This window comes from Ambystoma mexicanum, chromosome 9 (assembly GCF_040938575.1).
Source record: "Ambystoma mexicanum isolate Mex_15411 chromosome 9, UKY_AmexF1_1, whole genome shotgun sequence".
In the NCBI taxonomy this organism is placed as follows: Eukaryota; Metazoa; Chordata; class Amphibia; order Caudata; family Ambystomatidae; genus Ambystoma; species Ambystoma mexicanum.
In genome coordinates, this window is record NC_090931.1 from 1,480,979,617 (window position 1) to 1,481,051,705 (window position 72,089).

Consider the following 72,089-nt stretch of genomic DNA (forward strand, 5'->3'; position numbering starts at 1 on the left):
GCTTTGCACAGCGGGATTCGGTAATTCAGCCGGGCTCTCCGCTCCGGCGTGGATGTGGCAGTGCACGCGGTGCCTCCGCGTACTTTATGGGAGGGTCTGGGTGTCTGTCGGTGCCGCTCAGGCCCGGGCGCCTGATGTCTGGACAGCCGCTGCAGGGAACAGGGCGGTTGCTGCACGGGACACTGTTGTTCAGTCCGAGGCGTTACAAGCTGGGCCAAGGGGGCTCCGAATTTAAATAATGGCACTGAGACTAACGAGAATCTAACCTATCCTGTCTGTTCTCCCGGTGTGCCCGCTCCTCCCTTTTCTGTACCCACTCCCTGTGCCCATCTGTTCCTCCTTTTTCCAAAAGGGGTCTGTCTTTAAGCGGCAGTGTTCTGTGTGGTGACACAACACAAGGAAGGAGGCTTTAATAGCCGACACTGACCCAGGGACCACCAAGTTGCACTCGTCTTACCCTAGTGTCTGCCCGGAAAGCTCACTGTTATAGCGATTAGTTCCCTGGGATCAGACAGCATCCCCCCAACTGGTGGTGAGAGAGGAAAGAGGGCAGTGGGGTGGGAGGAGGCTTTGTATGCCTGCCCACTTATGAAATAAAATGCTGCGAGGAAATGCAATTAGTTGCCCCAGGCAGAGAGATGTCCCAGGTACGGATCAGACAGGAGGCAGAGGATGTTCCAAAGGATGTCCCGGGATACTAATGGGGACTGGGCGAGGGAAAGTTGGCCTGTGAGTGTGTGGTGGAGAAGACCACGAAACTCAAGATGTACTCAGTAAGAGCTGGAGCCAAGGAGAGGTGGTGGGCAGGAAGGGGGCCTCCCCAGAAAACAGTGGAGTTCCAACGGGTGGAGGCCGATAGGGGAGGTGGGTGATCTAGCGTGACTTTGAGCATGTTTAGGGGGCAGGGAAAAGGAGGAGGGCAGCCTAGGGGCAGAGTGGGTGAGTCTTGGAAGCTAGGCAGGGAATGAAGAGTGCTGCTGCACACACACAGGCTGTGTGCGGTGAGACCACTGAGGCACAGGGAATGGGAGAAAATCCAAGCTTTACCCTGAGGCAAAGCAAAGAGGTTGACTAACCAGAACACAGAGTGTAGCACTAGGCTACTGTGAGCAATTCCCATCTGGCAAGGGTGTAAACACCCTGGATTTCTTTCTGATTCGTATTAATAAAAGGATGCAGGTAATTCCATCTCTGAAGAGATAATCTGCTGATCAGATTCCCCTTTCATAAGCTCCAGGCCGTATCCTGATCTGCAGCATGATGTGTATCTGTGCCCTGCCGCATCAGTATCCTGATCTGCAGCATGATGTGTATCTGTGCCCTGCCGCATCAGTATCCTGATCTGCGGCATAGTGTGTGTCTGTGCCCTGCCACACCAGTATCCTGAACTGCAGCATAGTGTGTGTCTGTGCCCTGTCGCATCAGTATCCTGATCTGCAGCATAGAGTGTATCTGTGCCCTGCCGCATCAGTATCCTGATCTGCAACATAGTTTGTGTCTGTGCCCTGCCGCATCAGTATCCTGATCTGCAGCATGATGTGTATCTGTGCCCTGCCGCATCAGTATCCTGATCTGCAGCATAGTGTGTGTCTGTGCCCTGCGGCATCAGTATCCTGATCTGCAGCATAGAGTGTGTCTGTGCCCTGCTGCATCAGTATCCTGATCTGCAGCATAGTGTGTGTCTGTGCCCTGCCGCATCAGTATCCTGATCTGCAGCATAGTGTGTGTCTGTGCCCTGCCGCATCAGTATCCTGATCTGCAGCATGATGTGTGTTTGTGCCCTGCCACTTCAGTATACTGATCTGCAACATAATGTGTCTGTGCCCTGCCGCATCAGTATCCTGATCTGCAGCATGATGTGTGTCTGTGCCCTGCCGCATCAGTATCCTGATCTGCAGCATAGTGTATGTCTGTGCCCTGCCACATCAGTATCCTGATCTGCAGCATAGAGTGTATCTGTGCCCTGCTGCATCAGTATCCTGATCTGCAGCATAATGTGTATCTGTTCCCTGCCGCATCAGTATCCTGATCTGCAGCATAGTGTGTATCTGTTCCCTGCCGCATCAGTATCCTGATCTGCAGCATGATGTGTGTCTGTGCCCTGCCGCATCAGTATCCTGATCTGCAGCATAGTGTATGTCTGTGCCCTGCCGCATCAGTATCCTGATCTGCAGCATAGAGTGTATCTGTGCCCTGCCGCATCAGTATCCTGATCTGCAGCATAGTGTGTATCTGTTCCCTGCCGCATCAGTATCCTGATCTGCAGCATGATGTGTGTCTGTGCCCTGCCGCATCAGTATCCTGATCTGCAGCATAGTGTATGTCTGTGCCCTGCCGCATCAGTATCCTGATCTGCAGCATGGTGTGTATCTGTTCCCTGCCGCATCAGTATCCTGATCTGCAGCATAGTGTGTATCTATGCCTTGCTGCACCAGTATCCTGATCTGCAGCATAGTGTGTCTTTGTTCCCTGCCGCATCAGTTTCCTGATCTGCAGCATAGTGTGTATCTGTGCCTTGCCGCATCAGTATCCTGATCTGCAGCATAGTGTGTCTTTGTTCCCTGCTGCATCAGTTTCCTGATCTGCAGCATAGTGTGTATCTGTGCCCGGCCGCATCAGTATCCTGATCTGCAGCATGATGTGTATCTGTGCCCTGCCGCATCAGTATCCTGATCTGCAGCATAGTGTGTGTCTGTGCCCTGCCGCACCAGTATCCTGAACTGCAGCATAGTGTGTCTGTGCCCTGTCGCATCAGTATCCTGATCTGCAGCATAGAGTGTATCTGTGCCCTGCTGCATCAGTATCCTGATCTGCAACATAGTTTGTGTCTGTGCCCTGCCGCATCACGATCCTGATCTGCAGCATGATGTGTATCTGTGCCCTGCCGCATCAGTATCCTGATCTGCAGCACAGTGTGTGTCTGTGCCCTGCCGCATCAGTATCCTGATCTGCAGCATAGAGTGTGTCTGTGCCCTGCTGCATCAGTATCCTGATCTGCAGCATAGTGTGTGTCTGTGCCCTGCCGCATCAGTATCCTGATCTGCAGCATAGTGTGTGTCTGTGCCCTGCCGCATCAGTATCCTGATCTGCAGCATGATGTGTATCTATGCCCTGCCACTTCAGTATCCTGATCTGCAACATAATGTGTCTGTGCCCTGCCGCATCAGTATCCTGATCTGCAGCATAGTGTATGTCTGTGCCCTGCCGCATCAGTATCCTGATCTGCAGCATAGTGTGTATCTATGCCTTGCTGCACCAGTATCCTGATCTGCAGCATAGTGTGTCTTTGTTCCCTGCCGCATCAGTTTCCTGATCTGCAGCATAGTGTGTATCTGTGCCTTGCCGCATCAGTATCCAGATCTGCAGCATAGTGTGTGTTTGTTCCCTGCCGCATCAGTTTCCTGATCTTCAGAATAGTGTGTATCTGTGCCTTGCCACATCAGTATCCTGATCTGCAGCATAGTGTGTCTTTGTTCCCTGCTGCATCAGTCTCCTGATCTGCAGCATAGTGTGTATCTGTGCCCTGCCGTATCAGTATCCTGATCTGCAGCATAGAGTGTATCTGTGCCCTGCCGCATCAGTTACCTGATCTGCAGCATAGTGTGTATCTGTTCCCTGCCGCATCAGTATCCTGATCTGCAGCATAGTGTGTATCTATGCCTTGCTGCACCAGTATCCTGATCTGCAGTATAGTGTGTCTTTGTTCCCTGCCGCATCAGTTTCCTGATCTGCAGCATAGTGTGTATCTGTGCCTTGCTGCATCAGTATCCTGATCTGCAGCATAGTGTGTCTTTGTTCCCTGCTGCATCAGTTTCCTGATCTGCAGCATAATGTGTATCTGTGCCCTGCTATCCTGATCTACAGCATAGTGTGTATCTGTGCCCTACTGCATCAGTATCCTGATCTGCAGCATAGTGTGTATCTGTGCCCTGCTGCATCAGTATCCTAATGTGTCGCGCCTGCTTTACAGTGACATGGAGCATGTTCAGAGGTCAGAGTGACAGCTGCAGTGACAGCCAAGTCTCTGCAGCGCTGGGGCTGCATTTAAGATAGGCACCCCTGTACCAAAGCCATGATGATCATAAGTAGCCCAGGCTGGTGGCAGATTAAACTCAAAATATAAGTGTGCTGGCATTGTCACATTAATAAAGCATAAACAGTCTTACTAGGGCAGATCAAATGTACCAAAAAGAAAGATGCACAATACCTACTTGTACACTGCTGCCTGGAAGGCGTGTTTCTCCTCATTTACATGTTTTCATCCATTTGTACCATGCTCCACCGTTCCTTATTCTTCCCTCCAAAAAGATGTTATGAAGCAGAAAGCCTTTCAAAACAAAATGGAAGCTTCCCTGAAGAGTGCAGGCTGCTCTCCCATCTGATCTCACATCTTAGGCTCAGCCCCACGGTGGGTGTGGAGCAAAGGTATAGTCCATCACATCATGTCAGGTGTCAGGGTTTTATTCTTCATGGTCTTAGGCTTACCCCCACAGTGGGTGTGGAGCAAAGGTATGGTCCATCGAAGCATGCCAGGTGTCAGGGTTTTATTCTTCATGGTCTTAGGCTTACCCCCACAGTGGGTGTGGAGCAAAGGTATGGTCCATCAAAGCATGCCAGGTGTGAGGGGTTTATCCTTCGGGGTCTTAGGCTCAGCCCCAGGGTGGGTGTGGAGCAAAGGTATAGTCCATCATGTCAGGTGTGAGAGGTTTATCCTTCGTGGTCTTAGGCTCACCCCAACGGTGAGTGTGGAACAAAGGTATGGTCCATCGCAGCATGTCAGGTGTGAGGGGTTTATCCTTCGTGGTCTAAGGCTCAGCCCCAGGGTGGGTGTGGAACAAAGGTATGGTCCATCGCAGCATGTCAGGTGTGAGGGGTTTATCCTTCATGGCCTTAGGCCACGGTGTGTGTGGAGCAAAGATATGGTCCATCACATCATGTCAGGTGTCGGGGTTTTATCCTTCATGGTCTTAGGCTCACCCCCACAGTGGGTGTGGAGCAAAGGTATTGTCCATGGAAGCATGCCAGGTGTGAGGGGTTTATCCTTCGTGGTCTTAGGCTCACCCCCACGGTGTTTGTTGTTGTTTGTTTGTTTTATTATTTGTAATGCGCGGTCATATCCTCGGGTACCAGTGCACAGCATTTACAAGAGATTGCGAAGCTTAGTTACAACAGCAGGGTACAGAAATTATACATATACATAGTAAAAGTAATAACCGGAGAAATATACATATATACAGATAGGCAATAAGTATACACTAAGTAACAGCAGTGAGCAGTGCAATATATACAGCTGGCAGTTTGGAGGTGATTCAGAGATCTACGTTTTCAGCCATAAAACAACCTTAGAACGGAACTTCTGAAAGGGCAGGTCCATTCTGAGAGTAGACGGAAGGGAGTTCCACAATTTGGCTGCTTTTACTGGGAAGCTTTTCCCCCCTATAGTAAAACGTTTGAAGTTGGGGATCGAAAGGCAGTCTTTGAAGGCCGATCTTATGGGTGACAGAGAGGTCTGTCTATGAAATCTGTCGATCAAATAGATCAGGGCCGTGTTATTGCAGGATTTGTGCATGAGAGAAGCAGTTTTTAAGAGAATTTTGTCATTGATAGAGAGCCAGTGATTCTGCTGGGAATGTACAGTAATGTGCTCTCTTGTAGAGATGCCTAGTGCTGCTCTAAGAGCGCTATTTTGGAGAGTTTGCAGTTTGCTGGTTGTGGCTTTGGAGGACCCGAGATAGAGAGCGTTACAGTAATCCAGACGGGACAGTATGAGGGCTCTAGCAAGGGTCAAACAACTAGTGTCGGATAGAAAGGGTTTGACTGCACAAATCAATTTGCACGTGTAGGCTGTGGAGGAGGCTAGAGAGTTCACCTGTCTATTGAAGGAAAGGGTAGAGTCCAAATAAAGGCCTAGTGTTTTAACCTCTTGTCTTACAATAATACTATGGCCATCGATCGTGAAAGAACAGTAGGCAGGGCCTAATTTTATTAGGCTAGTGGTGGTGCCTAAGATGATGAGTTCTGTTTTATCATCATTCAGGCATAGTCCATGCGTGGCCATCCATGCCTGGATGATGATGCACACCCTATTCAGCAAGGCCAAATCCTTCCCGTAATCTCCAGATAGCGGAAGGAGGATCTGGGTATCATCTGCGTAGTTCGTGTAGGTGATACCAAGATGATCTAGATCATCGAAAAGGGGCTTGGTAAATATGTTGTACAGTGTGGGGGAGACACAGGAGCCCTGTGGCACGCCACAGGTGATGGGTATGGGGTCAGCTGCAGCTGTGGGTGAAAAGACCCTCATGGTTCTGTCGTTGAGGAATGATCTGATCCATGTGATGGCCTCAGCCGAGAAGTGAGCTGACGTGTGTAGATGCATGCATAGGACAGAGTGATCGACCAAGTCGAATGCTGCAGAAAGGTCTAGGAGGAGGAGAAAGGCAGCTTGGCCGTTGTCTCTAAGCTTGTCGATCTGAGCCTTCAAATCAATGAGAGCATTCTCAGTCCCATGTTGCGGACGGAAGCCTGATTGTCTGGCTCCTAATAGGTGGTGTTCTTCAAAATACTTCTGTATTTGTACATAAGCAAACTTATCCGATATTTCTAGGAGGAATGGTACGGTCGTTATGGGTCTGTAGTTGGTAGGCGTGGCTGGGTCAAGTGTGTTTTTTTTTAGTAGTGGGAGTACCCATGACTGTTTTAAATCGGTGGGGATGGAGCCAGTGGAGAAGGAGGCGCTGATTAATTTAGTGATGAACGGGGAGAGGTCACGGGCAGCATCTTTAATGAGCTGTGCAGGGCATAGATCGCCCTGACAGTTGGAAGGTTTCAAGGACAGAATCATTTTCTCTACTTCTAAAGTGGTAACTTTGGAGAAGTTGAAGCGGGTGGTATCCTTTACAGTAGGCTTCTCAGGCAGTTTGGAAGGGAGAGGGTCATTCAGGGAAGCTTTTTTGCAAGTTTGTTTGTTTGTTTGTTTGTTTGTTTGTTTTATTCACTTATAATGCGCACCAGACCCGGAGGTAACCGGGCGCAGCAGTACAGAAAATGCGAAGCTTAGTGATTTTGTTTTGTAAGGTGGCAATCTTGTTAGCTAAGGCATTTTGGATTTCTGAGCACCAGTTTTTGTCTTTGGAGCAGGTATCTAGTGGTGCTATAGGGGTTTCTACTTCTTTAAACATAGAAAATAATTCCTTCGTATTTGATTTTGCCTGGGAAATGCGGGAGTCGAAGGACGTTTGTTTTGCAATGTAGTTTTCTTTTTTGTAAAGGGCAGTTAGTTTAGTAAGTTTAAGTTTATTCACTGCCGAGGGGAGTTTTTTCCAGGTGGCTTCACAGTTTCTTTTTTGCTGTCTTTAATTTTTGAGGAAAGGTGTGTACCATTTGTTCAGATGAGTTTGGGCTTACGTGGTCTGAGTTTGAGTGGGGCGATTAGATCCAGCGAAGTAGACATGATTTTGTTGTATTCATCAACCAAGGTCTCTGGGTTCATGTTATCAGGGAGTGTGTTGAGTGTAGGCAGTAAGTTCAGGATGAGTCTCTCCACAGTGATACTCTTTTTGTTTCTTGTAAGTGTAGGTGGGGCCCTGCTGATTGGCAAGGGAGGGGGTCAGATAGTCGAAAGCATGAACGAAACCAGGTGGTGGTCAGTCCAGGCTAGTGGTGAGATGCCAGTAATGTTGGCTATGCAGTTGTGGTCAGCCACCCAATCAAGGATTCTGCCCTTAGCATGTGTAGGTTCCATGCATCTTTGGGTAAATCCTAAATCTGAGAGGGTATTTAAGGTAGTGCTGGCCAATAAGTCTTCTGGGTCATTAAATCCCATGTTATAATCCCCAAGGGTGAGTGCCTTGGTGGAACTTTTGAGGTTACTAGATAGTATAGTGTTGATGTCCTCCTCAAAAGTGCCTAATGGGCCTGGTGGGCAATAGATCAGATGGATATTGAGAGTTTGGGCATTGGTGAGAGGGATTTTGACCGAGAGTAGTTTGCAGGAGAGGACGTTGATAGTAGTTACATTTCTCATGGTAAGACTACATTTGTGTATAATTGCAACACCCCCACCTCTCGAGTTGGGTTGGTCTTGTCTCAGGATGGAGTAGTTGTCTGGGACTGCAAGCATGAGCATTGGGCCTGCTACTGGATGTAGCCAAGTCTCTGTAATAGCAAGAAAGTCAAGGTCTTCTTTGAGGATCAAGTCTGCAATTTCTGTGACATGCGCTACTAGCAATCTGGCGTTAATTAGGGCTCCCTTGATTTGGGGGCTAGCAGTGGTGTTGAGGTTTGTAATTTGGGCTTGGTCTAGTAGAAGTTCAGAAGAACCCTGATTGAAGGGACTGTGTGGAGGTATAAGGTTGGGGTTCTGGGATGAGTTGGAGTTTATGGTAATTAGGCTAGGTCAGACAGTCATAGTTCTTGGTCTCTGTCTAGTGGTCATAGAACGGGAAAGGGGCTCGCAGATTTTGGCAAGTCTAGCTCTGAGACCTAGATTTCTATCAGTCGTAGAGCGGGGGAGGTTGGTAGGTAGCAGTGGTTGTGGGTCGTTAGTATGAAAAGAAGGAGTGCTAGGTGTAAAGACTGGTAGGGGGGTGTCTGTACTTCCGCTCTCTATATGGTAGAGGAGAGGCACAGAAGACCCCAGCCAAGATTCTCTATAAGGTAGCAATGGACGAGCAATCAAGGCCTAGCTTCTCAGGAGGTGATGCAGGCTTGTTCATAAGTACAGTGCAGTCCCCGAACCCCCACAAAGGAATGCCCACACACTGTATTACTGAAAACACAGTCTTTATATAGTTAATATTCAAAGGTATGTACACGATCACAACAACGCACTTTGTACTCGGAAGTCAAGAATGATAAATATATACAATTCTAAAGTGGTAACACTAATGTCATCAAATCTCATTAAAGTGCATCAACTGTACGGTTAAAATGTCACACAGATCACTAACGAGGAAACCAGCAATAGAGATAGGAAGGAACGCAAGATGGTTGAAACCGTAGGCAGAATACTGAACCCTACCACGAGGCACAGTTCTGAGTGGAGATCCCCCCACCTGGGCAACCTGTAAATAAGATATATCACACAAGCCCAGTCCATATGTTCAATAGTCTCACTTCTTCCTATTAAGGCTTTACCCCCCCAATGTACCCGGTGGAGTAGAGTTCTCCAACGATGCGTCGACCAATCCTTCTTGAGTGCCTTCCTTTCAGGCGGGAGCCACGGATCGTCGAGAGGTGTCGGGAACTTGGTGTTCGGTGTCGGGGAATCGACGGCCCTTCTTGAGTGCCCTCCCTTTAAGGCAGGAGTCACGGGTCGTCGAACGTCCGATGGTGAACAGGGTGAACTACGGCAGGGAAGTGGCAACTTCATTCCTAGCGGTGCTCGTCGACGACAGAGCGTTGGCATCCTGCAAGGAAGAGGCATGCAGGGCACCTCGGTGACGATAGTTCTGGACCGCAAAGAGATGATGAAGAACTGTGGCCCACCAAAGGCGTCGAGTCATCGGCGTCTCTGTGGTCTTTAGGTGGCGGGAAACCCACCGGTGGATGCTCCTCGGCACGTCGACGGTCAGGCCTTCTCCAGCGGGAGACAAGCGGATGACGATGCAGACGAGAGCGTCCGATGATCAATTAAAGTTCTTAGGCAAATGGGAGCATGGCGGCTCCGGTCGGCGACGGCGGTTGTGGACAGTGGCGGACAACAGTCCGAGGGCTTCTCTTTGAAATTCTGCAGCAGTCCCCGTATCGGGTTGGCAGCCTGTCGAAGGTCTGTCTACCAGGGAGCGTTGGCAAAGATCAGCTGTGCACGATGGTCCCTCGTAGCTCGGGAAGAGGGCGCCTTACCAGGTCCTCTCTGGCTCAGTCCTTGGAAACACAGCAGCCTTCAGATTGCGAGGGAGAGCCACAGCACTCCTTCTCGTCCAGCGGGGGTTTCAAGGTCAAGCGTCATTTACTCCAGTTACTCGTCGTAGTGGACTTCAGCTTCTGAACACGATTCCTAGCAGTGAGAGGTCCCCAGATATACTGTTGATCTCCCATTCATTCCGCTGGATCACACTCAAGCATCCAATCACGACTACGGGCATTCATGCAGGCAGGCAGCCAATCAGGCACACGAGGTATTCAGGCCATTCACTTCTCTCCAGACACTCACAACAATTTATGTGTATTGGGACAAGTACCGAGCCATTCAACACTCCAAGCTGCAATCATTTCGGGCAGGGTTGTCTCAGTCATTGTGTCAACCTCCAGATACTAGACACCCACAACACAGAATGCATATTCGTCAAACACTCTATTCACCCAGGTCCCACCCACAGGAGGTACCCACAACATACATCACCGGGAAGTCTCCAGCTAGTCTGGCCGGGCCTTCACAACAACACCATATATGGCATTTCCACCCAACAGCCAGTCAGGGGGAAGGGACAGAGTCAGGGCTTCCCAGGACTTTGGGAAAAGAAGGTAATGGGTAATAGAAAGCAAGAGGCCACTGGGGCCATCTTGTTTTCCATCAGGAATCAATTGATCCTAATGGCAGGGCCGGGGTATCCCAAAATGGAGGATACTCTGCGTACCTGTCAAATTCAGCATGGAGCTGCCACCAGCCCATACTCTGCTCTACGCACCACCCACAGGTGCCCAAAAACATACACTAGGGGCACAGGGTTGTACCCCCACCCATGGGTGCCATAAGGGTATCCCAGGGGTCCGTTCACCGAACCAAAAGAAAGAGAGCTGCACCGCCAGGAGTCCCACATGAACTCCTTTGCGGAAAACACAACAGAACACACGATAAAAAGCAGTAAAGGACAAGGATACGGAGGCCCTCTCCCTCCGATGCATTTCCAGCATCACACTAGGTGACTTAATGTTGAGAATGTTCTAATGCATAGTGATAGGTGGTTGAAGTGACATGCTAAGCAGTACTATGGTGTTTATGAGGAGCAAGAGGCAGGCGACCAAGCTGATGCTCGGGAGACACATACTAGGTCGTTATGAGCTAGTCCAATAGAGCTGGAGTGCACAAAGGTGACACCTGGGTTAGAGATAATAGAATGTGCTAAAATGCCGAAGGGTGGCGCCTAAATTTGAAACAGCACAGTTAGGCCAAAGTGCACAAGGTAGCATCTAGATTTGAAACAGCGCAAATAGGCTAAAATACACTAGGGTAGCACCTGGATTTGAGCAACACAGTTAGGCTAAAAGCACAGAGTAGCCCTAAAATCGAGATAGCACAAGTAAGCTGATGTACAGTAACGCAGCATCTGGATACAGTAGGACTACATGGCATATGGCGGTGCAAAACGTGCGAAGGACAATATCTGTGCACAATGGGGCGCGTTAGACAATGTGCATAACATAATTGAGCAGAGATGCAGTTTGGCAACAGGGCATAGTTAATGTAGGGTGCTGAAGGCACTATCTAGCATCAATATGAGGCCACGGGCTGGTGTGCGGAAGGGGGATCTAGCATTAGGCAAAATATAAGGGTAGCTGTTGGATGAAAGTACTCTAGGTTACAAGTTATGCAGAGTTTACGTTCTAAATTTAACTGGGGTTTTTTGGTGGTAGAGGCTTATTTTAAACCAGCGACCTATGTCTTTCAAATTTCTCTGGTGTCGCGCTAGTGTGTTTATTGGTAGGGAAGGACCAGTCCCCTCCTTCCCTTGGTTGCAAAGTGAAGGGGTTTCAACACACTTCGAGAATGCGCCACCTCCTGTTGTCGTTTTGAAAAATGATTATCCCACACTGTAGTAAGGTTTGAGCCAATTTATTCATTGATAGCTCTTATTGCCCATTTTGACCATTGTTGACACGTGTTTCAGCCTCTCAAGGGCCTTTTTCAAAACAAAAGATTAATCTCAAGGGCTAAGTTATTGTGCCAAAAGAATGTTTTCCTTTTCTCTAAATAACATAAATAACATCAAATGCATGTATCATGAAAAAAATAATAACCACACACAAATAAACATAGTCAGATATGGCGAGTTATTCACAAAAAACGATTTGCAAAAGAGTACATGGAAAAAATGGAGAAGGATGGAGAGAGAAAAGAGAAAATAACAGAAAAGAGAAAATTAGAGATTGCGCTATGAAATGCGCTTTCAAAACATTTCCACACGTCTTAACCTCATAATTCAATTGCAATCCAACTTAAACCAATCTTTTTTAATATCATTTCAAAAATGTTGTTATTGAAAATAACAATCATATCAGCCAGAGTGCACCCGCATAATAATATCCTTAACCTGCAGTATTGTAGTACATTTCCCACACCACTGAAATAATTTACTGCGTTTATGCATCTGGTAAAGAAATATATAAATTAACCTAATTGCGTAACCTCTATTCCACTACCTTTCTATGATGGATGTAGTCCACTGCTTGTACAAAGTACATAATCCATTCATATATGAATACATAGAAGCTTACCCGAAAAGTCACTTTCACAAAAAGTCATGGGTTAATCCCTGTGGAGTAAAAACAAAGGCGAGTTTCAAGTTCTTAACAAAGCATCATTGTTGGCGCTAAAACCCATTTCCCCACCTTTTCTTAACTTAATCTACGCTCGAGCAAAATATAACGCGTGTCAAATCCCTATTTCATGTCATTATTATTTACTCTTGAAACCCCCTACGGGCCGCGCACATTGAATGCATTTCCTCATCCCCTGTCCTCGCTTACCGTTATCTTCCAGCTGCTATTCCTCGCGTCGGCGGGCAAACTGTTCCGAGACAGTGCCTAACGCGTACATAGATGTTTGTAGGTTGCCAAGGCAACCTCACTCCTTAGTCTCTTGTTACTGTTTCTCGCGTCGTATTTTATGGCGGCCATCTTGTAGTGGACCCAATAGCGGTGATCCCATATAATGCAAATTCCATCCCCAATCATTTAGACCATAACATGTTATGATTCAAGTATGTTCGTGTACTATTATGCCTGAATGCTATTCTATTGTGTCTTAATAGCTCAATAAAGAACAAAATTAATATGCAACAAAAAATCTATAAGTATATCTAAAATTAAAAATGCCAAAATAACAAGCAATCCACTGCGTTTGTCAAGAGGTTAAGCATTAAGTCTGGTTTTCAGTGTTCCCTGGTCTGTTAGTGTTAGGCATATAGAGTCGGGCCAAAAATGTCAAAAAAGTGTCACAAAAATATATATTTTCTGATTTACTCCTGACCCTAATTCATGCAGAGCTTAGATTCAAAGCATGTATGAGTAGGGAAGTAGTGCTGGGAACAATCAATTACATTAATCGAATGTGCTGTGAGGCAGCATGGTGCGAAGGTAATGGCATTTGTATCATGGAGTGAGAATGCGCATACCAGTCAGGGTTAACAAATTGTAGAAGCGCTAAGGCAAAAGTTATTTGCAGCAGAAGTTCAAATATGTATTGTCCATCACATCATGTCAGTTGTGAGGGGTTTATCCTTCATGGTCTTAGCCCCCCCCCACGGTGGGTGTGGAGCAAAGGTATTGTCCATCACATCATGTCAGTTGTGAGAGGTTTATCCTTCGGAGTCTTAGGCTCACCCCCACAGTGGGTGTCCAGCAAAGGTATAGTCCATCACATCATGTCAGGTGTGAGGGGTTTATCCTTCGGGGTCTTAGGCTCGCCCCCACAGTGGGTGTGGAGCAAAGGTATTGTACATCACATCATGTCAGGTGTGAGGGGTTTATCCTTTATGGCCTTAGGCCCACCCCCACGGTGGGTGTGGAGCAAAGGTATAATCCATCGCAGCATGTCAGGTGTGATCCTTCATGGCCTTAGGCTTACCCCCACGATGGGTGTGGAGCAAAGGTATTGTCCATCACATCATGTCAGTTGTGAGGGGTTTATCCTTCGGGTTCTTAGGCTCACCCCCACAGTGGGTGTGAAGCAAAGGTATAGTCCATCACATCATGTCAGGTGTGAGGGGTTTATCCTTCGGGGTCTTAGGCTTACCCCCACGATGGGTGTGGAGCAAAGGTATTGTCCATCACATCATGTCAGTTGTGAGGGGTTTATCCTTCATGGCCTTAGGCCCACCCCCACAGTGGGTGTGGAGCAAAGGTATTGTCCATCACATCATGTGAGGTGTGAGGGGTTTATCCGTCAGGGTCTTAGGCTCACCCCCACGGTGGGTGTGGAGCAAAGGTATTGTCCATCACATCATGTCAGGTGTGAGGGGTTTATCCTTCGGGGTCTTAGGCTCGCCCCCACGGTGGGTGTGGAACAAAGGTATGGTCAGCTGAGGCTTTCGTCGCCACTTTCTCTCCCCCTCCTGCACCTCTGACTGATTCACATCCTGACACAGCCCTTTCAAACCTCCATTCTTCTATTGCTGACACTCCTGACGTACTACTGGACAATCCTTTTGCAGTCTCCACCTCTCCTGTACCCTCCCAGGCCCTCTGCAGCCCTGGCTTCACATTTCATCTCGAAAATCCAGGACAACCTGTCTACCCTCTCATCCTCTCCTTTCTCCTCTACCGCTGGCCTTCCTGCGGCCACCTTGCCTCCTCCCTTCTCTCCCTTTCCTTTATTCACCCCTGACCAGGTTTCTAGACAAGTCCCATCTATGAAAGTCTCATCAAAACAGGTTCTTCCCTGTTCATCCAAACCCATCAAGGACCACATTGACACCCTCTCTCCAGCCTTGGTCGACTTTTGTAACCACTTGTTCGCCACTGGAACCGTCCCTTCCCCCCTGAAGCACTCTCGTGTGCACCCTCTTCTTAAGAAACCCTCAGCTGACCCCTCCTGTCCGGTTATCACCCGATCTCCATTGCTCCTTTTCTGGGCAAACTCTTGGAAAAGCTGGCCATCTCCCAGCTTAATCTTCACACTGAATCTGTTGGTTGTCTTCCCAACCATCAGTCTGGCTTCAGAGTGGCCAGAAGCACGGAAACTGCTCTCCTGAACATCCTTGAAGACCTGCTCTCAAACCTGGTTACTAACCACCCCTCTGTCCACAACCCACTCGATCTCTCTTCTGCTTTTGATACTGTCAACCATGCCATCCTGCTCAACCGGCACCATGATAACCTGGGTATCACCGATCAGGCTCGGGCCTGGCTGAACTCCTGATCTCTGACTGACCCTCCCAGGTCCAACTTGGGTCCATCCTCTCCTCTATCTATCTCTCTACCTGTGGTGTTCCCCAGGTGTCTATCTTTCTCCATGGCTGTCCAACCAATACATAGCACCTCTCGCCCCCGCATAGCCGCACTCTGCTGAAACCTTCAGTACTATGTGGACGACACTCAGCTTGCTTTCAGGCTCCCCTCAGCTGCCCCCTCTCCATCTCTCATTTCGGATTGTCTTTCTGCAATCCAGGAATGGTGTGCAGCCAATGACCTCTGCCTTAATGCCAGTAAGACTGAGATCCTCCACATTGGATCACCAACACCTTCCTTTCCTGTCACTCTCTAGCCAGCCACTCTGGGCCCTCTGCCTGCTCCCACCTGTGAGGCTAAGAACCTCAGCGTCATCTTCGACTCCACACTCTCCTTCTCTCCTCACATCTCTGACGTCTCTGAGAAGTCAAACTACGAGCTGCACCTCCTCAGTGGTATTCTTCCCTTCCTCACTTTCCCCCAGAAGCTCACTGTCTTCTAGACAAGTCCCATCTATGAAAGTCTCATCAAAACAGGTTCTTCCCTGTTCATCCAAACCCATCAAGGACCACATTGACACCCTCTCTCCAGCCTTGGTCGACTTTTGTAACCACTTGTTCGCCACTGAAACCGTCCCTTCCCCCCTGAAGCACTCTCGTGTGCACCCTCTTCTTAAGAAACCCTCAGCTGACCCCTCCTGTCCGGTTATCACCCGATCTCCATTGCTCCTTTTCTGGGCAAACTCTTGGAAAAGCTGGCCATCTCCCAGCTTAATCTTCACACTGAATCTGTTGGTTGTCTTCCCAACCATCAGTCTGGCTTCAGAGTGGCCAGAAGCACGGAAACTGCTCTCCTGAACATCCTTGAAGACCTGCTCTCAAACCTGGATACTAACCACCCCTCTGTCCACAACCCACTCAATCTCTCTTCTGCTTTTGATACTGTCAACCATGCCATCCTGCTCAACCGGCACCATGATAACCTGGGTATCACCGATCAGGCTCGGGCCTGGCTGACCTCCTGATCTCTGACTGACCCTCCCAGGTCCAACTTGGCTCCATCCTCTCCTCTATCTATCTCTCTACCTGTGGTGTTCCCCAGGTGTCTATCTTTCTCCATGGCTGTCCAACCAATACATAGCACCTCTCGCCCCCGCATAGCCGCACTCTGCTGAAACCTTCAGTACTATGTGGACGACACTCAGCTTGCTTTCAGGCTCCCCTCAGCTGCCCCCTCTCCATCTCTCATTTCGGATTGTCTTACTGCAATCCAGGAATGGTGTGCAGCCAATGACCTCTGCCTTAATGCCAGTAAGACTGAGATCCTCCACATTGGATCACCAACACCTTCCTTTCCTGTCACTCTCTAGCCAGCCACTCTGGGCCCTCTGCCTGCTCCCACCTGTGAGGCTAAGAACCTCAGCGTCATCTTCGACTCCACACTCTCCTTCTCTCCTCACATCTCTGACGTCTCTGAGAAGTCAAACTACGAGCTGCACCTCCTCAGTGGTATTCTTCCCTTCCTCACTTTCCCCCAGAAGCTCACTGTCTCCAGAGCTCTGGTTCTCTCTAGGCTGGACTACTGCAAAAGCCTCTTTCTAAATCTGCCTGCTTCTATTCTCCGCCCTCTGCAACTCATCCAGAACAAGACTGCGAGACTTGACCTTGGCTTCAAGCCCAGGGATCGTATCTCCCCAGCACTGAAATCTCTCCATTGGCTCTCAGTGGTGACAAGGATCAAGAACTTCTGGGGCCTAGGACCGCAATACCTCCAATTCTCTCTACAGAAATATCTTCCTACTTGAGCTCTTCGCTCCTCCGCCTCCAAATCCTTGAGGGTCTGTCGCTTCTCCAAGCAACAAGTTGGGGGTGGGAGGGCAGATCTCTTTCCTCGGCTGGAGCCTCCCTCTCGAACAGCATCCCGTCTCTCTGAAACTTGAGCAGAACCAGCTCCAGTTCCGGAAGCACCCCAAGACCTTCCTTTTTGCTTCTGCCTTCTCTCTTCCTCTCCCCTGCTGATCTTCTATCCGATATTGCACTGGTCACCTGCTTACCCTCTGAATTTGGGCCCAGGTCCTTGTCCGTCCAGCTGCACAGCCACACTGCCTCCTGGCACCCCCTGCGCTTGTGTTCTGTATCTGTAACCCTACAGTCCTCTTCCTGCACTTATTAGACACTTGTCTGCGCTTTTAACTAGAGCACTTGACACCTGCTGGCTGCACTACTTGTGTTGGTTTCTTGTGTTGCACTTGTCCTTCCTCCCACCCCTCCCGGGCACTTCTCCCCTCTCCGCTCCCCGGCACTTGTGCGATCCCAATGTCACTAGGCCTAGTAAGATCGTTGTTTATTGTCCTCCTCTGTTCCCCCTCCCTTGCCTTGTCGCGCCTTGAAACACTTGTGTATATGTGCATTATAAATGCTATATCATATCATATCCATCACATTATGTAGGGTGGGAGGAGTTTATCCTTCATGGTCTTAGGCCCACCCCCACGGTGTATAGTCCATCGCAGCATGTCAGGTGTGGGGGGTTTATCCTTCATGGTTTCTTTGCATTTGCAAACCTTGACCTCATGCTGTCTCAGTGCAAATCTATAGGCACCACAATGTGCTTTGAAACACATTGTGTATAGGCGCTATACAAATAAACAATCAAATCAATGAGAAAAAAATATAAAATCTGGACTGGAGTGATGTGACATTGAACAGCTTCGGTCGTCTGGAGTAGTGGCAGGTGATGCTGCGAGCAGAATGGGATGACGGTGTGTGTAGCATTTTGATAACACAGGAGCTCTAGCCGTGCCGCATGTCAGGTGTGCAGGGCGTGTACTGCACTGTGTGCTTCTCCTCATTCTGGTAAGTGCAGTTTTGCTTTCCTTTTACAAACGCAGGGCTGCAAGCCACATAATGCATGGAAAGGGAGGAGGCCTGGCTGTGGTGTTCACACTGACATGAGAATATGTGAGAGGTCTGCATACTCTCTTTAGGGTTATATAATCAAGAAAAGCTTATTGCATTGTTTAAAAAAGACCTTCAATGGTTCCATATTCAAATTCCTCCCGATAGAGACCGCTCCAACGGAGGAACGCCATTTTCTGACTGTCCTGGGGTGGCCTCAAAAGGGCTTCTGCAGGAGTTTCAGACCTAATCCCTATGCCCCGCCCTCATCGTGTCTTGGCCACCAAGACCCGCACCGCATTCGCACCGCCTCGAAGCAACCAGGAACGCCCTCCTACTCTAAGCCCCATTCTTGCTCCACTCCAAATCCCACGGCCCCTCCAAACACGTATCTGCTCCCCAGATGGCGCCCGTGACTTCCTTCTTCCGGGTTACTGCGCGCCCTGTCTGTTCCGGCGCGCTCTTCTCTCGGCAGCGTTTCCTGAGCAGTCTCTTTAGGAGGCGATCCAGGAAACTGGGTCTAGAGATTGAAAAAAATGCAATTTATTGTTTTGCATTACGTGACTAAAGTGTGTGTTTGGGAAAACAAATTAAATGCTCAAAAGTATTTAGTTTACATTTTCATCCACGTATTAACCAATCAATGGATGTTGTGAGGATTTGGTTTGAAAATCACAGGGCACATCACAGTGTCAAGAAGTGAATATCAGCAATTTTCAAAAAGATTTGGAACTTTTCTTATTAAAGGTTAATTTAAATGAACTTTACCTAATGGCCCATTTATCTTTAATTGCTGGCGCTCAGCAGCAGAGCCTGAGTGAAGACAGATCTGCAAATCACAGTCCAGAGAATAATAGCTAGAATGAACCTGTGATTGGGAGCATTACGGCTGTGGTCCCCAGCGCACAGCCTCGGACACAAAACATCAGGGGCATCATTTAGGGGTTGCCAGGGGTCGCAGCTGAAACCCCTGATCTCTTCCTCGCTACCCCTAAAAAAAAAAGATATTTTTTTTAAATGTTCTTTCTTAGAAATGGAAGCTCCTGGGCTGTGGCCAGGGCCATGTAGCTCTTTGTTTCTTGTTCAGGCCTCTTAAAAAGGGGGTTCCAGAAGTGTGACACTTTAAACAGTGGCCCTAAATGAGAAAGAATAGGAATAGCAAATAATTTGTCTTTCTGGAATTTTATACAATATTTGCTAGACTCGTTAAAGGTTTATTTCAGGCATTCTTCAGGGGGTGAGTCACAGATTTAGGCTGTTCTTAAACACCTCAACTTCACAATGCCGAAGAACCTTTCCGAAAAGCATTTAGAGTAGAATAAGCATCCATTTCAGACTATGTATTTTGCTTTTTGCAAGTTGCAGTTATAGCATGTTTTTTTTCTGCTGTTGTCTCTGTTATGATCATCACAAGACATTCCATCTCGGTGTTCTCGGTCACTTGACAAAATCCTTGTGCCTAAAAGCTTGTGTACAGTGTAGAAATGTTTGGCCAAAGCACGTAAAGAGGCGCTTGATTTCATTGCGCCACAAATATTGCTTTTTTGCAATGTGTCAATCTTTCCTATCCCCCTGGCATGCTGTTCAGGATGTGTGTTTGCATGTATGAGGTAATGAGTGGCCAGAATACGGGATGCCGTGTGAGTGCGCTGCTTTCCGTGCACTAGTCTAAATTCTTTAGTATACAGTTATCTACCCTCCCAATGTTATGTATTCTGCCAACCTCCGAAGCCTGAAAAGTAGTTCCACGCAGGGTTGACATGTGGCCAGCTTTGCACCAGACCTGCAGATGACCTGTCCTGCTGTTAAATCTCTGTTATCAGTTTAATGGTATCCACTACAGAGTGTAATTTGCTTTGTGACTTTGAGAACATTTAGACATGTAATTCATCATTTTACTATAGCCGGTAAGATAGCTAAAGCTGGTAAAATAGCTCAGTGGGTTGAGCGCTCGATGCTGCGATGTGTGTGTGATATGCAGGTTCGAATCTTGGCAAGGCCAACTCAGCCTTTCATCCTTCTGGGGTCGATAAATGAGCACCAACACAGGTTGGGTGATAATGGGTGTATATTTGTTCTATATAAAGCGCTTAAGCATGAGTGCTATATAATAACACATCATTCTCATTTGGCCTTGGACGTCTGCTTGCATTCACAGTAATTTGGTAATATGGGCCTATACACACTGACATTAACTATACATATGGTGATTATTATTATTATTATTTTATTATTATTCTTGTATGAAATGTATATCACATTATAGTGATATTGTAACCATATTTTTCGTAGTGTACCTAGGGACTTCCTGTTTTGTCAAGGGGTGAAAGGTAGTGTTCCATTGCTGCTGTGATGTCACTTCAGGGTGGGGTCAAATAACATCACTTCCTGTGATGTCAGAGGCCAAGGTTCATGTGATGTCACTTCTGCTATCTCTGGCATTTTGGTGAAATGACGTCCCTGCAAAACGTTCTTAACCAACCATCGTATTATACCGCCCCCCCCCGGAAGTTAAACCCTTACCCTTACCCCTAAACCCCCTGCAGCATAGGAGTTTAAGGGGACAGCCTTTATTTCCATAGCACCTGGCACCAATGCTGTTACTGCAGCCTTACGCTGTGAAGAGCCTCCTCGTTTCCGCTTGCCCCTTCCTTCTCTCTGGCCTAGTTCCAGTCGGCCCTCTTCCTTTTCTTTCTCCTCTTCCCCTATCATCCTTTAACGGCCTGAAAGCGGCACAGCCTCTATACATTGTACACTCCTACCTAACTATGTATATGCCTACATACCTGTATATACAGAGCACTGCCTGCATGCATACATACCTAGTTACCTACACACATATCTACTAATATACGTTATTAGCTTATTTTACTTGATCAGAAGTGGAAGTAAGTCTGCTACGTTTCCACTGGGTGGCGACATTGCACAACTCTTTAGAACAACCTGAGAAAGAAATATTCGCTCGATCTCCAAACTGAACCCCGCCAGCGCCCCAAAGTCCCTCGCTGCCCCATCTAGTGATTTCACTACAGAGCCGAGGCAGAAGCTGCGGGTATAAACATCCTCTTTTATTAACAGAAATCCTCAGCGTCAATGCAAACAGAAGCATCGCATAGCATCACAATCCGGAAGCAGCTCCTTCACTTTAAATGTAATATTATTAGCCAAGGCAGCCACCTCTCAGAGAAGTCCAATCGGTGTTATGCTATGAGTTGTAACAGAAAAGGGAATAATAACTAATTTATATTAAAAATAATATGAGCAGTAAAAAATAGGTAAACGTATTATTCTACTATTTCTATTAAAAAGGGCAATTCTATCCAAATTTATGTACTCCTATTAAAAATAAGTGCTTTTAATTTCTTAAAGATATGGTGTCATGGGGCGCCACCTCTTACCTTGATGCTCAACTCAGCAATTCCTCTTTTCACTTACCCAGTTCCTTCTTTGGACTTATACCCCTCAAGCACCCATCTAATCACCCATCTAATCACCCTCCACCTGCTCTAATGCAGAGCGTGCCTGGCCAGGCCTGCTTTTCTTTTTGTAATGCCATGTTTTTACACTTCTTTTGTTTAACATTACGCCCACTGGTGTTTTCAATGAAACTTATTTACACCTCTTCATGGTGGGTCTTCCTTTTGTTGGCCCTTGCTCTGATAGGAGCCCATTGTTCATGCACGGATCCCCGTGTCCACCGCAGTGTCTCCGCATTTCCTGAGTGGCGCGCGACCCCTCAGATGGAACTGCGACCAGGGCATGGATTATAGAAGATTCGCGCCAGCGCAAGTGCCATGTTGCACGATATTAGCAGCAGGGCAAAGTTTGCCCTAGTGCTAAACACATGTGGGCCATATTAGAAAACCTTTGCACCGCAGCAAGTGAAATTTTTCCTGGTGGGGAGGAGGTATCAGGAGGGGGCGCCGGATGCACCTGGGGCAGCAGCAGAAGCAATTAGGGGGTACTCTTTTAAATGGCTTTGTGACCTGTGAAAGTTTCTGTAATCTTGTCCCTGGAGTCCCAGCACAGGGTGTGCCACTCTTCCTGGGCATCAGGAGCCTGATCACCCCCGCACATTGGCATCATCCCTATGGTCCGCACCAGCAGGATTCCCGCCTGCTCAGAAGCAGACACAGCGCCTAGGGCTTGATTGGAATAGCGGCGGCCATGTTTCTGGATGGTGGCTGTCATTACTGATCATTGCCATTCACGCGTTACTGCACTGGGCAACCTCACAGTCACACAGATACGTCACTAGAACCTGCGACAGCTGCCGGATACACGGGTTCCCCGTGGTAACTCAAGAGAATCCGTGTACTGCGCGGCGTGTTCAAATTGCAAGTATTTTAGTGTTCTGGAATATCTGCATCTCAATAGCCGTCATTAGTAGTAGTCCAGGTTTACTAGAAATCCCTAAAACATAGATGCAGAAAAAGAACATCAAGCAAACTATCAACAATCACAAGAGCAACATCTCATGTTGTCTAGGAAAAACCTTCAACCCAGCTCAATGTGCGGACACATGTCACATCTTGCAGTCCCTACCAGTGGACATCGTGCATGTGGAATCGCGGTTTGACCATGGAACTGCATTCCAAGAAATCTGGAGACTAGGGGGGTGGCACAACTCTGGTTCCTGCAGCAATTCCTTTCCACTCTGGCCGGAGTTGCTCCCATGCTCCTCAGGGCCGAGATAGAAATAGAAAGGGGGCATATTCTTTTGTTCAGGAGAGGCCTTTATATTTCCCCAGAGCTATTGTTTTCAAAATGAGTGATTGGTAATATCCTTAAACGCAGCAAAGATAGCTTGGTGGGGCAGTTAAGGAACCTGAAACCTTCTTCAAGCACCCCACTTCCATTGGCCTTTTATCTTGGACTTCAGACATTTGGCAGCTAGTGTAATTTGCAACGGGGGTATTTAAGGCTAAATTAGCACCTTAAGTGGAACACTAAACTCCTGACAGCCAATCACGATGAAGAACGTCTGGACAATAATTGCTGTTGTGGCCTAACATTCCATGGATTCTGACAACTATCAGGAAATCCACCGGCTCTCGGCATGTCTCATGCTCCCTCTGCCCCCATGCCAGCTCCGTCCCCTTCATGTGCCCCTCTTCCTGCTCAGAGGCATATATACAAATAAAAATGGCACTATGCTTCCATGGCCATGGATTGGCCTTTACTCAGCATCTGCCTTGGAATTCTTTCACACTTCATTAACAAACAAATAATGTTTTCATAAAACTACTTATATTTGGATAGAATTTCAATTTTTACCAAAAAAGAAGTAAAATTATAAACATATTCATTTTTACTTTCTTTGTTCACATTTTCTTAATGTTTATAGTTTACATTACTTTGAATATAAAATGAGTTATTTTTGACGTTTCATTTTCAGTCCTGGTTACCAGGCAGCAAGATAAGTGTCGTACCAGGCATTTTTACGCATTACCATCTTGTGAATACGACACTTTTTATCTTTCTATGTGTACGTTTACGCACCAGTTGAGAGCAGAGGGCACTGCAGAGGATGGGTGTGACTTGACAGAGACCAGACGACATCTTTTGATTCTTATCGGCTTGGATACAACTGTAGGCCATGAGGGAGCAGTTCAGGCATTTTCCTCTGAGCTGTGTGCAGAGCCTGTCAGAAACCTCACACAGTGAGATGAGGAATGGCTTCTTTCTCTTCAACCTGTGACGTTTTTTGCGTTTGTACATGGTCACGGAGAGGCGTGTTATGCATGCATGTTTATTTTCATAGTATTTTAGGATCATAGCAGTAATTCGACGGAAAACTTAGTCACAATTGGGAAGAATCCTTTTAACAAACAAATGTTGCTTTTACATTGAATGTTTGCTTGCATTACACAAAAATACTTTTTCAGAGTTCTTGTGTTGTGTGCATTTGTCATAAAGTTGCACTTATGTGGTGTGATCATAATTTGTGTGAGAACGTTTTCCACAAATGTAATAACTTGCTTGGAGCCAGGCATCTTTGTCATACAACTATTTTGGTTATGTGTTCTTTTAATTTTCAAGTTAAGAAATGTTCTGGTTGCCTGTCGCATACTTTTTACACACGTCCTGATGCAAATAATTTTTACAATAACAATTTAATTTACATTAACATTTTTAAAACAGTGTGTAAAATGCTCCCATCTCAAAACCTTATCTGGGGCACAGGTGAGCATGCAATGTCTAATTTAAACATCCATTAATCCTTAAAATGAAATGAATGTGATGAAATGGTCAGCGGTAGCAGGCCCTTGCTCAAGGGTGAGTGAGTGTCACTGCACCAATCACTGGGGAAACAGCCCATTTCCAATCTTCAAAACTACACTTAAAAATGCAAAACCTGACTCTCCAGACAGTGCAAGAGCTGCTACAAAACAACAATGAAATGGTTACATTTCAAAATGAAATGCAAACTCAGCAAAACATGCCCCTCTTGTAGTGATCTAGAAAGGTATATAAAATGTGTATGTAGCGCTTCGTGCAGGATTCCGCCAACATTTAAGCACTGTGATTATTATGAACTCAGTCGATAGTCCGTTTAATGACCTCTGAAGGATGTAAGGCTAACTCGGGCCAGGAAACATGGCACCATGAGATTAGATATAGATTTTAGCATTGAGCATGTGCCTCTCTGCGCTATTGTATCACAACACTGGCATACCATTAAGCAGCACTAGTCCCAGGAATGGAGGACTTTCATTAATAACCAGACAATTCTGCAATCAACTCTCAAAACACATAATACAATTCATGTTTGCTGTACTGTGTAATAGCCCAGGTTTGCTTTTGTCTTAAAAGTTGAAATATATACAAAGAGATCAAATGTGCAGACCTTTGTAGATGACACTTGAAAAGTGTATTGAGTGACATATCCTCATGTAACATTAACATCCCCTTCTGCAACATGCTTTAGGAAGTGGGCCAGCTGTGGAATGGCTGGGAAATGGTACACAATGGGCCTCATTACGAGTCGGGCGGTCCGGAATTAACAGTGGCGGTAATCCCGCTGCCACTCTCAATTCCGGAGCGCCTGATCCCGACCCCTGCAGGCAGGAGGTGATCTTCCCGCCAGGTCTGACCTGGCTGGTTGAACACCTCCCGCCTGCAGGCGGACGTGGAAACATCAGCACTATCACGAGATGGTGCCGGTGTTTCCACTTCCCCATTCCCATTGAGTCCTATGGGACTCAATGGGAATGGGGATTAACACCATTCCGCCTCCGTGACTCCCGGGACACCGGGGCTGTAATGCCCTGGTAATTCCGGGAGTCACGGAGGCGGAATGGTAATACGAGTCCGGTGGTCACCAGGCGGTTTTACTGCCGCGGTGACCGCCAGACTCGTAATGAGGCCCAATGATTTGTTGTTGTAAGGTTAAATTCCTTTGAAATACGGTTTACTAAATTGCTATCTGGAGTTTCTGATTCTGGAAGCAGTAACCCTTCGTATTCGAACTAGTCACCATCAATGCTGGATTAGTTCTATATGTGAGAAAACTGAACTGCAGAGGCATTTAACTGTTTGTGTTTTATTTGAGTGTTGCCCCACTGTTAGTTAGTGTAACGGTTTACTTAGAAGCCACCCTCAATACAGGGAGTTGCTTCCCTCCCCACTCAAGATGTTATGCAGTAAACTGTTTAACAGATTCTTTTACTGAGCCCCTTGGATCCTTCCCCCCCTCACCCCCACTGAGCTATAAATGAGCCAAGAACCAGGCATGTGTACAGGAAATAGATTTGTATTTATTTAAATTAAAAGTAATACAATTTTGCACGAAAATGTCAAACACCGCTTTATCCGAGGCAAAAGTGAGTTGAAAAGAACACAAATCACAATTCTTTACTTTCTACAAATTTGACTTCAAGAAAATAATTGGCGCTGATCAGTGAACAGATTTATAGATGGAGTGTTGCGCAATTTCGATTTTCCTGCACGCTTAAAAAGCTTAGTAGGGTTTCACACTTGGGTACAAATACATATGGCAATTATGATTTCACCCACACTTTTGGTTTAAAATAAACCCAGGGCGATTAGCGGTTTGTTTTTCAGAACCCCCCTACTTTCATCTGTGTCGGAGAGGTCAGACAGAAAAATTGGAATGATTTGGGGAATTTTGGATTTCAGAACCCCCTCCACTGAAAAGCCTGTGTTAGGGGAAGGTTGGACAAAACAATTGGACTGATTTGAGAACAAAGACACCCCTCTTCCTTAAAGAAATGGGGGCAATAGGACAAAAAGGATCACCCAATTAAATTATAGGCTATAGTTATTCCACGCACACTGGGAAGTGAACTTTGATAATTTCTATTTATTTTTTTAAATCTCCCCTAGTATTCCACCAAAGGGAATTAATTAAATTAATATTTTTTGTTAAATAGACTAAGGATCTACACAGTTTTGCCCACTGCCCACTATAAAGGGAAAGGATTTAAGGCCAGCAGATTTGCCCACCTTTTGGTTTCCTAGGGCTCGTCTACTTACATAGAAAGCCTCTGTTTAACATTCAGGACAGCCAGCTACATGTCAGGACCCTCTAGAAAGATATGGCAGGGGTCCACGCTCAAAGATGGCCACCCACTCTCCACCATAGGACCCAGTTAGCGCTTAGTCCTTCCGAGCAATAGATCTCCACCCAGATGCACTCTTAGCAATCTCCTCTGGTGTTTCCTTGCAGATGTCAGGTTGTAAGTTGCAGCAGCACTCTTTTGATGTTAAATTTCAGCAGCTCTGTCCCTTCCTCCTAGTGCAGTCCCCCTTATATAGCAGCCATGACACCACCAATTTAACAGTCTTGGGGAAGTACCATGACAGAGTTCTTGCAACTAGGATTGGACAATCACCCTTCTCCCTTCTCCTCACTTCAGCCCCTCCCTAAGATTCATTTAAGAGTCTGGAGCAGACATATGGCAGCTTAATTTACAAGCCCCATTTGTTTGCATGTCAAAATATTGGCAAAACTATTTATGTGGCAAAACCCCATCATTGAACTAATAACTGTCATAATATACATATTTTCTGATTCAGCTAATCATGGTGAATTAAATAACATGACAGCCAGGTCCGCACCATGTTGCACGGCCATGCAGCAATTTTCTGCCATTTCTGTAAAAAGCATAACAGCTATGAATATGTAAATTATTACCCATATTCCTAATTTTACCCTTCACCAGTTTGCCAACTCTTACATTTGGGACATTTTCAGATCAGCCAGAAACCTAGTTTAACTGGCCATTACAGTTCCCTAACTCGTAAGTGCACACATTTTATATCTCCAAAATTGCATGGAAATTACCTCAAACATGGTACATAAATGAAGAAAATCCGCTTTATGGTTGCTGCGAAAAAGGCCTAAATGAGAATAGCCCTTTTAAATGAATAGTAAATCTTCATGTGGGACACATGGAAATTGTGCTGCCTTTAGGCCATATGGCCTCACTGGGCTCGCGTGTAACCAGAGTTCTTTTCTTTATCAGTCTCTTTGAAGTGGATTAATTGAATTGTCTTGACAGCTCCCCTCGTCGCACCTACTGTCTACATTGTAGTCATGTATAAGCCAGGCAATATGGTCCTGCAGAGACAGCCAGTCTAAAGACACTTGGCTTTCCACACCTTTCAGAGCAAGCCACACTGTATTGCAGTTGTAAACACTAGGATGCCAGCCTTCCAGTGTTGAAGTTCCTTGTAACATGTGTCCAATAGCCAGCAAAAGGGGTTGTCTCTGGCCTACATAACTTTTCCAATGGAAAACAAATAGGCTTTTCAAATGCCAATGGTATTTTGTATGCAAAACATAATATACATTACGTTTTGCCAACACAAACCATGTCTTTTTCCCTGACATTTTTCCTGTTAGCAGTGGCACCATTGTCACATTTAAACTGCATATACACATGCCTAGCCATTTTTGTGACAGTGGTTAAAAATCCTGTTTTTCATGTGAAGGGGACCTTTGATTTTTCTTCTTGCTTTGAGAATTAAAATGTTGCTTATCCGTGGGTAATGACAAAGAGGCCTTTTTCACATGGACCAGCAGTTTTCATTTGGAATCACACATGCACAGCAGTTTTTGTGTCAGTATTGAAAAATCCCGCTTTTCAAGTGAAAGGGGTCTTTGGTTTGGGGCATTTGAATGCACCCCACATACGCTATTCCTAGTCTATGTGAAGGGAGCTTGGATCGCTTAGCCCTTGCTGGGCAAGTTCTTAGTGATGGGACTTTGGGCTGATGAGGCCTATGCTGTTCCCATTCTGTGCAATGTAGCTTGCATTGCTGAGACCCTTCCTTTACCTGGTCAGTGTAAGCGTGACTGCTCTGCTCCATCCCTGCTCCATTCCATGTAGTTTCTTCTCCATGTGAGTGGAACTTCTACTCATGTGACCGACAACTTATCTTTGGTAATGAAAGTTCACTTGTCAGCATGCAAGACTGGAATTCTGCAATTGGGCCTACCTGGCACCGGCTTAATGACCTTCAGGGCTTGTAAAGCATTATTGGAAACAGTTGATATCGATGACAGACTAGAACCATCTTGCCCACCTTCAGTAGGCAATTACCCTGCCTGACGCAACACCAAACTACATACTTTGTCTCTGGCTATTACTTTCCTTTAACATTGTGAACCTTTTGATTTACGAAACTCGGTACACAGCAAATGATGGGAAAAGCATACGGTATAGGGTACTCTGCACAGTGCAACACTGACTGCATCCATTTGCACAGAGTCTTGTACTAAAAACTATTGGTTTCAGAGTTTCAGAGGCTTTTTATCATATCTATGTATTTATGTGTGTCCATTCATGCAGCTTTACATTTTACAGACACTCATAGCACTGTCTTGCTTCAGTGGTACACAAAAATGCTGCACTGCTGCTCATTTCATATCTTGGGTACAAATAACGTCTGGTGACAATATCAGTACAAAATTGCTAATCAAACAGATTTGTTTGCTAATCAGGAACATTTTAATTTGCAAACTCTGCTAATCAAATTTTAAAACAAATGTATGCCTTGCTTTGGCAGAGTCTAGAGCAGTGGTGAGGCATGGAGAGAGTTCTCGTGGGCAGCGAGGAGAGCAGGGAAGCTAGTTTTGCACGAATGTGGCAAAATTCAAGAGACATGGTTGTCCCTAGCTGTTGGATGGGTGGGCAATCTATGGTGAAGGTCGCGTTAGAGTGGAAGTGCTTGGTAGTGTTCTTCCAAAGGGTTAGCCAAAGCTGTGTTGACCTTGCGGAAAAGCATGTTTGACAGAGTAAGCAAGTGGGAGAAAGAGGACAGGGGTTGGTTCTGACCTAGTCCAGGAAGGGAGCCATGGATTCTGGTTTGAATTTTCCTTTCACAATAGAAGAGGGAGGGGGGCGGAGAGAAGTTGGAGAAGGTGAAGGCCATGTAGTGGATGAATGAGAGGACATGGGGGCAATGGTGTGAGCCGAGGAGTTGAGTGACGAGATCAGGAAGATGAGATCTAGAAAGTTGCTGTAGTTGTGGTTAGGAAGGTTGCGTAAATTGATCAAAGAGTGGCCAGAATGAGTGGAGTTGAGCTGTAGTTGGTGGGCCCTAGTCATGTTAGTGAGCCATGATAATTGCAGGGATGTTACTTTCTAGGAAGTGACTTATGGTTAGAGAAGAGGGTTGATTGAGGTTGCAGGTAGCGTGAGAAGGAGGTCTGCAGGGTGCAGAGAGAGGGGTGTATCCCTTTATGGTATGTCAGTTTGCAATGGGCGGGGTGTGAGGAATGACCAGGGTGTCATTTGAGAAATTCATGGAGACTGAGGATGTGAAGAGTGAGAAGGGTGGAGAAGAAGAGTGGTGGGACCATTCACGGGAGTATGCAAATACCCTGGAAGGGAGGATGCAGTGACAAAGTAATAATAGCATTAGAATGTGGCGGCTTAGAACTTCCAGAAGAACCGTTATAGGGAGAGAAGCAGTTGAACTGCTGAGGCAGAAGGCAGAGTGGTGTCCGCAGGATCATAGGAAATATACTTTACAAATAAAAGAAGATAAAGAAACTTAACTGCATGGACTGCAATATTTCATTTGGCAATGAGTGGCTGGAGCAACACGTGTGCAGAAAAAGAAGACCGCTGCGGTGCTGTGTGTATGTGTTACGGCTTCTCTGTTATGAGTGGAGTGCTCCCCATTTTGGATAGTTCCCTGTGATCCTACGGCTGTGGATCTAGATCCCCAAGGTAAATGGGTTGGACTGAGGGTCTTGAGAGGCAACATTCAAGTGCCCAAGTTAATGCGAGCATGGAGTACCATTGGAGACTGAGGGCCTCATTACATGGATGGCGGTAAGGGATTACCGGCACCGGTAAGGGCACCGGTGCCGGTAATCCCTTACCGCCCTACTGCGACCTTGGAGGCAATTACGGTACCGGAATTTGCGGTTCCGTATTTGCCGCCTTCCCCATTCCTATGGGCCCTATGGGGGCTCAAATGGGAATGGGAAAGGGCCCATGGTGAATGGGGAAAAACGGTCTGGCCAACCTTGGAATGGGGCGGTAATTCCGCCATTCACCATGGCGGGATCGGTAAATTACCGGCGGCAACCATGGCGCTAATACCATGGTTACCACCTTCCGTGTAATGAGCCCCAGAGACTTTAGAGGAATGGATCTCTGAGCGTGCTGTGGAATGATCCGGACATTATCCTTATTCAACAATGGAGGTGCCCTCGTCATCATGGACAAGTTGAAATACAAACAAAACAATTGAGAACCAGTTATCAGACAGTGACACTTACATGGAGATACAACAGACCAGGTTAGGGAAATCCTCAAGTCTGTCCTTCACGAAGCAGAGGCCAATGGAGTTATTACACACCGCACCTAAGCATTTTGAATCTGCCTGGGTGACCAATCTTTAAGGCCAGTGACAGTTTGCTGAAGCCTCTGGCGCAGTATTTTGATAAGATCATTCAGCCTCTAATTCAAACTATACCAAAACACACATTAAAGATACTAATTATTTCCTGATTAAAATAAGAATCATACGGGAGGCGCTAGGGGGCGTGGCGCAAGATGGCCACAGGCTGACGGAGGGGCAGAAACATGAAAATTAAGCGAAAATAATTGTCCAAAGTCAATGCAAACACTAAGTAATTGAAGTTAAAGAAACCTGGATCCAGAGGGCACCTAGCGCATGTAAATCGGACAGCCGAGGCAGGAGAACACTGGGGGAAAACTCTCCAGGGCTGCGATACTGCTGACAGCACGCCAAATCTACATCGCAGCAGAGAAGGGCAGGGAGACTGCTGTAAACGAACTGTGAAAGAGGGGCTTAAAAAGGCCGACCGAGAGATAGAGCTGCACCGCCCTCCATACATCCACCATACCCCTGAAGTGAACCAGATACTGCGACACACCACCAGCACAGCGCACCACTGGGTGTGGAGCAGAGACACCATCAGTGAAGCTGCATTGCGCGATGATCCTCCGCCATGGGGAAGATGATGACACAGGGAAAGACACACCAGCAGCGCCGTGCCACGAGACGTAGCCGGTGAACCGGCAACGGAGCCGGAGGCGGAGCAGACCCACCTGACACTCAGCAGCCCACACCATAGAGCAGGGGCCTCCACAGGGCAGGGCCTAACGGCCCCAACTAGGCCTCCAGTGGACACTTACCCGACGAGATCCCCAACAGCTGACCAAATCAACACAAGTAAGCGGCCGTGCGGGGGGGGGAATCAGGCTCTGCACTGGAGCGGTACAGTCACACCCACTCTATAGCTAAGCTAACGTGCTGAAGAGGTGAACTAGAGCAAACCAGCACCAGCCCCCCCAGCGCGGCAAGCCAGCACCATACTTCCAGTGCTACAAGGCCCGCGCGCCCCTCTCACTATACCGGCAAACAGTATGCCAGGAGGAAACGTTTCCAGCACCGGCACGACCTCCAGTTAATGACTCCCACAGTGCCACCCATCCCCTTGGTGGCGGAGCTGAAAGCAGACCCCCTAATGCCAGATGGGGGATGCGGGCACCCCTGCCAACACGCATTACCCTCAAGCCATAGTGGGTGATGCGTTCTGCATGCGGACCAACAGACAACAGCTAGCGTAGCCAGACTGAGGCCCGGAACCGCAAAAGGCGTGCCAACTGCACCACGGCGGCATCCGAGCATCTCAATTCATCTCGCCCCGCATGAATAGGGGGGCACCTACCTCACCAGGGACAGAACCGACCCCGCCAACGCAAGGAGGAGTCGGACTAAAGGCCCAGCCAGACAGCGGTCCCACCAGGACAGACAGGCTGCTTCACCTACCCAGGGGGCCTCACCTACAGCGCATAAGGACTGGCAGGAGCAGTGCCAGTAGCAGGTCACCGGCAGCAAAAAGCAGAACCAGCCCCCACGAATTGGAGGCCTCAGCAATACCGAGGCAAATGGAGGAGTCTGCCACTCGCCACAACGAAGCTCTCCACCCATTAGCGAATCGGGCAAGTGGAAATAGAGTGAGAAAGGCACTTCAGCTCTCCATCCAGATCACCCCCTACCACTGACCTGGCACTGGCGCTGGCGCCCACAAGGGCATGCAAGGAGAGGCTTGCACCCCCCAGACAGCGGAACCAACGGTCCCCAACTTGCACAGCCTGCCACGAAGATCCAACAGGAACAAGGCGGAAATGGATGTGCAAACACAACTACAAGCCATCCTGGTGGAAATGAGAATTACAGGTCAGAGAACCCAAGAAACAAATACCACAGTGCAGGACATCAAACACGATTTGCAAGACGTCCAAGCTCGCATGACCGCCCAAGTAGAGCGCATCACTGATAATTAACAGCAGATTAGCGCATTGGAAGACAATCAGGCAACGGCAGACAATGGGCTGGACGGAGTAATTAGAGAGGTTCAAATGCTGGCCGAAAAGCTTGACGAACAAGAAAACCGGTCCAGGCGCAACAACCTGTGAGTGGTAGGTTTGCCCAAGAACGCGGAGGGTGCGAACCTCGAGAACTACATATATGACCTCCTCAGAGACGCTCTCAAAATAGAGAACCCGAGGGAGCGGGTGCACAGGGCCCCAATCCCAAAACCAGCGCCAGACCAACGTCCCCAAATCATAAATTTCCAGCATACGATGATGATCCTCAAAGCATACAGAGCGGTGTCTCCGATCAAAGTCGGAATGGCAGACATCCAGATTTTCAACGACTACTCGCTAGAGGTCTCCAGGAGACAAAGAGAATTCAGCCCACTATTCGAAGCACTGAAGGCAACTGACTTTCACCACTATCTGAAATTTCCGGCAACATGGTGCGTACAAATCGACAAAAAATGGCACTCCTTTGAGGACCCGGAAACAGCATGGCACTTCCTCCAACAGCGCGACATACTTGTTACAGATTTTGAACAACCACCGCCGATGACCCCGAACCCAAGCCATCGCCCACCCTCCCACTTTGGACAGACCACAACCAAATGGGAAATGGCAAAAGAACAGCCAGAGTCCGAAAGGGTGGGGGCCAAAGAGTGGGCAGCGATAAGCCATACAATGATATCTCTTGTCTTTGGCCCAGTTGGGTCCAGCCCTGACCCGGCCTACAAACAACCTCTGGATCCATACATCCGACACAATAGACTTAGCATCTTCAGAAAACCAACCGTGCAGACTTTGACTCTGCAGCAGCCCCCCCGGAGGACAGAGGTGCGCCGCAGCCTCGAGAGAAACTAGTAGCGGCAGAAAGCACTTGCAGTCAGGTGTAGTACGGACAAAAGGGCCCCTCCTCTGCAATGGGACCCCCTATGCTCCGAGCGAGTGCTCCACTGTCCATTGTTGGGGTTGGGCGGAAGGTTGCGCCCACCCAACATTGGAATCAAAGGGTTTATGTTAGAGTTGTTACCTCTCTGAGTTGCAAGCTCTTGCCACAAAGAGGCGCTGGTCCTCCCACAAGTTCAAAATAGACCCCGCACAACAAAGACAGCACGTATGCCCAGTAGTACACGGTTAGTATTACACACACACATAGAGAATGGCCTCACAGATCACCCTGATCACTTTTAACATCCAAGTCCTGGGCCATTCTATCAAGCGCCGGAGAATGCTCAACCACATGCGGGATCAACAAGGGAACATAATTCCTCCAGGAAACACACTTTAGCACATCAGAATCGGGGAAGCTGCAAAGGGGGTGGGTGGGGGCAGCCTTTCACTCTCCACACCATGGGAAGAGAGGGGTCTCCACCCTCATACATAAAAGGGTCCCTTTCCAAGCACTAAACACAATCACAGACTAAGAGGGCAGATATATCCTTGCCCAGGGACTCTTGTACCACCACCCTATCACATTCCTCAATGTTTATGCCCCCACGTCAAACACACCATCTTTCTTCACTAGGATGTTCACAATGTTCACAGCATGCGCACAATACATGGGCAACATCACACTCATCGCGGGAGATCTTACCGTCACCCTAGACCCCACATTAGATTGCCAAGGCGTGACCTCAGGCTGCCACACCACTTTTAAAAAATTAGCAGCCCTCCAAGATCTCATGCAACCAGAACTGCAACCTCGCCTTCTATTCACACCATCATGACAGCTACTCATGTCTAGATTACTGGATCGCTCCAGCCTCCTCAAAACCCTTAATATCCAACTGCAAGATTCTACCGACAGTCCTCTCACACCATGCCCCGGTCCTTCTATGCATAGCCCTTCCAGACACCCCTCGCAAGCCCCCTCTTGGAGATTAAACCTTAGCATACGCCAATATCCGGACCTTCTGGACCAAATCACAGGCGATGCTTAACAATTCAGGGAGACCAACCTGGTGCAGGGATACACTGCCCATGGTTTTTGGGATGCCCTTAAGGCCTACATGAGGGGGCAGTGCATTTCGCGCTGGGCGCATAAATGTAAGGCCTGGGGAGAGAAGATCGGCTGCCTTACAGCTGAGTTAGAAAAAACAGAGAGGGCCCACAAGCGATCTAGGGACAAACTCCTCAAACCTCAGCTAAACAAACTCCCTGCAGAAATAGGGTGCATAACAGCCGACAGAGCCCAAAAGTCGTACAACAGCTTGTCCCAATCATTTTATGCTGATAGCGACAAACCCCTGTTGTTAATGGCCCTTCCCCTAAAGCAGCAACAGGCAGCGCAATCTATATGGACAATCCGGGATAAAGGGGGAGAACCAACTATGGGGGACGCCCCAATCAACGCAAGGTTTGCAGAATTCTACAAAGACCTATACACAGCCCCAACTCGATGACTCGATGCGGATCCCCAAAATCCCCCCTGACCACATACCCGCTCTCAAAGCATGCATAACAGCTCCAGAAATAACGAGCGCTATAGCCGCACTCATAGGGGGAAAGCAGCTGGGACAGATGGGATCCCCATTGATCTCTATAAGGAGCTCAGCAAAGATATCGCGCCCCGGCTAGAGACAGTTTTCAACGAGGCATCATCCCTAGGGCGCCTTCCCCAAACCATGCTCACGGCAAACATAGTAGTCTTCCACAAGGAAGGGCGAGATCCCGAATTATGTGGCTCCTATAGGCCCATTTCCCTCATAAACGCTGACGCCAAAATCCTTGCGAAATGCCTAGCTAAACGCATAGAGCACAGCCTAACACACATCAGCTACAAAGATCAAACGGGATTCATATGCAACAGGAACTCCAGCGATAACATCAGAAGGCTCCTACATGTGGTAGCAGGGATTAGAGACCCAGAGGACTTGGTCCTTGCCGTAGGCACAGAAAAATCCTTTGACAAAGTGCACTTGGAATTCATCTTTAGCATCCTGCCAAGATATGGCTTCCCCACACACCTGGTCCAACTAATCAGACTATTGTACTCGTGCCCCTTGGCGGCAGTTGTGACCAATGGCATTACATCCCAGGCCTTCGAGCTACAGTCAGAGACACGCATGGGCTGCCCGTTGTCACCACTGTTGTATGTGCTTTCAATAGAACCTATAGCAATCAAGCTCTGGGCAGATATGGGATGGGTAGGCATCACACAAGGAGGGGAGGAACACTGTGTATCTGCTCTATATGCTGCTCTATATCAGTAAAGATCCCTCTACTCTCGCTGACATACACACCCTATTACAAGCGGTGGGCCCAATGGCGGGGTACATAATTAATTGGAGCAAGTCTGAAGTCATGCCGCTGCGCCCAGGCAGAGTAGCCCCACAAATGCATCACATCATATACCTAGGAGTTAACATCAGTGCCTCATTCGATTCCATAAGAGATCTCAACTACCCCAAGAAAATAGCTGGCATCTGCCAAGACCTTAAAAGATGGGATAGCTAGCCCTTTCCCTGACCGGTCGAATAATTGCCCTGAACATGAACACGTTCCCCAAGCTTACATACATCGCTATGATGATCCCAGTCAGTCCTTCTGCTGACTCCCTAAGGGACCTACACAGGGCAGTCGCCAAATTCATCTGGAGAGGAAAAAAGGCGAGAATCTGCCTTCAAGTCCTGCAAGCTGCGAAAGCGAACGGCGGGCTTGCCGCCCCCTCACTAAAGGCTTACTACCAAGCGGCTCAGCACTGCAGGATTAAAAGGAGGTTGATTACAGCTGATGAATCTAGTTGAGAAGGATATAGGTACAGATGATGAAGCTACTCAACCCAATAGAAATCATGGCCATACCCCCAAGCGAGCTCCTGGCGCACTTAAGGAAACACCCAATAATCGGGCCCATCCTAACCCAGTGGCATAAACTCAGGGCTGCACAAGGAAGCCTAATTGGGCACGCACCACCATGGTCCAGCATCAGGGCAATATTATCTTATGGGATTGGACAAAAAATACATCACAAGCAAGACACTGAGTGGGCCAACATTCGATTAATGGACATAAGCGATGATGAGGGCCGGCCACAGCCGTTCCAAGATGCATGCATCAAACTGGGTTGTGGCAAATGGCTTACATACCACACCATCTTCACCACTATCTGCCAACACACGGCACAAGGCACCCAACCACCAAACCCGGTCCCCTGCGAGACGGAGATGGAGCACCACCTGGAAAGGCCCCCACGCCTGCGTACCTTCTATCAAATGGCGATACAAGGCAATCTGGGGTGGAACCGATCACTAGCACATTCCTGGTCCGAAGACCTGGGGAAACAAATAGGGATCACCGACATCCTGGAGTACTTTGCAACCATCCCCCAATTAACTACCAACAGCAAAAACAGGGGGATCCAATATAATACAAGGGTTGTATTTCACCCCTACAATACTCCAGCAGATGGGGATCGCACAATCAAACGGGTGCTAGAGAGAGTGCAGTTCTATTGGCACGATGGGCCCCATACTCTGGCACTGCCCCAAGATAGATCATTACTGGCGGGAGGTCCACGGGCAGATTGGGGGAATAAACGCGGCCAGGCTAGCAATCACACCTGAGGTGATGCTTCTGGGGGCAGGAGCCGACGACTGGCACAAGGACCCCCTAATCTGCAAATTCATAGGCCTTATGCTATTCACGGCCAGAAAACTATTGATCATCCATTGGAAAGCTAAGACCCCCCCTTGCAACTGAACGAATGGTACTCCTGGTGAAAATAGGTTGAATGGAGCTGGCGGTGATGGCAGGAAAACAAGCAAACAAACGCGCAATGGTAACAAAATTCTATGAATTAATAGACAAATACACATAAAAAGGGGAAGGAATAAAGGAAGAGGCCCCCAACACAACCTGGCGAGGCAACCACATCCACACAAGGGCTAACAGGACTCAGCGCTAAGGACTATGGACCACCAGGCCTGCAGATGCAGGAGCTGCAGGAACTAGTAGCAACTGATTGTTGGGGGCAAGAGGGGTAAAAGGGAGATATGTTGATTGTTCAATCGTTCAACTACTATTGGTGACCTATGGACGAGGGTTCACTTTGGAGAGAGGGATGCTAGAGTGAACCGGACGGAGAAGATGCGGACATAAAACGTTACGCAAGGGGATATCCAACTCCCGGCGCAGCAGTCATGAGCCACCCCCACGTCCTTATCGCATTGTCCATGTATGTTTAAAGAAATGCCAATAAAAAGAGGTTTTTAAAAAAAAATTAAAAAAGAATAATCATACAATTACAATGCCGATTTTACAGCCACTACTGAAAATGTTGACTTTTTTTTTATTTCAACCCCAATATGTGTATATATATGTGAGGGGTGGGTACAGTTTATAATGAATGTAGGGGAGATGAGGGGGGCTGCCGGGGTCTCCCCCCACATAAATGGGGTGAAAAGGGTGTTCAAATAAAAATCAAAGTCAGCGTTTGCGTTGATCGCAGTAAATACGGCGCAGTGATCACATACATCCATTAAAATACAATCACTACTTTTTGATGAGTACACACACATCTTATTTACGATGGATGTCTGTAGCCTTTATACCAACATCACACACTTGGCGGGCATAGAAGCGATTGAGTGGTTAATGTTATCATTTGAAAATTGCAAATCAGACAAAGGCCCTTATTCATACAGCATTTTCCAATGGGGTTTTGCCATTATAAAACACTTATGTGAATTAGGGCCCTTATTCACAGAGTATTTTCCAATGGGGATTTGCCATTATAAAACACTTTTGCGAATTAGGCCCAAACCTTTTGTGTTAAGTCTTTTGAAAATTGTTCTAAACAACAACTTTTTCAGGTTTAAAGACAGGTACTTTGTGGAGATAACTGGAACATCAATGGGTGCAGCCATCGCACCAAACTACGCTAACACATACATGGCATACTTGGAGGAAGAGCATGTCCTTAACGTAGGTTTATAGATGATTTCTTTGGGATTTGGCAGGATCACCTGAACAATTGACATCTTTTTTTGAATATATGAACAATTTAGCTCCAAGGATCAAGTTTACAACTAAACAAAGCAAATCAAGCAGGGAATTTGGGGATGTTGAAATACGTGCCATCAATGGGATCCTTCAAACCACAGTCTACACAAAACCTTCTGACAAGAATAGTATTCTCCTGGACTCCAGCTTCCACCCTACAAGGACCATAGAGAGTATACCATACAGTCAGTTTATAAGATATATACAAATTATTTCCGACTCAGAGCAATAAAACATTAAGACCATTGACCTAAAAGAGAAAATTCAGAAGAGGGGCTGTCCATCAGAGATTATTGACTCAAGCGCTCAGAAAGCAGCGCCAGTTTCAAGATTGATTGCTTTGACTCCTAAGGAGAAGTTTCCTGAACCTAATTTGGTTAATGTGACAAGGTATTCCCATCAGAGTTTCAAAATCAAGTCCATTGTGAAACGCCACTGGAAAACATTAGAACTGGATCCTGTTTGGCACAATTTTTCAGAACTTTGCTCACATTTGCTTTTCGCAAAAGTAGGTCTGTCTATACGCGGCAACTTGATTAGAGCAGATTTTGGCACACCACATCACGCAACAAGAACACATAAAGGCACACAGTCCTGCAATAATTGCCAGCAGTGCCACAACATCATGAAGGGCAAATCCATTAACTGTCCATACACTGGAACAGCAATTTCATGGAGACATTCTACTACTTGCAACTCAAACAATGTGGTATACGGCATAAGGTGCCCTTGTGGCATCTTTTATGTTGGTATGACAAGCAGAAAAGCGAAAACACGCTTGACAGAGCACAGATCAAACATTAGAACAAAATCAGAATGGTCTCCTGTTGCACAACATTACATAGCAGCAGTCTCGGGAGGATAGCTCAGGGGCAACATGCTCGCCTTGGAAGCAAGACGACACAGAGCAACACAGGTTCAATCCCCGGGTCAGCGCTTTGAAACCTCTGGGTATTAGCCACGTTATAAATAATCTATCATATCATTCTACTATCCAGATGCAATTGGTTATCCTTGAACACATAATTCCATCTCGTAGGGGCAGTGATGTCAATATAAACTTTTCGCAGAAAGAGATCTATTGGATAGAATGTTTAGAGGCATTATGCCCCAGGGAATGAACACTGAGTATGATTCAAGCTGTTTTCTCTGAACTGTCTCTTGAACCACATATTGATACCTTAAAGTACATACATGTACTGGGATTGTGCTCTTTAATACATGTTTCAATATGGACACATTTCTAGTACACACTGATGAACTTTTTTCACAAGGTGTGCGACCATACTTATGGGCTTAGTGAGCTACTTAATTGTGGATTATACCGTATTACAGGTTTATGTAATGTGTGTTTGTGTGTATTTCCTTGCACATACAAGTTTCCAATACCTATGCTTGATGATCATAAGTTATATATTCATGAAACCTGATGTTATTGGTATTAGGTTTGAAATGTCATAAGCATATATGTGTCCTCTAAACCCCAAGTTGATGAACAGCTGGCAAAACGCTTATAAAAAGGTAAGAATAGACAAACATTTAGCGAATACGGATTTGTTTTTCTTTATGTATAGAACCACGTGTGCTTTACAATTAAAAACAATTGCATGGCTGAAAAGAACAATACGTTAGTCATGTACTATATCATCAATAATCAGGGTAAATGACCATTGTACATTTACTAACACTAACTGTATAGAATACATAGACAGGTCAGGCATAGCTGTGCCTGATTGCCTGCAACTTTAGTTATTGTGAGACATCAAACTTGGTTGATGTGGGTTACACTTTATATTTAAGCATTATTTACATGTTCTGTTTTCAAACAACAATGTCTTCTTTGACAAAAAGGTATTTTGAGTGGGTTACACAATGCATTTAACCCCAAAGAGAAGAGGTTATAGATTAGCATGTTCTGACTGTACTATTTCTGTTGAACATATTGTACATTGCATCACCTAAAGTACCAGCATTGCCTTTGTTGAATATCGACAATGTTATTCAAGAACGTACAGCCTGTGAAGTTCATCAATTATGTTTGAGGAATTTGGACGAAACTCAATTGTTTGATCATCAATATTTATTTATTTGCATTTGTATAGAGCACTTGCAGCCCAGAGGCATTGAGGCGTTGTTACATGAATATTTAGCAGAGTTTTTAGTTTAGGTTGGTTTACATGTGACCGTGAGGTCTCTTGGTTACACGTACATCAGTATACATACTAAAATTACAGTGGAGAGCATTCAACAGTATTCATATAAAGAGTTTAGTTTTGAATATGAACTTTATAGTTTCTGTGAATTAAGACACGAATGTGAACTCGTAGTCATTTCAACGTTATTATACATTAGACCAAGATAGTGTCAGAGGACTACAACAGCCACATTGATAGTCTCACACGCCCGACGCATGCACGTTTCACACGCATCGCGCTGATTCATTTACTATTTACTCGAGCGCGGGAACAGAGGTTGTTTTCTACAGCTTACTCGGATTCCCGCACTCGAGAAAATGGCACATAATCAGCAAAGATAAGCAGGTGGGAACACTCTGAAAGGGCGCTGCACTGCCAAAGCAATGGCCATTTAGTTAGTGTTAGTTATAATATCTTACACACACATTTTTATTGATTAACAGGACACAGACTTTGATACCTGAGCTACTAGGTGTACCCGCATAGAGCTTCCACATGAGGAAGTGGCGACTCACATCCAATGATCTAACATTCACATGGTAAGACTACCTCCATGTTATCCATATTATTTTAATGTGACATTAGTTTGATCTAACTAGTTAGTAAGTTCATATTTTCTGGTCTTCATGTAGGTCATGTGAAAAGAACATTGTTTTTGGAATAACAACATAGACACTCAATTTTACTGTGTTCTATGAGTGACACAGAGCAATGGTTAGTGGTGGCAGGCCAACCAATACATTAGTTATTAAGGCACTATTAGAACTTATTAGATCATAAATATTCATATTTTTTCTTTTTTCTGTAATTCAGGAAGACATATTGTATTGACCTGAAGAAGGTATGTTCATACCTTGAAAAGCGCAGTCAGTAAGGAACAACACACAACAAATATATAGTCAGGGTGGAGTCTTCTTGTGAAATACAGTGTGTCAGCACACACCAAAAAGCAGTTTGTTATCTTTAAAGAAATAAAGAATTCATTCTGTTGTGTATATTTTTTTAATTTGATTTGCTTAGTACAATTATCAGTACAAAACATCCCCCCTTTTTTTGGTAGTGTAAAGAGAAACAATGTTGGATGGTATTCTTTAACAAACTTCTTTATTACCTTTCCACTGACTTGTTCTTATAAACACATTTGATAATAATTGTTTGAATACTCGTCAATGTCTTAGAATTGTTTCAGGGTGAGTCCCTTTGGAGTCCCTGTGCATTTCTTCTTTCTGCAAAGAATGCGTTTGTGTATTTAATTAGTCCCTGTAGCCAGGGTGTAGCCCGGAGCACCTGAAAATTCTGTTTACATTTCCATTAAACTGCTTTTTCAATATTAAGGAAGTAGTTAGTGCGTCCCAACCCCTTTTCTTTCTTGTAGCAGGAACCAGCATAGCTTGATAACAAGGTGGTTGGATTAAAGGACCCTATAACGTACAGAGACGTGCGGCCATCTTGTTATAGTTGAGATCAAACTTTTCCCTTCTTCCTCGTATCAGTGCTAAGGACACGGAAATACAGAAATTGTTATTTGTATTACTTCTTCTTCATGTCAGTACTGCTGGATGATTGATATATCTTCACTTCTTCCGTCCTATTTCCTCTTCTTCTTCTTCTTCTTCTTCTTCTTCTTCTTCTTCTCAGTACTACTGGTGAGGTGAGGTGGTACAAGTGAGATAACCATGCAAGGAGTCACTGTCCATCGACCACAGTCTTTTTTGCCAGTGCATGGTGAGCCACCAATTCCTTGTATGGCGTGTAAGGAGTACTGCGTGAATTATATGGGAAGAAATGAGAATGAAAATGTCACACCTGCAAAAAAGAAAATGTTAATACTGCAGGTCGATAAGGGCATTGAGTTTTCAGAGTTACTTCGTTTGCGGTTATAAGATGATGGAAGAAATGTATATGAACTGGTACTGAGACGCCTGGATATATAGTATTATCCCAAAACAAATGTTGCAGTGAATAGATATTATTTTTATTCTAGGAAGCAAGAGATAGATTAATCTGTGGATGATTATGTGAGCGCTCTCAAAAAGTTAGCATTGACCTGCAACTTTGGCACCGTTTAACCCAAGATGACCGTGTAAGGGATCAGATTATAGTACATACGAACTGTAGTATTATACAAGAGAGATTATGGATGTTTGGTGATCCTTCATTGGAGGAAACTATAGCAACTGCCAAGAAGGTGGAACATACCATAATTTGTGCCAAGGCGATTTAAGAGAAAGATAAGGATTTTCAGAAACCAATAAGAATTGCTATGGTCAAACCAAAAGAAGGGAAAGAGACATTGGGCCTCATTACACGGAATGCGGTAAGGGTTTACCGTTACCGGTAAGGGTACCGGTAACCCCTTACCGCCTTACTACGAGGACCCTTCGCGGGACCCGACCTCAACGGCTGGTTTTACCAGCCGTTAAGGAACGGGCCCGCAAAGGGACCTTGGAGGCAATTACGGTACCGCAATTTGCAGTACCGTAATTGCCATCTTCCCCATTCCCATTGAGCCCTATGGGGGCTCAAATGGGAATGGGGAAGTGCCATGGTGAATGGGGAATTACCGCCCCCTCACACCTTGGAATAGGGGGGTAATTCCGCCATTCACCATAGCGGACTCGGTACGGTACGGGCGGCAACCATGGCGCTAATAGCGCCATGGTTACCACCTACTGTGTAATGAGGCTCAATGTTTGGTAAATTTAAGGATAATAAAGCAGGTTTGTTTGTTTGTTTGTTTGTTTTATTTGCTTATATAGCGCACCAAACCCGAAGGTATCTGGGTGCTTTTGCTTGGTGTACAACAAGGTTACAACAGTAGAGTGACATACAATAATAATTACAGTTATGTTCAGAATATATATAATAGATGAGGATATATACAATATATACAGGGTTCATAACATAGCTTAGGACAGTCTTGCGGTAAGGCCTTAGGAGGCCACCTGGTGAAGCATAACTAAGCTATGGGCATGGTCGGTAGGGCAGCTTGGTCAGCTTGGTTCTGGTCGTACAATCACGATAGTACTTGGTGGTGGTTAATTTGATTTCGAAAACAGCCATGTTTTGACCTTGTTCCGGAATGAAAGGAATGCTGAATCTGTCCTTAGTGCAGATGGTAACTTGTTCCAGGACTTGGCCGCAAGCACCGGGAAGCTAGCTCCTCCAGCTTTGCTAAATTTGAATTTAGGTATGTTGAGACAGTGGGCATATTTGGCTCTGGTGGGTCTAGTGGACTCCTTCCTAGAGAATTTGTCGGTCAGGTACTTGGGGGCTGAGTTGTTTAGGCACTTGTGAGTAATCATAAGCGTTTTAAAGGTAATCCTGTCTTGGATCGAGAGCCAGTTAGTGTTACGTCTGATTTGTGACATGTGATTGGAGCGAGGACTATTTAAGGCAGTTCTGAGCGCATTGTTTTGCAATACTTGTAACTTGTGAAGGTTTCTCTGGTTGATGCCAAGGTAGAAAGTATTACAGTAGTCCAGTTTGGACAGTACAAGGGCTCTTGCAAGGGTGCTACAACTACTTGTAGAGAGGAATGGTCTACAGTCGTTTATCAGTTTATATGTATAGGCAGTTGAGGATGAGGTGGTGTTAATTTTTCTTTGTAGAGATAGGGCGGAATCCAGATAGAAACCTAAGGTTTTTGCTTCGTTGGCTACTTTGATGTTGTTGCCATCGATATTGAAGGATGAGGGACCTAGCTTGTTAAGTCTTAATTTAGAGCTAATGAGTAGAAGCTCAGTATTACCGTCGTCAAGACATAAGCCATGCTTGGCCATCCAAGCTTGGATTTTACTGTAGATGTTGTTTAAGAGTATTAAATCTGATTGATAGACACCTGATAGTGTGATGAGTATTTGTGTATCATCTGCGTAGTTCGTATATGATACACAAAGGTCATCTAGATGATCAAATAGGAGCTTGGTGAATATGTTGTAGAGGGTAGGGGAGACGCATGAACCTTGTGGGACTCCACATGTGATTGGGGAGGGTTCAGCAGAAGCGGTGGGAGAGAAAACCCTCATAGATCTTCCCTCATAGAGAGGAAGGAATTGACCCAAGCTGTTGTTTTGGTGGCGAAAGAGGCAGCTGTGGTGAGGTGGTTGGTTAAGATGTTGTGGTCGACTAAGTCGAACGCTGCGGACAAGTTAAGTAAGAGGAGTAAAGCAGGCTTTCCATTGTCCCTTGCCTCATCCATTTGTATTTTTAGATCCAAAAGGGCTGTTTCAGTCCCATGTCTCGGTCGGAAACCGGAATGTCGGAGGCCTAGGAGGTAATTGGTCTCGAGATGGTTTTGGATCTGAATATAGGCTGCTTTGTCTAAGAATTTTAGAAGAAAAAGTGTGAGTAAAAGTAAAGAGGATTTGAAAAGTATGCAGTCCGAGGATGCTGGAGGAGAGAAAACAAGATTCTTGGGTAGAAGATGCTATTGCTGTGGGAAAGAGGGACATTATGCCAATGAAAACATTGTCCTGCTTTAAAAAAAAAATGTTCAAGTTGTGGGATGAAGGGTCATTTTGAAATTGTATGTAGGAACAAAAAGCAGGGTATTAGAGTAAGATGGGTGCAAGATGACGAAGAAGAGGAAAGATAATAGTAGGATGTGGAAGTAGTTATTGCAGTGCAAGGCAAAGGAAAAAAGGCTCTGAAGAGTATAGTTAAAATTGATGGCATGTGCCCAGAGTGAATGGTTGATTCAGGATCGCCATGCACCATTAGTATTATGAAAGATACATGAATAGAGCTCTATAGAAAGGGTTATAACCCAGAATTGAAGAAATCTTGATATTAGAGCTCCAGGAGCCTTTGAAGATTCAGTTATTAAAATGATGGTTTATAGAATGGAATTCAAAGGGAGATTAGCAGAAGTGAAGGTCAATGTAGCTAAAAAGGGAGTGAATGTTTTGGACTTGGAAGATAAAGCCAAATTTAAGATTAAACTCAATCCATGGAGTGAAGAACCAGTATCAATTGTGATGGCAAGGGAAAAAGGAGAATATGCTTAGGGAAAATAAAGATAATTGTTTCCTGGTTTATTTAAAGATGGAATAGGGAAGCTTAAGGGATATTGTCACAAGATTGAATTCAAGGTAGGTATCAAGTCAATGTCACATGCTGTGAGACATATACCTATAGCGTTAAGGGATGGTGTTAAGGGAGAATTTATAGACTCGAGAAAGATGGAGTAATAGAAGAGGTAGAGGCATCAGAATGGGCCTTTCCAATAGTTGTAGCAAGATAACCTAATGGAAAGGTAAGAATTTGTATGGATCTGACAGAATTAAATAAGGCAATTGTGGTGGAAAACTATCCTTTTCTGGTGATATCTGAAATGTTGAACTTGATAGGTAATACAGACACATTTTCCACAAACGACTTGTCTGTGACATATCATCAGACCCAATCATATCAAGAGTAAAGAAAGTACACTGTGTTCATACCTCTGTTCGATATGTACCATTACGTGAAGATGCTCTTTGTTCTGGCATAAGCATCAGCTGTGTTTCAGAGGGTTATGTTGCACATGTTTGGGGAGATGTGTTGAGTACAGGTACATCAGGATGCTATTTTAGTGTGTGGACAAAGAGAAACAACATAATGAAAGACTGTGCATGGTGTTAAAGAGGTTAGAAGTGAAGGGGCTTACAGTGCAGCATAGTAAATGTAAACTTGGCACGCTAGAGGTGGATTATTTGGGCCACACTTTGTCTATGGGTGGATATAGACCAAGGTTGAAAGCCATGAAGGCAATAGAGGAAGCTTTTTGCCCCAGGAATAAAGAATAATTACATTCCTTCATGGGCTTTGCAGAGTATTACAATATATTTATTGCAGGATTTGCAGAAATTACTCAGCCTTTAAGAGAACTCATGAACACAAATTTGAAATGTAAGTGACAGAGAATCAAGAACAGGCTGTGAAGGAGATTAAGAGAGGCATAATAGGAGCACCGTTGTTGGGAGGTTTTGTGCCTGAAAGGAAATCCATAATTAAAGTAGATGCAAGATGTAACGGTTTGAGTGTAATGTTGTCTAGGAAAGTGGGATATAGCGGGAGAATAGTAATGTTTACATCAAGGGCAGTGGCTGATACCAAACCAGGTTATTAGCATGTTTTGCGGAGCAGAGTATTTTAGGCAGTATGTTTGGTGAGAGGAATTTGTGATGAGGACGGATCATAAACCTTTAGTAGAGGTCATGACAGTGAGAGAAATGTCTAAGGCTACTCCGAGGATTGCCAGCAGATTGAGTCGCAGATTAATGCAATACAGTTGTGAGGTGGACTATTTGCCAGGAAAGAGAAATTGTGTAGCAGATTGTTTGTCCATGATGCCATAACCAATGACTAGTACAAGTGCTTCAGTAGAGAAAGTAGACAAACATGTATGTGGAATTGTGGAAGCATTAGAAAGAGATGAGTGGGAAGAATATTGTAGAGAGGATGAGTTGCTGAATAATGTGAACGAATGGATTGTCAAGGGGTGTCCTGAGAAGGATAAAGTAGAGGAAAATGTGTGGTTTATTGGTAGTTCCAGGATCAAATTAACTGAATGAGCCATGTTAGGCCTAGAATGTGCCTAAATACCTTCTTGTCTTGGGAAGACACATTGTCAGACTGAAGAGCCAGCATCAAAAATGTCAACCCTGCCAACGTGCATAGTGAATTCAAATGTATGTACTTCTGCAGTTGATTAAAGGAACATGTGAAAAATGAAACCAGGCTGCAGAAGAGAATGGGAAAGGCACATTGTGAGCTGGCAGAAAAAAAGGCAGCATTTCATTTTCAACTGCCACATCAAAAATGCTGTTTTCAAAGAAAGAGAAATATACTTAGCAAGAGTGCCTTGCATGCAGATTTCGAAGCCATGAAAGTGCCTTTCATTACATGTGACTGAGGCCTACTTTCCAGTACAAATGACTGATGCCAAATGTGCAACTTTGAAAAAGCAGAAATTGTTACTATAGAAAGGATTGCATTTTGCAGCCTAAAATAATGAGCACATGGAGTTAAAATTTCTATTGCCAAGGTAATGCGAATACATATCATGGTGGAAAAATGAACATTGATGGCAAGACACAAGGGTAAAAAGGAAACAGAAGGCCTCATTTATAATGTAATGGTAACATTCGACCATCAGTTCTGTGCATGGAGAAAGGCTGGGTTTGCTCATAAGACATTCTCCTCTTCCCCCATTAGGGGCTAAAAGCTCTGCTCAGCTCTTTATCTGAAAGTCAAATTTCTTTGAAGTTTCCATAGAGCCAACTTGTGATGTACTAAGGTTTTAAGAGGTTAGCAGATGACCACATAGATAAACAGAAGACCCATTCACGGAAGTAAAATCTTTAATAGATACATGTATTTAATTTGGTTTCATGGTGTGTTCAAGACTTGAGTGACAAATGACATATTACAGGGCCTGCCCCAGATGTTCAGAGGGCAGAGGTTACACTATGTGGCCAGAAAGATAGATATCTTCTGCAGACCTCTGACTTCGCAAGAGTGATTAATTGTATTACACCAGGCCAGAATCAACAATGGCAGATGCCCAGAGTTAATGTTCAGTGGAGAAATTAAACCTAATCTACTTGAAGTAAAAATATGCATGTAATTAGAGCCAGCAATATGAGTGTATGCAGAATCATACATTATTGGTATTCTCAGGAACCTTGATACTTACAGACATGTGACAGGTAACATGGTAAAGCTTAGCATTAGGCATTGCTGGTGCCACACCTCTCATCAAAATGTGCTTTTTGGAAACCAAGTTACACCCTAAAATGTGTTTCTAACTCCCCAGAAAAATGTTATGAAGCAGAAACGTGGGGAGGCAGTGGCTTTGGGGGAATCATGTAACTGCATATAAAATATGGTGATACTGATTTTTATCCTTTTAAAGTAAATTGCAAAAGAATATGCACTCGAACCGACCTAGTTCAATAAGTGAGGCATGATGAGAAGAACCCAAATAAATATTAGTATGATTAGCTATAAATCATAAAGTTTCACCATTTAGTGACTTTGAAAGTGTACAAATTAAAAGTTGTAGAAAAAGTTATTTTAAGTGGGAGGACTTGCCCCTCCCAATTTGGCCTTGATAAACTGAAGGGACCAATCAGAGACGCGGGGCTATCCCTTGAGTAAGGGGATAGAGAAGAGTTGACCAATGAAAATGAATAAGCAGTGAGCTGGCAGATGATCATTTAGATAGTTCTGTGGGTGTGGTGGAAGATTCATGAGGACACGCTCAATGGAACACAGTGAGGGCTGCCTGGGAAATGAATGAAGAAAGTTGCCTGATATCATCTGGGAGGAGACTGCTAACCAGGAGAAGGGACAATCTTTGAACAGAGGAGGCAGAATAGAAAGGATGATGCTGGTGGCAACCCATTGGCAGAGGTTGGACACCTGACCAGATCCCTGTGTTTGGCACCACAGAGAATGTGGTGTGTCATGTGAAGTAGCGTAATAATAATAATTAATACACATATTTTCTTTCTATACGCTTTACTAGAGATTCACTAGTTCTAGGTGGGTCACAAGTAGGGCTAGATAGAATATCAAGGTCTATTTGTGTGGCGCGTGGATTGGGAGAAAGTGGCCCCCATATTACCAGCGATCCCATAAATATATCTCACAAAATGTGTAAAGGGTATTTTATGGTTAAAGAGGAGTTGTCTATTGAAAAGGAATGGATTGCAAGGGGGTCTAAAGTGATACCTCCTGAATAAATGATAGGACAGATAACACAATTAGCACATGAAGATCACCCTGGAGTTACGATTAAAAAGAAATGGTAAGGGAGAGATATTGGTGGACGACAATGGGGGCACAGGTGGAGAGGAAATCGAATATGTGTGTGCATTGTGAAAAATGTGATAAACATTTGGTAACTAATAAACTACCATGTGGAATTTGTTTGACTTAGAGGATCTAAGCGAACTAAAACCTGCATAGAGTAAAGGGTAAAAGGACTATGAAAAGAAAGGATAGTTGTCAGAGTTTTGTATGTTTTATATCATTCTAAGTTGTGAAATAGGCAGATGCTTTATTTGCTTATGTTTTTAAATGTTTTCTTTGTTTTTGTATTTTGTAAAGGTTTCTAACAAACCAAATACAAATAAAAAAAAAGAAAATTAAACTACTGTTGAACCCTATTCCCAGCCCTACAGATAAGGTGTGTATCAGCCACTCTTACTCCCTAAAAATAGGCAAATACTCCCAAAAAATAAAAATAGGGAGTACAAATACTCCCAACAAAAATGGGAAACACACACATGTGACTCTGTGCCCCTGCCTTCACTCACACAGCTCAATGAATATGTTTGGACCAGCAGTACACGTAGACCAAAGGAAGAAATTGCTCTTATTACTGCCCGATTGGAAGAAGTAAACATGTATATTTTAATGTGTATGAATAACTAGGTGCAAAGACATTATTATTACAAAAACATTTACGTTTCCCAGTTAAAAAATAAGTTTACTAATTTATAAAATACTCCCATTGGGAACTGGATTTATAGTTGTATTCCCTAAAAAATCAATTTACTCCCAGCTTTAAAAAATAGGGAGTACAATACTCCCACTTCAAAATCTTATCTGGAGCACTGTCTATGCCTTTGTCAAAGGGACCATGGATGGAGTTAGGAATTGATGTTCAGGGTCCTTATGAAGGATTAGGACAGGGGAACAGCTTCTTGTTGGTAATGGTAGACAGGTATTCAGGTTGGCCATAAGTGGCAGTTGTGGATAAAGCAACATCAAGGAAGGTTATTGTGTTTTTAGAGAACGTTTTTAGAAGAGAAGGCAATCCAGAAGTTGTTCTTGGTGATGACAGCCCTCAAATTAGGGCGAAGAATATTAGAGAGTTTTGTGACAAATCAGGATTTGGTTGGATGTTTTCATCTATATATCACCAAGAAAAGAATGGTGTGGTTAAAAGATTGACTAGGGCTGTTGGAGAATGTATACAATTAGCTTTAGCAAATGGTATGGACTGGAAAGGGGGGTTGAGTGATTTGGTATGGAGCATTAGATTAACACTACATAGTGCTACAGGGGTTTCACCTTGCCTTTTGATGAGTGGTAGAGAGCCTAATAGTAGGTTTTCCCCAGCGTGGATGATTGACAAGATAGGGATAAAGAAAATAAGTGAAGGATTTGTTGCCACAAGAATGTTGAAGAATAAGGAGTATCATGATAGGAAATGTATGGGAAGTATAAGAAGAGGAATGGACAAGATTCAAGTGGGAGATGTGGTGACGGTGGTGAAGGTTAAATGGGGAAGGGAATATCAAGGGAAAGGAATATCAACATTCTCTTGTTCAATGCAAGTGTTAGAGTGATTTAAGAGTGTGGTGAGAGTGGAAGATGGAACGTGTGAATTTTAAATAGAATTGTTAAATGTGCATCAGAGATTATGGGGTAAAGAAGTACTAAGATGAGAGTTTGGGATCATTTTACTGAGAAGGGCGTGGAGAATGACAAAATGCCAGTGTTAGAAGCGATGCCAATGGTGTAGTGGAGAGTAGATTTATGGGAGAGAGAGAACTAGTTGTCAATGGATCTGATGGAGGATGAATTAAGGAAGGTGTGAGAAGGAGAGTGAGGATTCGGGAAATGCTCAACAAGTTACAGGAATATGTTGCTTATACAAAATAGGGGATATGATTTTTTATGCCTAGCAAGTTACAGGACTTTGTTACACGAGTATTTTATTGTTGTATGTGTTGCATCAAAATTGTTTTATAGGGAAGGGATGTGTAGTGATGAGGTAATAATAGCAGCAGAAGGTGGGGGTTTAGAGCTTTCTGAGGAATGGATGGAAGGAGAGAAGCAGTTGTGGTGTCCGTTGAGTCCTAGGAAATATACCTAACAAAAAAAAGAAGGTAAAGAAACGTACCTGTGTGGACTGTAATACTTCAGAGGACAGGAGAGAACACTCGGGTGTAAGAGTAAAATATGTAGAATGACGACCAGATGGTAAAATAGAAAAAGGGAAAAATAGTTAAGGCAGGATCACCGGGTGGGTGGGGCGGGGTACACTGAGTCAGCAGTTGTATTTGTATTTTGCATTTTATTATTTATATAGCGCTTTACACCAAAGCGCTTTACAGCATAACAACCAAAATACATTAAACATGGAACACAGAAGCAATAAAATAAACATGATTCAAACCAGAAAAACAGCATGTAGAACAATTTGCATTTGGGAAGGAAGAGAACAGGAGAGGTATGGGAAGGAAGAAAGGGAAAGGGGAGAGGGAGAGGGAGTAGAGGGGAGGGCGGAAGTCAAAGGAGGGGGGAGACAGGAAGAGATAAAGGAACAGGAAGGTGGAGTGGGGAGGGGAAAGAAGAGGAGGAAGGGGAGAAGAGTCATGGAGGAGGTGCAGAAGGAGTGTTTTTAAGGAGGAACGGAAGGAGGAATAGGTGGAGGTGGAGCGGATAGAGAAAGGGAGCGAGTTTCAATGTAAGGTGGCAAGGAGTTGGAAGGAGCGGAAACGAGAGGAGGCACAGGGGGAGGAACAGAGAGTAAAAAGTGATTAGCAGAGCGTAGAGAGCGAGAGGCGGCATAGAAAGAGGGAAGAGAGGAGAGGTAAGGAGGGGCAAGGTCATGAAGAGATTTAAAAATGAGACAAAGGAAGTGGTATTTAAGTTGGGAGTAGATGAGAAGCCAGCCTAGGTTGGCAAGTGAATTGGAAATGCAATCATAGGGAGAGAGAAGACAGAGGGTGCGGATGGCAGAGTGGTAAAGGGATTTAACGGGGTGAGATGGGAAGAGGGGAGACCGAAAAAGATAGCAGAACAGTAGAAAAGGCGAGAAAAGACGAGGGAAGAGATTGAGAGTTTAGTGGCATGGAAAGTAAGAGAAGAACGGACTTTATGGATATTAAAGAGATGAAAGCGACAAGAGCGAGTAGTGAGGGAAATGTGGTAAGTGAAGGAACGGGAAGAGTCAAAGTAGATTCCTAGATTCCTCGCATGGGCAGAAATAGGAAGATCGGCAGGGGGAAAAGAATGGAAGGGGGGAGGGAGGTGGAAGTGTGTTGGAAGGGAAGAAAAGGACTTCAGTTTTGTCCATATTGAGAGAGAGAAAATGTGATGACATCCAGTTTTTAATGGCAGAGAGACAGGAGGAGAGTTTAAGATCAAGGTCAGGGGTGAAGGAAGAGAAGGAGAGGAACAGTTGAGTGTCATCGGCATAGAAATGGTGAGAAATTCCAAAAGAGGAGATGAGAGGAGCGAGAAGATAAGTATAGAGAGAGAATAAGAAAGGTCAGAGGACGGAACCTTGGGGAACACCATAGTTTCGAGGGAAGGTGGAGGAGGTATGACCACCCCAAGAGACGAGGAATGAGTGGTTGGAGAGGTAAGAGGAGAGCCAGTTAAGAAATGAGTCTTTGAAACCAAAGGAGGAAAGAGTGTTGAGAAGTAGGGGGTGATCGACAGTGTCAAAAGCAGCAGAGAGGTCGAGGAGGACAAGGATTGAGGATTGCTTAGCATAGCAAGTGGTGAGGAGAGAGTTCAGGACATAGGTGAGGGCAGATTCAGTGGAGTGTTTGGGACGGAAGCCAGATTGAGAGGGGGGAAGGAGAGAGAGGTTAGAGATAAAGGTCGAGAGTTGAGAATAGGCAAGGCGTTCGAGTAGCTTAAAGAGGAAAGGTAGAAGTGATATAGGGCAAAAGTTAGACACAATAAGGGGATTGGCAGAAGGCTTTTTAAGGATAGGGATAATAGTGGCATGCTTGAAGGCAGTAGGGAAGGTAGCCATAGAAAGAAAAGTATTGAAGAAGGAGGTTAGATAGGGGATGAGTAGGGGGTAAACCTTAGGAATAAGAATGGAAGGGATGGGATCAGAGGGGGCGGCAGTAGGGTGGGATTTGGATAGGAGGAGAGAAATGTCAGATGGAGTGATAGGAGAGAATTCAGACATGAAAGCTGAGGGGGAGGGCAAAGAAGGAGGGGAGAGTGAGTAAGAAGGAGAGCAGAAAATCTTTTGACGAAGAGAACTGTAATGAAGACCGAGCCAGCGTGGTAGGTTCAAATAGTTTATTACAGTGAGCCTGCACGGAGGCTCTCTCTCTCCGTCTCCGCCGCCAGCTAACCGCCTCTGCTGTCATGCGACGCCCCAAGCTCAAACCACAACAAGGCTCACGGGACAGCATGAGGCTTATCAGCAAAAGCAAATCCCCACATATCTCCCCCCTTATAAACAATAAAGCTTTACATAACAACTTAAGCACACTAAGATATAAACATTAAATTTAAACAAACACAAATAATATAGTGGAAACAAAGTGATGAGAAAGAATCTCAAAACAGAATGTAAAATTTTCCACACATGTGGAAAAACAACCTGAAAAGTAATTTGTTCACCTTAGAATCTATTCCAAAATTCTTAATACACAGTCAGTCAACCATACAGGTTTTGACCTTGTTCTTTATGAACGGACCCCTGAGCCACCCTCTCCTGTACCCGTCTTAGTAATGTCACTTTCCTCCTCCAACAAGTTCCCCTTCTCCTTGTTCTCATTCGAATCACATGCTCTTGCAATCCTCCCCTTTGACCACACTTCTCCTCCTTCCAAAATCACAACACTATTTTTCACTGCACATATCTTCTTCGGACCCAAAAACCTACTCTCTACACACTTATTTACCAATCTGGGATTCTTTACATATACCGTCTCTCCTACCTTCCAGTCTATATCCTTCACTCTTTCTCTGGCATCAAACCCCTCTTTGTTCTTCTCTTGACTCACTGAGATAAGTTTCATAATCTGATCCCTATCAACATGAACAACTCTGGCCATCCCTAGCCACCCTGGACACAGTTTTGTCCCTGGTTCTCTGCCTTTCATGGAGACAAACAGAGAAACCCCTGTTACCGAATGTGGTGTAGTTATGTAGTTCCAAGTTAATAGGCTGAAGACTTCTCTCCACGGCGCTGACTCATTCTCATGGCCATTTGCAAACCTCCTTTCAGGTATCTATTGACTCTTTCTACAAGACCATTGGCCCTGGGGTGGTACAACGCTGTTCTAACATGTTTTATACCATAGCTGCTCAGAAACTTTCTCATAGCCTCCGAAACAAATTGTACCCCGTTATCAGACACCAATTCTGTGGGTACTCCTTCTTTAAGAAACACCTTCTCTAGGAATGCAATTAAATCTTTTGCCGTAACCTCTTTGACCGCGTCCCATTCAATCCATTTCGAATGATAATCTACTAACACAAAAAGAAACCTCAAACCACCTCCTAATCCCGAAATGGGACCCATGATGTCCACCGCTAACTTAGACCATGATCTGGTACAACAATATGAACCAAAGGAGATTCTCTTACTGTTCTACTCTTATCGCTACTTTGACAGTCCACACAATCTTTTACCCATCTCTCGGCCATCTTATCAATGTCAGGCCACCAATAGTTCTGCCTCAATTTCCTCTTCATGGCCCCTTCCCTTGGGTGCCCCTGATGAGCAAGCTCCCCTAAACTCCGTCTGAGAGTCTCAGGAGGAACCACACTCAGTCCCCTCCTTAGTCTGCCTTTAAAAATGTTCAAGTCTTCCTTTATTTCCCACCAAACATCAAATTTTCTATCTAGACTCTTCTTTAGAGGCCACCCTTCCACTGTCCACTCTTTAATCATCCTAAATTCATCATCCGCATCTTCTTCTCTTATCCACCTTTCCTGACCAACAGCATTTACCACTTCTGCTACCACCTCTGCAACTACCGCTTCACTCATGTCCATGTCCGTTAATTCTTTCTTCCCTTCCACAGGAAGCCTGGAAAGGCAGTCCGCTACTACATTTCTTTTTCCCAGAAAATAGCTTACCTCAAAATTGTAACCCTGGAGTCCCAATCCCCACCTACTTATCCTAGGTGAGCCTAAAGCCCATCTTCCACTTTCAAACAACTGGACCATAGGTTTATGATCAGACCTGACAATGAACCGCCTCCCCCACAGAACATATTTAAAGTGAATAATCGCGCAATACATTGCTAACGTCTCTCTCGCAATCATTGAGTATTTGCATTCTGCTCCTCTCAGTGCTCTTGATGCAAACGCTATCACCCTTTCTGTGTTGTCTTTATCGTATTGCACTAAAGCTGCTCCCAACCCTAACACACTTGCATCCACCACCAAAACAGTGTTGTCCTTGTGGTCAAAACTCCCAATCGAAGGCGCTTCACTTACAGCTTCCTTAATGCCCTTAAAAGCTTCAGTACACTCAGGAGACCACACAAACTTTGACCCCTTTTTGAGTAGCCTTCTCAAAGGAGTGGACACTGTGGCAAAGTCCTTTACAAATCTATGATAATACTCTGCTGGCCCTAAAAAAGATATCACTTGTACTTTGTCGGTATTGGCACGCTCTTAACTGCTTCCACTAGGCATCTCTTTGGGCTCACCCCTCGTTCATCAATCTCATGCCCCAAATACTGTACTCGGTCAACTGCAATTTTACATTTGTTTCTTTTCACCGTTAACCCAGCCTCAGACAATCTGGTCAACACTTTAGTCAAAATGCCATCATGTTCATCCTTAGAGCCAGCATATACCACTAAGTCATTTTGGAAGACTACTACATTTTTCACTCCCTCCATTATAGTGTCCATCACCCTTTGAAACACCGCCGCCGCCGAGGCAAGCCCAAACGGCATTCTGCAGTACCTGAAAGTTCCAAATATTGTTACAAACGCTGTCAAGTGCTGACATTCTTCATTCAGGGGAATCTGGTGATACGCTTGAGACAGATCAATTACTGAAAATACCTTGGCATCTCTGAGAGTCGATAACTTATCACCAATTATTGGTAGTGGGTGCCTGTCTATCAAGATGTTTCTATTGATGTCCCTCAAGTCAACACAAGGTCTTATGTCCCCATTTGACTTTGCCGCCACCACCACCGGTGATAACCACTCTGAGCTTTCACTCTCTTCTATGATGCCTCTCTGTAAAAGCGTATCCACTTCTCTCTTCAATTTCTCTCTGAGGTCTTGAGGTATCGGTCTCACCTTGTGTATCTTGGGAATAGACCCTGCCTTTAAATGTATTTCGTGTTCAAACCCTTTTAACATCCCCAACTCTTCCTGAAACACTTTAGGAAACTCCTTTTCCCACTTGTCCTTGATCTCGGCAATCGTGACAGGCTCTTCAGCACTCGCTTGGATTCTAATTCCCAACTTTCTCTGCTCACCCCATCCTACTAAAGACAAACCTTGCTGGGTCACATACACTTCCGACTCACAACTTCTGCCTTTGTACTTTATAGCCGCTTGAAACTTCCCCAAAACTTCAATCTTCACGTTACCATAGGCATATGGTTCTATTCTATGTTCTTGCAGGTCACTTACGTCGCCATTCAGGCAGTCTTCATACGTTCTTCTTGACATCAATGTCCATGGTGAGCAACTGTCCACTTTCATTGTTACAACTCTACCATTGACTAGGAACACATCCGTCGGTGCATTTCCTTTGTTGGAAACATCTGCCACTTCCAGCACATGCTTGACTTGAGTACCTTGCATCACTGCTAGATTCTCTTCCTGTTCCGGCATCCTTCCATTTGACTCAATGTTGTGTACCTGGTTTGATTCACGACATACTCTTGCAAAATGTCCCCTCTTCTTGCACTTGAGGCACGAGACGCTCCCTGTGGGACAAAATGCGCTAGTTGAAATATGTCTGTTGCTGCCACTCTTATAGCACTTAATTTCCTTATTTGTATTCGTTTTTCTAAATCCTCTTACAGCTGCCACCTCTCCTTCTTGTCTTTCACCTTTCATAGTAGACATTTATTTGAGGGTCTGCTCCATGCCTCTGGCATTTTCCACTGCTGCGTCCAGCGATACATCCTTAGACAACAGTCTTTCCTGTATTTTCAGATTGTTAGTACAACGGACTAACTGATCTCGTATGAGGGAGTTCGTCAATGGGCCAAACTCACATGTGTGGCTGAGAGACCTTAATGCTGCAACAAGATTTTCCACCGGTTCCTGTGCATCCTGCACCCTTTGGAAAAATGTGTGTCTCCCAAATGTGATCTTCTTCCTTGCCTCAAAGTGGATCTCTTATTTTTTTTCCACCACAGTGTATTGGTCAAAATACCCTAGACCGTCTTGTGGAGGTTCCGGCAAACCATCGTAAACACTACGACCTTCTGTACCTAAATTGTGGAGAAGAATTGCTTCCTTTCTTCTGGAGCAAACTTCTCCCCATCTATAGCAACCAAATAGGTGTCAAACTACCTCTTCCACCTGTCCCATCTTATAGGCGGAGTACCTGGCTCAGAGAGAAAGGGTGGAGGCGGGGACATACTTGCTGCAGCCATATTTATTCTGAGATAGCTTTCCTTCTAGTACAAAGTCAGTTTCACCGGTGACACTCTCTTGACAGACTAAATGTGCACTAAACCACTCTATAACTGCACCCCTGTAGATTGTTTGTGCTTGATTCCCCTTGCTTTGTGTTACTTGGAGAATCTCTAGTTGCTGTGTCCTTTATTTTTGACTTCACCCAACAATCTATTCAGTGTGGGCCTGGATTTGTTTTACCAATTTCACATTAGAAGCTTCTGTCCAATGGGCTTCCAACTTCCTTTCACAATGGCTGCATCATTGCCCTCAACTTCACATTAGAAGTTTCTGTCCAATGGGCGTCCAGCTTCCTTTCACAATGGCTGTATCATTGCCCTCAGAAACATCAAATTGAGTGGACCTCCCCCATTGGATGCACCCACCTTCTTCACCTCCCCCTCTTCTCCTCACCTCTGTAGGATTATCCAATGGAGTTCAGGGGAAGGGCGGGACCAAGCCACTGTTTCCGGGCCGTATGAGTGCACCTGCCCCTTGCGCTCGGCCTGGCCCAGGGAGACTGTCCCCCTGCAGCGCCACCACTCCGTGCACCTCGCCGTGCCTCAGAGCTGGGAAAAGCCGTTCTGAAGAGGGACTCCCACGGCGCTGTGGCAGCTGCCCTTCCGATACAGCTGATCGCTTCTGGATCACAATCAGCTCAGTGGACGGCTCCTCTCCTCTCCGTGGCGAGCTCACTCACTCGTTGCCACTGTAACGAAGACCGAGCCAGCGTGGTAGGTTCAAATAGTTTATTACAGTGAGCCCGCACGGAGGATCTCTCTCTCCGTCTCCGCCGCCAGCTAACCGCCTCTGCTGTCACGCGACGCCCCAAGCTCAAACCACAACAAGGCTTGCGTGACAGCACGGGGTTTATCAGCAAAAGTGAATCCCCACAAGAACACATTTTTTCAGAGAAGACGTTAGCGAAGTCTGGGGGAGAAAGAGGAGAGGTGGAGGAGAGGTCAGGAGAGGGAGGAGAGAGGAGGCGTGAGAGGGTTTGGAAGATACGACGAGGATGAGAGGCTTGGGAGTGAAGAAGGTTAGAAAAGTAGGAGCGTTTAGCAGAATTAAGGCAGGAGTCATATAGCAAGTGATAAGAAAAGTAGGAGGTATGGTTAGTGAGAGAAGGGGATTTGCGCCAGGAGCGCTCAAGACTCCGAAGGAGATGCTGCATGGAAATAAGGTGAGGGGAGAGCCAAGGTTGAGAAGGCTTATGAGAGGGGTAGAAAGAAGAGAGGGGATAGAGTTGATTGAGAGTAGAGATGAGAGAGGAGGACAAGGAGGAGAGGGCTAGGTCAGCAGGGAGAGAGGAGAAATTAGAGACGGGGGAAGGGATGAGGAGCAAGAATCAAGGAAGAGTTAAGGGTTAAAGTATCGAAGGTCACGCCGCATGAAGGAAGTGGTGGAGGGTAGAGAAGAGGGAGGAGGGGAGCAAGGGGTAAGTGAGAAGGAGAGTAGAGAATGACCAGATAGATAAGTGGGAAGAGAGGAAACCGGGGAGGAGGAATAAGTAGAATTAAAGATGAGATCAAGTGTGGAGCCTGAGGAGTGGGGAGAGGAGAGAGAAGGTAGGAGTCAAGAATCGAGAGAAGAGGAGAGGGATGTGGGGGAATGGGAAGGTGAAGATTAAAATCACCAAGGACAGTAAGGGGAGGGGCGGAGGGGGAGATGAGAGAGAGGAGGTGGTCAAGGTCATCGTAGAAGGAAGAGAGGGGCCAGGAGGTCTACAGATAATTAGGAAAGGAATGGGGTGAGGGAATGAGAAGGATTTATACTGGTATTCAAAGGAAGAGAAAGTAGGAAGGGATGGGGAGGTAGAAGAGAGGTATTTAGGATGGAAGAGAAGACCAACACCACCGCCACGGCCAGAGGGACGAGAAACATGAGAGAAGCAGGAGGAGGAGGTGGAGAGAGAGGCAGGAACAGCAGAATTGTGAGGAGGGATCCAGGTTTCAGTGAGACAGAGGAAGTGGAGTTTGAGCCCAAAGAACATGTCTAAAACAGCAGCAGTTTTATTACAATGGGATGTGGCATTCCAAAGAGCTATGCTAATTGGGTTAGAAGGTTGGCGTGGAGGGTGGATGAGGTTGAGGCGACAAGGCGAGGAAGAAAAGGAAGGGGGAGAGCGGGGAAGGGAGTTGAGTACCGGAATGACATGAGGATAAGGAAAGGGATAAAGAGGAGAGGGAGGAGGGAAGTGGGGGAGAGGGAGGGAGGAGGGGGGAAGTAGGGTAGGTGAGAAAGGGGAAATCTAGCAATGTGCATGACAGATAGAGTTGTGAGGCTCAGCAGAAGCAGGGGTCACAGTGCCTGGCCATTTTGGCCTAAACAGTCATTGCCAGTAGTGGTGTGTGGCGCTTGATGGGGATGCTCTAAGAATGGGAAGCCTTGGAGTTCACACTGATGGTCTATGATGGGCAAGGGGTCTTGGTAAAGGTGCAACCAGTCAGGTGGTGGCAGGACTGGATCTAGTTTGACAATATTTATAATGCACAATGAAGCGGGTGTTATATGCAACCTGGACAGCGCCATCTTTTTCTTTGTGGCGCCCTTTGTGCTGCAACGACAGCATGTACAGCACGCACCAATATGCAGGCTATGACAGCATTAAGACACAGCCTATCAATAAAGGTTCTGCACACAAACCAGTGGTCGAAGTGGGTGGGAGCGGTTGGGAGCAGTGCCTCTCTACCTTTTTAAATTAAATTGTACTGTTTGTATGCTTTTATTTGAAAAAGAAACCGTTCCGTAATGCTTTTGTTTTAAAATAAAAGTGAAGGAAGCAGTTGAAACGTGCACTTCGGTGCAATGCAGTGAACGTTCCCTTAAACAGAAGGCACAGTTTTTTTGTGGGTTTGTATTGTGCGTTGGAGGCAGCATAGCGAAGGGGCTTGTGGGGAGCAGGGGAAGGCCAGCAGGGGATATAGTTCCACTATTTATTTGTTTACACTTCGACCACTGACTTAATCTTGTGTGCAAGTCCAAAACGGGAATTATACAGGCAAGACATCTCCCTTCCCTGTCGTTGTTATGGTGGTGCTGCTTTAAGAGAGACGTCACTGCGCTGCGTCAATAAATGGGGCGTAACCGTGTCTGCACATCATGCACGCGTGAAGCCCGGACGAGTAACTGGTGTCCCTGTGTCTTGGGGGTCTGCGGGCTACCGCACCAGCAGGCCGTGAGGCCATACCACAATGGTGACAAGGAGGCCGCTATCAAGAACCTACGTGCTTGGGCTTGCAGCAGTGATCTGCCATGCTTGTTGGGGTACATTGTAACATCGAGGGACACGCGTCGGCCGCTGGGCCATTGCATATACGGAGGTGAGGCATACCCTGGACTACCCGCAGTCTAGAGGTTATGGCTCTGCTGGGGAGTGCACATGCACCTCTAGGGACACACCTGCAACACAGGGGAAAACAAGGAAAGAGGATTGTTTTTTCTCTTCCCTTTCGAAACTTTAATTTTGTTCCTCTCGCCTTTACAAAAGAGGCATACAAATTATTCTTCATCTGTCACTCATCTCGTGGGTGATTCATCTGGCCCTAGTGAAGTACACTAGTGGGTGGTGGTGTGTTTTGGGTGTGGGCCCACCGCTGCGTGCCTGTGTAAAAAAAAAAAAAAAGGGGGACACGTGCTGTTGAGTTGGAGCCCTTAATTTGGGAGGGTGCTTGTGCGCTCGGTAAGCAGCTGATCTGGCTGGAGGACAAGGAAATGTGCCTGCGGTGGCAGCAGAGGCCCAAGCAGCATGGATCTCTGGTGCTGCTGCCGGAGTTTGATGTGTCTGGTGCGCCATCCAGTCTAGGCCCACGGTGGAATATATGGAGAGAGCGCCTGGAGATGTACTTTAAAGCCATGTGTGAGGTGAACGACGAAGCGAAAACTGTCAACGCTGGTTTATACTGCAGGTCCTGCTGTGCACAAAATATTTAAAACACTACGGCCAGTAGATGACTCTTACGTTGCAGCAAAGAATGTTTTGAGAGAATATTTCATGCTATTAGTCAATCTGGACTAAGAGCGATTTGTGAGGTGCGCAGCTAAACAGAATGAGGATGAGACACTTGATACTTTCCATGGCAGATTTAGGCAGCTGGCATCCACATGGACGTGGAACAATGAAGAGAGCATGGTCCGCCAGCAGCCGATTCAGTGTTGTGTGTCGGGAGAAATGTGACACCAGGTGCTGAGGGAACTTGGTTTGCCCCTGGCGCGCCTTCTGGAGATGGGCCGCTCCCATGAATTGGCGGACAATAGGGCATCTAAAATGGATGCAGCCATACGTACGCTGAAGATTGACAAGGTGTATGCAGTAGGGCTCCATCAAGGAGCCAGGATGTCACGTGTCGGCCCTCGCAAAGAAAAAGAAGCAGACACGTCTGAGCCATGCATACAGTGTGGGTATGACCTTCCGCATGCAATTGAGTGTCCGGGGAAAGGACGGACGTGCAGAAGGTGTGGCATTACCAACCAATTTGCGTGAATGTGCCATGCTCTAGTCCTTGTGCTGATGCCTAGGGGCTCTGCAAGGATGGGTCCATTTGTCCAGAGGCATCCCCAGAATGTGGACCTGATGGATCAGGAGAAGGATCAAAGTGGTCAAGAAATGAAAGAACACGAAGAGGAAGAAGACGTCTCCTTCATCTCCAGTGTTTGTGAACTCAAGGAAAATAAGAGGTAGCAGCCGAGATGCATGGTCACTGTCAATGGGTCTGAGGTGCCTGTGCTGGCACCTCCATCAATGTGATGGCATTGAAACACTATGAAGAGTTGCCTGGTCCTCCTGAATTGAGCAAGGCGAAGGTCTGAATACTTACATTTGGAGAGGACAGACCCACACCGCTCAAGGGGGTATTCATCATGAAAGTGGACCACATCATCAACACAATTAAAGCACAATTCTTTGTCACATTGAAAGTAAGCGACCCCCAATAAGGCAGTTAACCTCCTTCAATGAGAGGCAATAAAGGACACACCCCAGGAGGGAATGAGACCGTGACCAAGTGCGGTTGCAATTAAAAGGTTTTTTATCTAAATCGATATAGGGCATGCAAAGGACTCTGCAAACTCCAAGAGCGCTCTGTCTGACAATAGCAAAGACAGTCATTTATATTACAAATACATGTCATGCATGAGTTAAGCTATAGGGGCCACATAGTCTTGGGGATTGGATGGCAACCTCTAGCTACTATGTTAACTATATGCTCAGTGCTCCATGATTGGTGGGGATCCACGTGGTGACATCACAAAGTGCTTGGGTCAGCTGGGCTTATCGGGGTGGAGCTCCAGGGCACTGGCTGTCAACGGATATTCACCACTTTGGTCCTAGAAACTTGCCCTTGTGGCTATTCATACACATTCATCACACTCCATACCAGGTTGTTATGTAAAACCTTTAACGCATCAATCTAATGCCAGGGTGGGGACACAGGAAAACAGTACGCAATACGAGGCGTCCTTCATGCATCATCGTAAAGGTGTCATTAACAAAGGGTCCAGTCTCATGGGTCCAGGAGTCTTATCAGGGGGCACGGGTCAGACTACCTTCATCATCTTATCCTATTTGATGTAGTAAATGATGGTTCTAGGGGGTGTTAGTACAAGGACGGATAACTGTCTTCGTGGTCCGTTGAATTTGGGGTGAACTAAAATACCATTAGGTCAGTGGGGGCACATAGCTGGCACCTCAAAGGCGGTGGGATTAGGGACCGGGTGGCTCGTAATTCACTTGACCTGGCCATGGCAGTACACAGTGGTTGTATGTCGGCCTCTGACATGGGGGAGGTAAATACTTGATGCGAGTCCAGCAGGAATGTGGGGAGGTGAAGCTGTGTTGTTCGAACAACAGCAAGCCCTGGCGGGCCTTGGTGGGAGGAGGGGGAGATGGCCTTGTAGCTTTGTGCGAGTCTCTATTCTCTGGGCTGCACAAATACTATTAGAGAGGACGGACTGCTAGGGCTGGGGGCATTAGGTAAAGTGCACATTTCTAACGTTCCCATGTGCTCACATTACTAGGTTAATAAAAATGGAAGTTTTTCATTGGTGCATATTTTACATAACGTTAGTCAGTTTGATGCTTTCAACTCATGAGGAAGGTGAACATACAAAAGCGTGAGGTAGTACCAGGTTGGGTTATATACTCAGGAGCAAGCAAACAACGTGTTAATCTAACATTTTGATTACAGTAGAAACTAGCTCAATGCTTTAGGTGGCTCACATGCTTACAACATTTTCTATCACATCATACGCAAGCATTTAATATATATTGCTTTTTTGTTACCCTTTTTATAATAGCATTGGGCGGTACACAACGGATTCTCGAGTGGCCATACGTTAGGCACCAGAACACAAAGGTGTCCTGGAGATGCGGGGGTCACCTCGCTTTTAATACGAGTAACTGACATTATACGTTTTAACACTTTTTAACACACATCTTTAGTAGCATGGATAAGACTGGGAGACTCGAGAGTTTAACATTTCATGTTCAACACTTCATCTGGGGGAACTGGGCTGGGGGTCATGAGCACCATATATCACAAGCGCAGGGGTTAGGCGCAGGGTCGGGGTATACTTGATAGGGATGACTTTTGTTCTTTTCCAGACCCCAACTACAAGTCTGGTCACCTCTAGGGCAATGATGTACTGCGGAAGGTAAATGATACAGTGTTTGTTCTGTTACTTGTGCACGTCTAGTTGCTCGTGAGAACGGGCCTTCAGCGGATCTGCCATGTGGTGGAGGCTGGGGCGAAGTGCAGGACTCTCTGTGCGCGGTCGAGTGGGGGCTGAGCTGCAGCATTTGTACGCAGGCTGCTCTACTGAGGCCTGGGTTCAGTAAACTCAAAATGGAGTCTCGGTGTGTTAACATTTTTTGTCTGTTATGCTACAAGGCGAGCCGTGCAGTTTCACGTGTCGATCCTCAGCCACCCTGCCTCCCGGGCCCAGGTGCATGGGGGGCTGCTGACGAGTCATGAGCCTCACGTAGGTGGGCAATGTGGGGGAGGGGGTGCTAGAGACCCGTCCTCCCATACAACATAAATAAGCGAAAACACTTTGCTGAGCTGTGCTGCGGCAGAGCTGCTGAAGATTGTGAGTTTTGCCTGTGGGGTTTATGTTGAGGACATTCAAGCTGTTCTGGAGAAGTTTGCGGATGTGTTCATTTAATTGGGAAGCTGGTGGGTGAACCTGTGAAGCATCACATAGACGACTCCATCCGTCCAGGCGCCCTGAAAAATAGGAGGATCTTGTTTCATCTGAGAGAACAGGTCGACAAAGAGTTGGACCATCTGGTACAGTTGGACATTATTGAGAAAGTAGAAGGACCGACCCCATGCGAGTTTCTCCTATTGTGGTGGCAAGGAACCCCAAGCAGCCAGACTCAGTTCACAGTTGTGTGGACATGCGCCTACCAAGTGAGGCAATTAAAAGAGAACACCTGTTGCCCACAATTGATGACATTGTAGCAGACAACACAGAGCAAAATTCTTTTCTATACTAGACTTGAGGGCAGGATATCATCAGGTGGTCCTACACCCTGAATCGAGGTACATTTATGTATTTATTTATTTTGATGATTATATAGCGCATCAAGCCCAAAGGCATCTGTGTGGGCTTTCTTACAGAGAAAAAGCTTACAATTGTTGCACAGGTTACCTATAAACAGAGGCACAGTGGATACAGTTCAAGTGCATTATAATAGATCCAATATTTACATAGTTACACATGGGGGGGGCAGGATGGTTGGTAGGTGTTCGCTGATTTAGCAGACAAAGTTGGGGGGGGCATTAGTTACCCAGGCCTTGTGTGAAGAGGTACATTTTGAGTTGTCTACGGAATACCCAAAAGGATTCTTGTGCTCTTAGGTGGGCAGGCAGCGTGTTCTATTGTTTTCTGGTGATCGTGGGGAAACTAGTGCCTCCCGCTTTTTGGAGCTTGAATCTAGGTGTTGTGAGAAGATGTAAGTAGGCAGTTCTAGTAGGTCTTCTGCGGTGTGGTGTTGTGATTTTATCTGATAAGTAGTCGGGGGCCACCCGGTGGAGACATTTGTGCGTCAAGGTTAATGTTTTGAGTGTGATACTGTCTTTAACCAGATGCCAATGGAGTTTTTTGAAGAGATGTGCGCTGATCTGGGGCTATTGTGCGCAGAGCTTAAGGGGTTATTTTGTAGGACCTGGAGTTTACGGATGTTGTAGGTCTTGGTGCCAGCATACAGTGCATTGCAGTAATCGAGGTGGGAGTGGACTAAGTCTCTAGCCAGTGTGATACAGCTGTCGGGTGAGAGGAATTGTCTGCAAGCGTTGTTGAGTTTACAGATGTAAGTAGTGACTGAGGTGGTGGCATTTACTTGTTTAGTAAGGGTCAGTGACAATTCCAAGTAAAAACCTAGTGTTTTTACTTCGCTAGAGACTTTGATGGTGTTACCATCAATGTCAAAGGATTTGACGGCAACATTTAGTTTGGCAAATCTGAGTTGGGATTTTATGAGGAGCAACTCAGTCTTGTCGTCGTTCAAGCAGAGCCTGTGATGTGCCATCCACGCTTGAATGATGAGGTAAATGGCATTGAGAGTGGTAGAGTCTGGGTCGTGGTCCCCTGTAATAGGTATGAGGATCTTGATGTCATCTGCGTAGTTAGCGTAAGTGACACCCAGGTCGTTGAGTCGGTCTAAGAGTGGCTTTGTAAAGATGTTGTACAAAGCTGGGACACACAAACCTTAGGGTACTCCACACGAGACAAAGGTAGGCGGTGCTTCTGCTTTAGGGGAGAAGACGTTCATTGTTCTGTCGGAAAGGAATGATTTAATCCATTGGGCAGCATTGGGGGAGAAATGTGCTGCTGAGGTCAGGTGATTGCACAGGATGTTGTGGTCCACAAGATCGAAAGCAGCCGAGAGGTCCAGGAGAAGAAGAAGAAGAAGGGCTACCCTCCCGTTATCTTTCAGGTCATCCACTTGGATTTTTAAATCCACATGTCCCATGTTTCGGGCGGAATCCAGACTGACCTAGCCCAAGGATGTTGTTGGTTTCAAGGTATTTCTGTATTTGGATGTGCACAACTCTGTCCAATATTTTCAGTAGGAATGGTACTGTTGTAATTGGGCGGTAGTTTGTGGGAATAGTTTTTTTTAATAGTGGTAATACCCAAGCATTCTTGAGGTCAGTGGGTACGCAGTTGTTTTTAAATGAGGCATTGATGAGATTGGGATGAGGGCGTGAGTTGGTGTGCGCAGTCTTTAATGACTGTCAGCGGACAAGTGTCACCATGGCACCTTGATGGTTTTAGACTAGAGATGATTTTAAGGACTTCTGAGTTATTGGCCTTCGAAAACCCAAATTGGGGCACTTCCTTGTTGTTAGGGGTATTCTTGTGAAGACTCTGGGGATTGATAAGTTTAGCTGGACTTTTTCTTTTTGCTTCAATTTTTGACAGGAATCACGTGATTTTATCTTGGCAAGCGTTTTGGATGTTTAGACACCAGTTTGCATCCTTGTTGCAGCTTTCCACTGGGGCAATCAGGGTTTCTAGTTCCCTAAAGATTGAAAACAGTTCTTTAGTTTTTGAGTTAGCCTTGGCGATTCTGCCATTATATAGCTTACTTTTAGTGAGGATTACTTGTTTGTATTCTTGGGCGGCATTGTCAAAAGCATTTTTATTTAGTACTTTCGGTAATCTCTTTCAGTGAGATTCAGCCTTCCTTTTAGCCTGTCTTAGAGCTTTTAAGGTAGTTTTAAACCATCCGTTTAAGTGGGCAGGCTGTTTTGCGATGCATCAGGCAAGTGGAGCTAGTTTGTTTATGGCTGCAAGTATGGTGTCATTGTATTGAGTAGTCAATTCAGTTGGGTCTAAGTTCTCTGTGGCTTGTGATGACAGGATGGGTTGCAGTAACGTAGTACGTTATTGGCCATAATATTCCATTTGTTTCTAGACGGAGCAGCTGGGGCCAGTTTTAGGATATTAGTTAGGTTTACCTTGGTATCGATGTTGAAAGTTATATGGTGGTGATCTGACCATGGACAGGGATCGTTTGATAGAATGGTCGAGTTACAGTTGGTATCCGCAAGCCAGTCAAGTATTTAACCTTTGGAATGGGTGGGGGTTTGGATCCTATGCGATAAGTCGAGTGCTGACATAGTGTTGGTCATGGATAGAGCGTTTTTGTCAAGTGGGTCATTGAGGTCCAGGTTGAAATCACCCAGTATAATGGTTTGTGATTTTGGTTTGACATTGGTGGATAGGATTCGGATTACTTCGTTCTCGAAGACTAGTATAGGCCCTGGTGGTCTGTAGGTGAGGTGTATATTTAAGGTGGCCATTGCAGACAAGGACATTTTTACTGATATAAATTCACCTGAGGTGAAGGGAGTGAGGGGTGTCTCTCTCCTATTCAGGGATGTTTTAGCGATGATGGCTATGCCTCCACCTTTGGCGGTGGGTCTGTCCATCCTACAGATAGGGTAGCTGTCTGGGACAGCAAGTGAAAAGGCTACGACAACTGCAGCGTGGAGCCAGGATTCTGTTATGGCTAGGAAGTCAAGCTTATGCGATGTGATGGTGTCTGCAGTGTCTAGTGCATGGGCTGCTAAGGATCTGGTGTGGATGAGGGCTCCTAGGATGTTGCTGTCAGGAGTGTTGAGGTTGTTTTGGTGGAGGTGGGTACGTTTTGGGCCGGGCAGTTCTGAGTGTAAGGAGTGAATTACTTCTACTAATGATGGGGGCATTGGAGTGGGGAGTGTGTGGGGTGGGCTTTGTCCTGGATGCTAGGTTGTTGTTTCTAGATGTGGGTGTGTATGGGTGACACTTGGTGTGACTGAGGCCTTGTTGTGTTGCCGGTTCTCCAGGAATGAGCATAATCCAGTTGTTGGGACACTTGGGGAGTCTTGTGGTGGCTGTTGGGAGCTACAGATAGGAAGTGGGTCAGCTGGATGGAACTGGTGACAGATGGGATTGGGGGCATGAGAATTGACCGGGCTAGTCTGCAGCTGGATCGGGTTAAGGCATGACTAGCGTGAAAAAGGTTTTTGATAAGTGAGGTGGACATGATGGTGGTAGGGCAGTAGGGGTGTCAGACTATAGGCCAATGGTAGGCTAGGGCACAGGCTAGGGCTCAAGTAATAGTCTATGGCACAGGTATTGGGCTATGGCACAGGCAACAGGCTAGGGCACCAGTAATAGTCTATGGCACAGGTATTAGGCTAAGGCACAGGCTAAGGCACAGGCAACAGGCTAGGGCACTAGTAATAGTCTATGGCACATGCATTTGGCTAAGGCACAGGCAACAGGCTAAGGCACCAGTAATAGTCTGTGGCACAGGCATTTGGCTAAGACACAGGCAACAGGCTAAGGCACAGGCAACAGGCTAGGGCACCGTTTCAGCGTGTGGCATCAGGTGGTGGTGCACAAGTACCAGAAAAGGTCACCCTACAGTGGTTAAGAGCAGAAGCAGGGCATGTGGTTTAGCAGGGTAGGTTAGAGGGCAGTTTAGACAGCAGGGTGTGGAGTCCTAATCACTACGAGGCATCATTCATATTGCGAGAGACAGAAATAACAAAGATACACAGAATACATTCAGGAAGCAAAATGCCGAGACAGCAGTACCAAGGAAGGTTGTTCTGTGCCTGCAAAGGGGCTGCGATGTGGTCCCAGGGACTCCACCTGGATGGCGCGTAGGAGAGTGTTCCAGGAGTTAATGGTTAGATAGTGGGCCTGGAGGGCGGGTGATCAGTGTAATGTGAGCCGTAAGCTCTGATGATTGTTTTTCAGGCTGTGGAGATGGTGGGTATCATAATAGAGTCATAGAAGTCGGCGTTGCGTTCTGAGTTGGGAGGGCTTGAGAGAGCTTGTATACATTATTACACCGGTGCCTAGCGTTACAGTACAAGACAGTGAGCAAATGGGTTACTTAAGTGCAATGCAGACGGGTATGCGGGACGCTGGGTTTCGCTCCCCGTCGACACGGACAGGCACAGACGGGGGCCTTGAGTGTGGGCTTTTGGTGGGGGCCGGTGTTCACCTGCTGGCTCCCCGATTTGGCAAGGTAAGAAGCAGAGGTTGGCCCATAGGGACAGTAGTAGTCTGATCAGATAAAGACTTCTTGGCTGTGATCCGCGGCTGCCATTTTGGAGATGGTCATTGCTAAAGTGTTTCTGCTGATCATGTAGCAGTTAAGTAACTACAATAATCCGGATGCTGGTATCAGCACACTGATTAACAGTGGTACTACCGAGAAACCAATTTGCAAGAAAAGCAAAAAGTGTAGCAGTTCACCCGCTTTCAGCCCTCTAGGGTTTACCTCTTCAGTGGGTTGCAGCGAACAGCTATTGCTCCAGCCACATGTGCGGTTGGTGATGCCGGGAGCAGCAGAAGCCGAGCGGGGGCTCCCAGGCTTCCTGCTAGTCAGCCGGAGGTGAGAATGGATAGTGATGGGGCCAGAGCGTGAGCCTTTGATGGGGGCTGGCGTTCCCCTGCAGGCTCCCTGATTGGGAACGGTAAGAGGCAGAGGTTGGCCAAACAGGACCGTAGCACTCTGATCAGAGAAATACTTTTTGGCCGTGCCCCGCATTGGCCATTTTGGAGATGGTCATTGCTAAAATGTTTCTCCTGATCATGCAGCAGTTAAGTAACTACAATAATCCGGATGCTGGTATCAGCACACCGATTAACAGTGGTGCTACCGACAAACCAATTCACAAGAAAAGCAAAAAGTGTAGCAGTTCGCCCGCTTTCAGCCCTCTAGGGCTTACCTCTTCAGTGTGTTGCAGCGAACAGCTGTGGCTCCAGCCACATGTGCGGTTGACAATGCTGGAGCAGCAGAAGCCGAGTGAGGGCTCCCAGAATTCCTGCTAGTTGAAGGTGAGAATGGATAGTGCTGGGACCAGAGCGTGGGCCTTTGGCGGGGGCCGGCGTATGCCTGCCGCTCACGGATAAGACACGGTAAGAGGCAGAGGTTGGCCAATCAGGACCGTAGCACTCTGATCAGACAAAGGCTTCTTGGCTGTGATCCGCGTAGGCCATTTTGGTGATGGTCATTCCTAAAGCGTTTCTGCTGATCATGTAGCAGTTAAGTAACTAAAATAATCTGGATGCTGGTATCAGCACAACGATTAATAGTGGTGCTACCGAGAAACCAATTTGCAAGAAAAGAAAAAAGTTGCAACATTCACCACACTTAGGGGCCTCTACCCAGTGGTCGAAGTGGGCGGGAGTGGTTGGGAGCGGTGTTCCTCTACTTTTTTAAATGAGCTGTTATCTATCGTTCCTTACTTTTATTTTAAAAGGAAACCATTCCGGAATAGTTTCGTTTTAAAATAAAAGTGTAGGAAGAAGGTGAAACTTGCACTTTCACTGCAACACACTGCACGTTTCCTTAAGCAGCAGGCGCATGTGTTTGGGGGTTTGTAGTGTGTGTGAGAGGGGCGTGGTGATGGGGGTTGTGGCGAGTGGATGCAGGCCAGCAAGGAACATAGTTCCACTACTTCTTTTCCTACACTTCGACCACTGCCTCTAGCGCTACAAGCGGCTAATTTCTGGGGTCTCGTCAGCGGCTGCGGATTTTCAGGAGACCATTAGAGGGGTATTGGCTGACATGGAAGGAGTGTTTTTTGCGAAATCAGAAATGGAACACAGAGAGGCTAATGAAGACCCTGGAGAGAATCAAATTGCTTGGTCTCACACTAAATAAGGACAAGTG